The 71940-nt window shown below is 45.6% G+C and overlaps 2 protein-coding genes across 2 annotated transcripts in view; one reads left to right on the top strand and one right to left on the bottom strand.

Annotated features, from left to right (window-relative positions):
• The window catches only part of LOC132567760 (procathepsin L-like), a 19880-nt gene extending 18590 nt beyond the window's left edge, over positions 1-1290 (top strand). Inside the window, exon 7 of the mRNA XM_060233451.1 lies at positions 1164-1290. Within this exon, the coding sequence (XP_060089434.1) occupies positions 1164-1263 (100 nt within the window). The 3' untranslated portion in view covers positions 1264-1290. The remainder of the gene's footprint in view (positions 1-1163) is intronic.
• Positions 1291-29401: 28111 nt separating this feature from the next.
• Positions 29402-56844, bottom strand: CNN2 (calponin 2). Its single transcript, XM_060232868.1, has 7 exons — positions 56466-56844; positions 41676-41797; positions 37827-37893; positions 36181-36318; positions 35229-35345; positions 32674-32820; positions 29402-29822 (listed from the first exon to the last, which is right to left on the bottom strand). The coding sequence occupies exons 1-7, from the start codon at positions 56526-56528 to the stop codon at positions 29571-29573; spliced, it is 906 nt and encodes a 301-aa protein (XP_060088851.1). The 5' UTR covers positions 56529-56844; the 3' UTR covers positions 29402-29570.
• Positions 56845-71940: the final 15096 nt, after the last annotated feature.

Below are 71940 nucleotides of genomic sequence, written 5' to 3'. Positions count from 1 at the left end.
CAACGAACAAAACAAACAAAAGAAAATAAACATACAAATTTCTTATTCTAAACATAACATCTAATGGAGCAAAGGGGCTAAACCTAAAACATATATATTACCTTATCAATTCAAAACCCAATTTCTTTGCCCATTCATACAACGGATTCCAGGTTTCCTTGCATTCCTCTACATTCCCTCCTCTCAACCTATAGGTTAACAAATCCATTTCAGCTGCTTCCAGCAGTTTCAACATGAATTCCTCCCTATTGGTATTTGAGACGACTTCCAGTATTTGGCATACACTACTGTAACAATATGAAGCAGTAACTTTTTCGCTGCTTTAGATATTTTTATATTTAATAAATATAGTTCTGGTACATGAGTAATTTGCATCTTTAATATCTTTTGAGTCCAGAGAGAAATCTGCACCCAATATTTTTACCCAGTTCGCATTTCCACCACATGTGGTATAATGTTCCTTTGACTTTACCACATTTCCAACATTTATCAGAAGTGTTTGGGAAAGCTCTAGAAAGCTTTTCAGGAGTATAATACCAACGGTATGCCATCTTGTATAAATTTTCTTTAAAGAGAGAGGATTTAGTCAATTTTAAATTTTCCCTCTATATTTTCTCCCATTCAGTTAATTCAATATTATAACCAAACTCCTGCAGCCATTTAATCATATTATCATATGTATTTTTCTAACTGCATCTGTGTGACTTAACACCTTCTGTAAGAGATAAAATTTCTGTCCTGATTTAAACCTAAATCCAGTTGAATTTGGTGTAGTGGTTAAGTGTATGGACTCTTATTTGGGAGAACCGGGTTTGATTACCCATCCTCCTCTTGCAGCTGCTGGAATGACCTTGGGTGAGCCATAGTTCTCGTAGGAGTTGTCATTGAAAGGGCATCTACTGTAAGAGCTCTCTCAGCCCCACCTGCCTCACAGGGTGTCTGTTGTGGGGGGCGGGGAAGGTAAAGGAGATTGTGACCACTCTGAGATTCAGAGTATAGGGCAGGATATAAATCCAATATCTTCTTAATGCATTCTATTTGCAGACTTGGTCACTGCTGATAATACCGAGCAGGAAGGACCAAGGTTCTGATTCAGTCGGAGGCAGCTTCCTATGTTCATGCATTGATCCTCACTCTCTCTTTATGTATTTTCTCTCCTGCAGCTGGTCAGAAAACTGGGGCGAGAAAGGCTACATGCGATTGGTGAAGGGAGCTGGCAATCATTGTGGTGTTGCCAACCAAGCAAGCTATCCTACCCTCTAACCAACCGAGAGGACCAGATCCCTCCCACACGCAGTCTTCTCCGCTGCAGAGTCTATTGAGCTACAGCTTTGGATCTTGTCATCTGTCAAAAACCTCACTTCAATTCTAGACTTTTGCAAATGCTGGCACAAATCTGACTATGCTTGAATCAGAAGAAAGTGGCACACTCTTTGGAGATGGGGGCTAATTTTTTTAAAAAAAACAAACATTTTGATTATAATAGCTTAAAAGAAACATGGGTAATTTTTATCCCCCACCCCCAAATAATGCACATTGTTTAACACAGGGATTTATGTTTTGAGCAGGAATGCACAGGAACACAGTTCTGGCTGTCTTGGTGTCAGGGGGTGTGGCCTAATATGCAAATAAGTCTCTGCAGGGCTTTTTCTTCAAAAAAAACTATGCAAAGCAATGGTGGCATTGGGGTGTGGTTTGATATGCAAATGAGTCCCTGCTGGGGGGTTTTCCACAAAAAGGGTCCTGGTTCAACAGAATATTAGTTTTCCAGTCTGATAATAAAGAAAATGATTTCAATTTGGCCTATCCTTTTCCTCTTCTGTAATATGTGAGCTACGCTTTAATTCCTTCATCAAACACCAAGGCAAACATTCAAAACATCAAATGTACTTTTTCTCCACTACATCGTAAGTTTTCTTTGATGCCAGCACAAACAGAAACACACACACACACACACACACGTGTGTGTGTTTTTTGGGGAGTGGGGGAGAAGACAGTAGAAAGGGATTGCTGATTCTGCTCGACAACCTAGCTCAGGACACCAAAGTGTGTGGGGATGGCAGGAGGCTGCAGCTGTTTAGTGAAGAGGCAAAGGCACTCTGCACTTTCTCAGAAGTACTTTTTTCCTCATCTCTTTTTTTCGCCAGCCCTACTCCTGAAATCAGACTCCCCTGGGGGAAGTCCTGGTGTGACATCTAGATACAAAATAAAATTGGGATGAAGCATAAGAGGGAAAGACAGCTTGCCTCTAGCGACAAGGAGGGGGGAAACGGGAGGGTGTGTGTGTCAAGTGCTCATTTCTGGACTGCATTTTGCTATGTAGAGAGCAGGTCATCACCTCTCCAGCTCTCCCCCCTTATTTACAGCCAGAGGGCAAGTAGTAAAACCATCTGGTCCTGAGATGTTTATGTTACAGACTGGCCCTTAGCAGCTTCAAGTCGCCTCTCCCACGGTTTCACGCAATCCTTATCTCTCCCCAAAGAAGTGCTAGCCTAAAATTTTTGCTTAGGAACCTTTGAACCCGTGACTCAAGTATGCATCTGTACCTTTGATGATATCCTATATAGTAACTGTGTAACTGTTTGTACTCCATTACTCCCAAGGCCTGTGTCCTTGGTACAGCTCCTGAGTTTGTAACAATAACCTACTTTTGATTTAAAAACAAAGGACTTGGTTATTGATTTTTACAGAGGAACAGTCCTTAGGCATTCTGTGATTTTACACAGTTAGATCTTTTTCACACAGCCTAAGTATTCCAGTATGGCAGCTGGTCAGTTACTGAACAGTAACGGGTTTCGGTTGGCATTTAAGACAGACCCGATTCAGTAACTGGCTGCTACCGGAATACTCTCACCTTTTCACACAGTCCTGCGGCTGTCCCGGTAGTGAGGCATGCCTGAGTCGTTACTAACAAAGAGCAGCTTCTTCCACTTTTCAACCCCTTCTTCCGGGTTGAAATCGCTATGGGGTGCTGTGTGAAATGTCCAGTATCTAACCCGGGAGCAGTTTTCGCGCCCTTTTTCACCCGCCGACGCGCGATCTCCGGCTTTTTTGGGGGGGGAGGATGTCAGCTAAGATTGCTATAGCGCTATAGTGACATATCACAACAGCATCACCATAGGGATGCCTGGGTTCCATTAAGATGCCAGAGATCGCCGCCACTCAAACTTGGTAACTTATCTCAATGGAGCCTAGCCATCTCTATGGTGGTGCTGTTGTGATACGACGCTATAGCGCTATAGCGATCTTTGCCCAACGTCCCCCCCCCAAAAAAAGCCGGAGATCGCGCGCTGGCAGGCGAAAACAGCTGGCGCTGGTGGAAGCGAGATAAAAGCGGAACAGTGTGAAATGGCTTGCTTCAATCACGGAACCCTACCGGGAAAACATGTGTCTGAAAACTCCCATCCCTGTCTCGGATTACTGCAAGGCGGCACAATACCGACTCCCTTCCGGCTTCCACTGGTAAGTGTGAAAAGGGCCTATGTTGGGGAGGAGAGAGAACACTGTGGTTGTTCAGTGGTGAGAAGAAAGCTCTCTACATACACTCAGAGGTACTCTCCTTGTTATTCCTGTCTAAGATTTGCAAGCCCATGTATGCACCAGCTGAAAATGGGCTTGGTGCACTTCAGCAGCTGTAAGTAGGGAAAGCACTTCTAAAAAAAAAAAGCTATTTATGCAGTAATATAGTACATAGAGGGCTGACCAAAGACTATCTAGCACCCTAGGCAACTTCTCCCCCCCTTTCTGATAACCAGTTTTCAAACATGGATGAAATTATGAGAAAATTGAAAAGCACAAAACTTGAAATTGCTCCCTGACCAGGATAGCGCAGGTCACAGACTCACGTAAGGGGGCACTCAAGTCAGCTGATGCCCTAGGCTATCCGGGCCTGAGTAGATATGCTCTTAAGGTCAAACTTTCGGAACAAAGACTTCCTGCTTCACCGTTCAGTATTTCCCAAGACACTGCCTGGGGCCACACTAGTTTACCAAAGATGGAGGAGGGGGGGCTTTCCAGGGTTCTCTCTGTCTCTGGCCCCATCCTGTGCAATTCCCTGCTCAGTCAAATACAGAATTGCCAACCTCTGGGTGGACAATAGGAGAGCTGTCACTAGAGAATGAATATGAAGCTGCCTTATACTAAATCCTCGGTCCATCAAAGTCAGTCTTGTCTACTCAGACTGGCAGCGGCTCTCCAGGGTCTCAAGCTGAGGTTTTTCACGCCTATTTGCCTGGACCTTTTTTAGTTGGAGATGCCGGGGATTGAACCTGGGACCTTCTGCTTACCAAGCAGATGCTCTACCATTGAGCCACCGTCTCTCTCTAAACCACAACCAACAGGTTATAGTGACATAACATAACTAAGAAACCTATACAAATGTAACCACACTGTATATACTGACATACAATGCACATGCAATAATACCATCAATGTACATACAAATTTCCCGGAATCTCCCTGATAATCAAAACTATCAAGCACAACAAATTTCCATGGGAACAGGAAACTGACTTTCATTTCCTGTTTCACATAGCTTCTTCCAGCCCGGGATTTTAATAGAGTTTCATTAACCTATATTGATGAAACATTTTACAGTTGATTGCTTTACAACATACTAAATCATTGCCTATAATCATTAAATTTGTTACAATTGTTTCCAGTTACAGTAATATAAATTGCAACATGTGTTTGTGTTCATATTTGCATTTTTTAAAAAAAACAAAAATTAAAAAAATACATATGCTTGGTTGCAATATTTCAGAATATACAAACTTGTCCCTCATTGGCAGCAAATGAATCTCCCTTTCTGAAGAAACTAACATCCATTTATTATTTATTATACAATTTAATAGAATCATAGAATTATAGAATCATAGAGTTGGAAGGTACTTCCAGGGTCATCTAGTTCAACCCCCTGCACAATGCAGGAAACTCACAAACCCCTCCCCCCTAAATTCACAGGATCTTCATTGCTGTCAGATGGCCATCTAGCCTCTGTTTAAAAACCTCCAAGGAAGGAGAGCCCACCACCTCCCGAGGAAGCCTGTTCCACTGAGGAATCGCTCTAACGATCAGGAAGTTCTTCCTAATATTGAGCTGGAAACTATTTTGATTTAATTTCAACCCATTGGTTCTGGTCCTACCTTCTGGGGCCACAGAAAATAATTCCACACCATCCTCTAGATGACAGTCCTTCAAGTCCTTGAAGATGGTGATCAGATCACCTCTCAGTCATCTCCTCTCCAGGCTAAACATCCCCAGCTCCTTCAACCTTTCCTCATAGGACTTAGTCTCCAGACCCCTCACCATCTTCATCGCCCACCTCTGGATCCATTCCAGCTTGTCTATATCCTTCTTAAAACTGAACACAAGGGAGCGTCGCCGGGTAATGGTGGACGCAAATTAGCACAGCTCCGTTCCTTCCCTCCGAAATCCTGGCCCTATTGCTAAATCGCAGACTTTAAAAACAGCCCCAAATGGGAAAACCTTTAAAGAACAAAGCCAAGGCTAAGGAAACTCCAAAACTGAGAGCGAAGAAGGCGACAGAGACGACCCAGTCGGTAAGGAAGTTTTTTCCCCTTAACTCTTCACCAGGGCGGGAAAACCAAGAGGCCCTAGCTATGGCAACAGGACAACTTTCCCCCGGGACTGAGCAGTTGCAGATGGACGAGGCTCCCTTAACAAAAAAAGACATTTTGCAGCTTAAAGAAGACATACATACCTTCTTTAAGGAATCTATGCAAAGCTGGCTAGCTCCAATAAACAAAAAACTTGAGGAGATGGAGAACGACATAGAAGTAACTGCCAAAATGGCCGAACACACTGCAGAAGCCTCACTTGCATTGCAAACAGAAATAAAGCAAATAAAAATTAAAGAAACGAGGCTGAATGCAAGAATTATAACGCTTGAAAACCGTTGGAGAGCCTATAATTTGAAGCTCAGAGGGATTAATGAGGGCGCGGAAGAAGAAATGGGTATTTTACCCTTTATTAATAAATGGCTGCTGAAGGTGCTGGGCCGAGAAAATAGCACAGCTCCTGAGATTGTAAAAGCCCTACGTCTGGGACCGCCTGCCTTAGCAAAGAAAGGAAGGCCAAGAGATATATTGGTCCAGTTCGCATTTCCCACAACGAGAGCTAGACTACTTCAGGAATCTAGGAAGAAAGATGCCTTGAGTCATGAGGGCCAAAGAGTACTAGTCTTATTAGACTTGCCACCAGAAGCCATAGAAAAAAGAAGGAACTTGAAATTCTTCGCAACAAAATTGTACACTGAGAACTTTCGATTCCGTTGGAGCCCTGTTTCTGACATTATAGTGTACAAAGGAGGTGCTCTACTAAAAGCATCAGATTTAAAAACGGGAAAACTGCTTTTAAAGAAACTGAACATTAAACTATCTCAAAGGGAAGAAGGAGAACCACAAGCCCTTTCTCCAGACTTAGAGGAAGAACAAGAACAAACCCCTACTGACACATGAACTACTAATAAACTGCCAACGTATATGAGAACAAGAAAAAAAGAAAAAAGAAGAAGATGCAAGAAGAAGTTATTATGCTGTGTAATATTTAAACTTTAAGTATGATTACTAAGTTTTATAGTTAGAAACAGTAATTTCCAAAACCACTAGAGGGCAGTGTTAGTTAAGCAATTCAGATAGAACCTATGCAAGTATTTTAACTAGCATACTGTAGAGTGTAAGTCATGTTAAAGTGTAGTGTGCAGATATTAAGTATGTGTATTAGGTTCTATTGTTAGAAGAAGTAATGCAGTGCTAGTTAAGTAAATCAGATGGAACCTACGTATATTCTTTAACTAACATACTGTATAGTGAAAGTCAAGTTAAATGTTATTTTATATGAATTTTAATTGGTTTAAATAGTAAGGGAGGGGGGAAAGTAAATTGAGTTAAAATTGAATGAGGGTACGATTATATGTAGATTAAATATGAAAAGGCATTTATGATATGTTTAAATTGAAATGTGGAATTTTACTCAGTCTGCTTATATCTTTACAGGAGGGAAGGGGGAAACGTTTATTTTGTATTGTTGCCTATGGAGAAAAGTTGTGACGTCTGAACAACGCCCCCGGATGATGATAATAATAGTAGTAGTGGTAATAGGTTTACTTTTACTTTTCAGATAAGAAAGCACTGTAACAGCTTTCTTTGCTCTGTTAGGTATTTGTAGGGGAGGAGTTTCTGAAAAGTTTCCCCTAATTAGGGAAGTTAGTTTAAAAAGTTGTTTTTTAAGTTAAGTTTTGTTGTGTGAGGTGGTGGGTTGTTGTAACACTACTGAAAATTGTTGTCATTAACATTTTTTTTGTTACTCTTTTTTATTTTCTATTTTTATTTATCTTTGTTAGTTAGATTGGAAGATGACACGCCCATATAAGCTCCTCAGTTGGAACTGTAGAGGTCTCAATAATATTGTAAAACGTAAGAGACTACTTAACACCATGCAAAGAGATAGAGCAAATATAGTATGCCTACAGGAGACGCATTTAAAAAACACAAATGGAAAACTATTGTCCACAAACTGGTTTAATCAAAGTTATTTGGCAGCAGGAACATCAAAATCTAGAGGAGTAGCAATTTTAATATCGAAATCAGTACCTTTCCATTGCCAAAAGGTAAAAGCAGACCCTAGAGGCCACTATATTTTTATTAGTGGAGAATTGGACGGCCAGCCACTAACAATAGCATCTTTGTATGCCCCAAATGTAAACCAAAAAGAGTTTTTGAAAACTACTTTACAACTATTGTCTGAATTTCAGAAAGGAGAAACAATAATTGGCGCCGACCTAAATTACATATTGGACCCCAAATTAGACAGAACATACAAAACGGGGAAAAAAATACTGAAACCAACAGGTATACAGAATATATTAGATACATTTAATTTGGTGGACATATGGCGTGCATTAAACCCTGGAGTAAGGCAATATACTTATTACTCCACCGTTCACCAAATTCATACAAGAATTGATTATCTCCTAGTGAGCAAAAAGTTGGCTAACCAAATCCAAGAAGCAGATATAGGTCCCCGTACAATCTCAGATCACTCCTGGGTTACGGGATCATTTACCACTCAATCTGAAGACAAACAGGGATACCATTGGAAACTGAATAAATTATTGCTACAGGATGAACTGATTTGTAAAAAAATTTCAGCAGCGATAAAGGAATACTTTAAATTTAACACCACCAAGGATGTAACACAAAGCACATTGTGGGATGCTTTTAAAGCAGTTATTAGAGGGCAATTAATTGCAATAGCTTCCACTCATAAAAAGGAAAGACAATCACTAATACTAGAACTTACGAATAATATCAAACATATGGAACTGCAATATGCAAAAAAAGGAGGGAAAAAACTGTTAAGAACATTAGAACAGGAAAGAAAAAAATTGGAACTATTGGAAACATCTCAAATACAAAAGAATTTATTGATACTCAATCAAAAATATTTTACTAAAACACCTAAATCGATAAAACTACTTAAACAGAGGACCACACAAACGAGGGCCTCCCATCTTATCCATAATATGCGAAATCAACAGGGATCCCTAGTTACTAAGTCAAGTGATATAATTCAAGTCTTTCAGAAATTCTATCAAAAGTTATACGAATCAGAGAACCCAAAACCTGACAAAATTAAAGAATATCTTACTTCAATAAACTACAATGTTAAAATATCTTCGGAACATAAGGCATACTTAGAACAAGATATAACTCCCCTGGAAGTCTCTGAAACCTTAAAGCATATTAAAAACAATAAGGCTCCAGGCAGGGATGGTATCCCTATAGAATTCTATAAGGTTTTTGAGCAAGAGCTGCTAGACCCTTTGGTTCACACTTGCAACTCGGTCATGTACAGTGGAGAAATGCCTAACACGTGGTCCGAAGCAAGAATTACAGTAATTCCTAAACCTGGAAAAGACAAACAAAACCCAGCCTCTTTTAGACCTATCTCAGTTCTAAACAATGACTTTAAAATATTCTCTGCTTTGATGGCCAACAGATTGAATAATGTCATCACGGAATACATACATAACGACCAATCAGGTTTTATCCCCACAAGAACGTTAACGGATAATATCCGTAAAACAATGGACTTAATATTTTTGGGGAAACAAAGACAGGAAGAATCAGTTCTTTTGGCCATCGACGCAGAGAAGGCCTTCGATAGGGTGGAGGTCCCTTATTTAATTACTTTATTACAATATATGGGTTTTGGTCAGAAATTTTTAACTTCCATTAAAACTTTATATGCAAAACCTAAAGCACAAATCTATATTAATAATTATAGATCTGAGGACTTGGAGTTGCATAGGGGTACGAGACAGGGTTGTCCCCTGTCCCCTATACTATTCGCACTTTCTATAGAACCGCTGGCCTTTGCGGTACGTAAGGAGAAATCGATAACTGGCATATCAGTAGGAAACGAAGAGTATAAATTGAGTCTATTTGCCGATGACGCAGTTTTTTATGTTACAAATCCCCTCCAATCTATTTCATCACTATTAAATCATATCCAAATATTTAGTGGAATATCAGGTTTTAAGATAAATTATACAAAATCTGAATTATACCCTATCATATTGTCTCCAAATACTAAATAAAATCTACTAAACGCCTTTCCGTTCAAATGGGTTCAAAAATCGATTCGGCACCTGGGTATACAAATACCATTAAATTTACAGGACCTCTATGCGGTCAACTACAAAGTAATGGATAATACCATTAAACTACAATTGGAACAATGGAGTAAATTAAATCTGACGTTGTTAGAAAAAATTGATATGATTAAGACCTTTGTTCTTCCTAAATATTTATTTCTATTTTATAACCTACCCTGTTATATTTCAACTAAGGATTTTGGAGAAAGACAAAAGTTTATTTCTAAATTTTTATGGTCAAACAAAAAACCAAGATTTCAATTTAAATTAATGACAAGACCAATAAAACAGGGAGGGCTAGGTCTACCTAATTTAGAAGCTTATTATTTAGCTGCAAATTTAAAAAACATATTAATGTATGCAATAAAGTACTGCGGAAAACCCTGGGTAAAAATTGAGGCATCATATCTAACAGATGACCATTTATGGGAAGCCATTTGGAACAACCCTAATGACAGACACTTTGCCGCAAACAATAACCCATACTTAGCTCTGACTTTAAAACTTTGGGATAAACACAAAAAAACTCTAATACCATCCACTTCACCGATGGCAAGCTTTCTGGGCCAAGCATGGTTTAAACCAGGACGTGAACCAGGGGATTTTAAAATTTGGAGAGAGGCAGGAATATACCAGTTCCAAAATATTATTAAGAATGGACAAATGCTTACTAAAACACAATTGGAAACGCAATTTAAAATATCAATCCCATGGTTTCAGTACCAACAAATACATTTCATTTTACATAACCCCAGAATTGTAGAAGTGATAGACAGGCCGTTAACAACTTTTGAAGATCTGTTGAAAAAGAATACAGAACGAACTAAAACATTAACGTCGACTATATACAACTTAATTAATGCTAAGGACTGGTCTGATATTACAACCCAACAGAAAGCTTGGGAGAAAGACTGTGGTATATCCTTCTCCCTGGAACAATGGCAATCTATTTGGGAATCACCACTCTACACCACCTATTCATTAAATGTGAAACTCCAAAACTACAAGCTGTTTGCGAGATGGTACTTGACACCTAAAAAGCTTTTTTTGGCTCACATAAAACCAACTCCAGATTGTTGGAAGGGCTGTAAGCAGGAAGGGTCGTTTTTACATTGTTGGTGGCTGTGTCCAGAAATTAATAAATTTTGGAGAGAAATTAAACACGTAATTGATATTATTGCAGCAGAAGATATCCCCTTCACTCCAGAATCGTTCCTTTTGAATTTCTGGCCCAACTCAAAACTTTCTAACTTGAGAAAGGAATTAATAAGTCTTTTGATAATGGCGGCAAAGTTACTGATTGCTCAATTTTGGAAAAGAGATGCGTCCCCTACAACACAACAATGGATGACTAAAATATGGGAGGTAGCAGCTTTGGATAAACTGGCAATACAAATAAAAGCAATGGAGACACAAAGGAAGAATAATAATTTTATTAAAAAATGGTTTCCGTTTTTTACTTATATAAATTTAGAAGAGGATCCTCAAAAATATGTACCAAAAAATATATTGATTTTTCATATTATTGAGTATTATATTTAAAAGAATGATAACATTGTTTGGATTTATGGACATTTACTGTTATAAAGAATAAGAGGAGACTTACAGTAATCTACGTATAACTGTTACATAGTTGTTCATCTTTCAAGAAATGTTGAAATGTTTAAATGTTAAAAGTGTATTCGAATTATTAAATGTTGTTAAAATTAATAAAAATTTAAAGTTTTAAAAACTGAACACAATACTCCAGGTGAGGTCTTACCAGAGCAGAGTAAAGCGATACCATCACATCACGTGATCTGGACACTATACTTCTGTTGATACAGCCCAAAGTTGCATTTGCCTTTTTAGCCAACACATCACACTGTTGACTCATGTTCAGCATATGATGCACTAAGACTCCTAGGTCCTTTTCGCACATACTACCGCTTAGACAAGTCTCCCCCATCCTATAACCATGCATTGGATTTTTCCTACCTAAATGCAGAACTTTACATTTATCCCTGTTAAAATTCATTGTATTGATTTTAGCCCAGTTTTCCAACCTGTCAAGGTCATCCTGTATCCTGTTTCTGTCTTCTTCTGTGTTTGCAACCCCTCCCAGTTTAGTATCATCTGCAAATTTAATAAGCATTCCCTCTATTCCTTCTTCCAAATCACTGATAAAGATGTCGAAAAAAACAGGACAGATCCTTGAGGCACTCCACTTGTCACTCCTCTCCAAGGGGATGAGGAACCATTCACAAGCACTCTTTGGGTGCGATCTGTCAACCAGTTACAAATCCACCTAACGGTAACAAGATCCAAACCACATTTTACCAACTTGTCAACAAGGGTAGTATGTGAAACCTTATCAAAAGCCTTACTGAAATCAAGATAAACGATGTCTACAGCATTCCCCTAATCCAGCAAGGTAGTCACTTTCTCCAAAAAAAGGGATCAGGTTAGTCTGACATGACTTGTTCTTGAGGAACCCATGCTGCCTCTTAGTAATCACATCCATTATTTTTAAATGTTCCAGGACCGACTGTTTGATGATTTGTTCTAAATTTTTTCCAGGTATAGACGTCAAGCTGACGGGTCAGTAGTTACCTGGATCATCTTTTTTCCCCTTCTTGAAGATGGGGACAACATTCTCCTGCCTCCAATCTTCCAGCACCTCTCCTGTTCTCCACTAATTCTCAAAAATAATATGGTATTTTCTTTTAATTCCCCCACACTTTTGAAATATATGCTCACAGTGCTTGGTTATAATTGTTTCAGCATTTACACTCATTTGTCTCATACAGGTGATGTTTATTTATTCCTTTTGAAAAAATAATATCAATTCTCTAATTAGATTCCACAAGGTTACGCTTTCGTCACCCCCATACCAGGGAAACTTACAATTTTGTGCTTTTTTAAATCACCCCCACAAGGGTGAATGGAGACTACTTTCCAAAGCTTGCTCACAAGGTAAAAAAACTTTTTTCATTAAAGGATAATTCTCATGCCCCTCCATGGCGCAGAGTGGTAAAGCTGCAGTACTGCAGTTGGAGCCCTCTGCTCACGACCTGAGTTCGATTCCAGCAGAAGCTGGTTCAGGTAACCGGCTCGAGGTTGACTCAGACTTCCATCCTTTCAAGGTCGGTAAAATGAGTACCCAGTTTGCTGGGGGGAAAGTGTAATGACGGGGGAAGACAATGGCAAACCACCCCGTAAAAAGGTCTGTCGTGAAAACGTGAAAGCAGCGTCACCCCAGAGTCGGAAACGACTGGTGCTTGCACAGGGGGCTTTCCTTTTTTCCTCATGCAGTCCTGGGCAAATAGAAATTACCTAGGAAAACTTGCAGTCCTGCTGAAAAGACCTTTTTATCATTTATACACCAGGGTTGCCATCCAATGTGGGTGTAGCCTTTGTTACATAAGCAGTGCAATGTGACAGGTGCGCATTAGAATTTTAGAGCACGAGTCGTATTAAAAATAAACTTACAGATGCGCCTCTAGTCAATCATTTCCTGAGCAAGGCACACTCTTAGGACAGTTTCAAATTTTTGGTCCTGTATAAACATGAGCTTCAGGATACTATAGAAGATGTAGTAAATGCCTTCCCTCCATTTGGAAATGAAGGATCGGAGCACCTTCTTTGGAGGCTCATAGAATTGAACCACCTGGTGCAATCTTTTTGAAACTTGGGGGCTGTTTTGACAAGAGGCACTGGATGCTATGCTGAAAATGTGGTGCCTCTGCCACAAAACAGCCCCCCCAGAGTCCCAGATAATAAATTCTGTATTATACCCCATGGGAATTACTCTCCATAGGGAATAATGGAGAGCCCAGCAGACATTTCCCCCCTACCACCATTTTCTGATGACCCTGAAGCAGAGGGAGGGCTCCAAACTGGGGGATCCCCTGCCCCCAACTGGGGATTGGCAACCCTAAGAGGGATAGAAGGGATGCTGGGAGATGGAGGCCCTCGAGCAACTCCTAGACAGGCTTCTCCCTGCCCTCTAGTCCACACCATGCCTCAGATCACAACACACACACAATCACACAAACAATCAACCCCTTCCTCCCCCCTGAGGAGAAGGGGGGGTCCTGCTGGGGGGGCTCCAGGCCCTCCTGTCCTCCCCCTCCCCCGCAAGGCTTCCTCCAGCCACCTTTGGCACCAGCAGCAGCAGGTCATTTGGATACAAGGATTCCCAGAGTGCATTGCGGCATGACAACTGATAGAGAATGCCTCAGAAAGAGGCCAACTTGGAGTTTTCGACATGGAGCAAGAAAAGGGAGATGAGTTAAAGCAGCTTGTAGCACAGCAAACCTTTAAGGATCTCAAATTAACTTAGAACTTTTAAACAACCATTTTTACAAGAATTAGTTCAGCAAACTTAAGACTTTTAAATGCATCAGACTGGCAGAACTGGAGGTTCTTTAGACGCATCTAGTATCAGTAGTAGTTCTTTATTCACGGTCATCCGACCAGCTTAATACAAATAAAAACAAAATCATAAAAACAAACCCATCACCTCTTACACAAAATTCCTGACTCCTACTATTACACATATTGTTAAAACTCATAACCAAGATTTACACTCTCAATTTCCCTCCTTCCCAACTGAGCAGCATAACAGAAACGGGCAATCTTAGATGAAACATCAGAATGAGCGTCAGACAGGAGGAAGGCAATTTGCTCATCCTCCTGCCTGCCCGCCAAGGACCCAAGAATCGGAGAGATTAATCTTGCCCTCAAGTCATTGTAATTAGGGCAGTGCAAAACGATGTGGAGAGTTGTTTCAACCTCATTGCAATTGCAGGGGCACAATCTTTCCAGATATGGGTACCCAGCGTAACGTCCCAAAAGCACCAAAGAGAAAAGTGCATTGAGTCATGCTTTTGAGAAAGCTATCCGATATTTTGGGATAGTGATGTTGAAAAGATACCTGGCTGGGGACAGTACTTCGGCTTGCTTCCCTAAGAAAATGTGTGCAGAAAGACTAGCTCTAGCAGATCTCAGTTCAAGCTCCACCAACCTCAGGCACAGAAGTTCTTTCGCATCCCTCAGTTCCATCATTGCTAGGGACTCAGGGGAGAGATCACAGAGTCTAAAATGATCTAGACACCTTTTCTCCCAAGTTCCCACAAAAGAGTCGAAAAAAATCAGATGGGGAAGGCCACCTGGCTTTGAGAGAACCTTCAAGAAGTAACAAAGGGTGTTTAACCACATAGACGTCTCGATGCTTGGGACGCCAGATTCCAACCTGATGGCAGTGTTTGGCACACAACTGGGAACAAACAGAAGCTTGCGCAGGAGTTTAGTTTGTACTATCTCCAACGACTTGGTGGTTAAATAAGGGGCAATTTCAGCGCCATAGAGCAACTGGACCCTGGTCTTTGCAGTATGCAACCTTAATGCTGCAGGCAAGAATTTGGCCCCTTTGGAGGTATAAAAACGGTAGATGGCATCAGCTGTTCTTTGTGCAGATTGTGCAACATAGTTCTTATGTGCCAAACGCTTACTCTGATAATGACAAATCACCCCCAGGTATTTAATAATTTTTACTTGCTCAATGGGTTTACCATTTAGAAACCAGCAATGAGCCTTGAAATGTTTGGCGAAAACTAAAACCTTGGTTTTATCTAGATTAATTACCAACTTTTCCTGCAGACTGGTCTGGGTTAGATGGCGAAGGGCCCTTCGCATACCAATCTGCGTCCTGGATAGTATAAGCACGTCATCAGCATACGCAAGAACTGGAATATGCCGATCGGCGAGCTTGGGAGGATGTAAAGCCAAATCATTAAAGGAGGTTAGAAGTGGTAACAGAACCAAAAAAAACTTTTTACAGATATCAACACAAGTTTGAAATGGACAACAGATTGGAGTTGGTACAAGGGAGCGGTTTTATTTAGTGTTTGCCGTTCTATCTCTGAAATGACTCTACTTGAAAAATTAATCACTCTATCTATCCAATGCCTTTGGAGTGTGAAAGGAAAACCACCATGGATATATATTTCCATTAGCATAGTCCCTAGAGTCCCTATTATATTTCCAAAGTTTATCGGATCTTAATTTGGCTTCAAACTCCTTCAATTATTTTTCGTTTCTCTTATTTTAATATCAGATGTGCACAGTGGACATTGTTCTCTTAGGGAAGTAATAGCTGAATCTATGTCCTGTTTTAAAGTGGAACCCACCTCTTTACACTTTTTTATGACCAAGAGCATCAAATCTTCAGAGCATTTATTAAGTATAGCTGCCCAGTCTGACTTGAAGCTATCATCATTCCTAAACATGGCTGGAGCTTTAAAAACCCTTAAACCCTTCGGTATCACATTTGCCTTGCAATATTTACTTAGGAAGGTAGCATGAGACTGGGTTATAATAAACTTTTTCTTTAAGAAAGTAAGATGCCTCCAGTTTTGTTCAGTATCTTTTTCTGACTCATCTTGAATGTCCAATACATGCGCAATCCAAAACTATTAGAAATAAATATTCTATAAAGCGCTTATAAACAAGGATGTTATTTAAGAACGGATTAATCTCTGGACGACAAATAGTGTCTGATTCTAATTTCGCCATAGCCACAGTTGGTGCCATACGCAGATACACCACAATCCTGATAGGAAAAGTCTACCTCAAAATGAAAATAGTTTGTCTCAAAAACAATATCTGTTAATTCTAACAAAAAATGAGTTGGGGATTGGCAGCACCTAAAAGGGAAAGAAGAGATCCTGGGAGATGGAGGCCCTCGAGCAACTCCTAGGCAGGCTTCTCCCTGCCCTCTAGGCCACACTGGGCCTCAGATCATGACACACACACACACACAATCGCACACAACCGATAAGCCCCTCCTCCCTCCCCCAGGAAGAGAAGGCAGGGGGGTCCTGGGGGGGCTCTGGGCCTTCCCCTCCCCCACCAGGCTTCCACCAGCCCACCTCAGCAGCAGCAGGTCATTTGCATGCCAGGCTTCCCAGAGTGCATTGTGACATGACCACAGACAGGAATGCCTCCGAAAGGGGCCAACGTGAAGATTTTGAAATGGGCCAAGAAGAGGGAGAGGAGTTAATGGAGACACAAACTCCGCAGAGAAGGGAAATGAGTCTCTAGAGAATCCTGTCCTCACCATGACTTGGAAATGCCTCAGGAAACAAGCTTTAAATACCCACTGTTCAGCAACCTGATAACGTGGGGTGTTAGCAGGGTGGCAAGCCAGATCCACAGGAGGTGGACGGGGGGAGCCAGGTTCATAACTCCGGCTCTGGCGAATCCTGTGGCAGGCCCCACGTGCAAGGTCACGTGCAAGGCCATGTGCAAGGCCACGTGCAAGGTCACATGCAAGGCCACGTGCAAGGCCACGTGCGAGGCCTGAGGCAGGATTCGCCAGAGCAGGAGCTGCGGACCTGGTTTCCCACGGTCACCTCCGACCCCACGCGTTTTTTGTCTTCCAAGCCCTTCAACTCTTGCTGTGGCTGGGGAGGGGAGAGAAGGGGGGGCTGACCGGAAGCTGGGGAAGAAAGCAGCTGCCAGGCCCCTGGAAAGCCCCCCCCCCTCCTTGGGGCTAGGATGCCCGTCAGCACCACCCAGAGGGGCCACCGCTGGGCTGCTCCCCACTCCCCCCCACGGCCACTGCCCATCCATAATAGTAGAGCAAAAAATGTGCACGGGGAGGAGAAATGCTGAGAGTGGGCAAGGGAAGCGCATTTTGAAAAGGCATGATGCATACAAGTGCTTGTTTTGATCGGGGCGAGATGTGTGTGTGTCTAAAGGTGGCTCTGGGATCCCGAGGATGAATGGTGGTTCCCCTCAGTATTTTTTTTGGTGCATTCTGAACCTACCAGGTTCTCTCTGTCGGTCCTCTCTAGCCCAGGTGCGCATTTGGTGGAATGGACTTTGCATATTAGGCCACACACCCCTGATGTAGCCAATCCTCCAAGAGTTTACAGGGCTCTTAGTACAGAACCTATTGTAAGCTCCAGGAGGATTGGCTACATCAGGGGTGTGTGGTCTAATATGCAAACGAGTTCCTGCTACAAAAAAAGCTCTGGAACACCCATTTTTGTAAGAAATTAAAAAATGCTTGTGGTTTTGGAGTCGATGCTGTCTCAGGGCTGGTTGGCTGCCTCTGCAGTTGGGTTAGTTTCCCTGTGTCTCAACTCAGCCACAATCCTTCCAGTTGGGAGTGAATTCACAGCGCTCGACCACGTGCTTCTGGGAAGAGCCCAGCTGGATCAGCCCTCTTTTCCATCGAGCCCCGAGTCCTGGCTCACACAGCAGACAACTCCTTCCTCCAGAGTTAGGGTGGAGCCAACTTCCAGGTGGCCACTGGTGATCTCCAGAAATTATATCACCTAGAGCAGGCAGCCGGACGTGGAGACCGAGGCCATCCCCTGACGTTGCTTCCAGGGATGGGGATTCGGAGGTTTACAGCTTCTGAATGTGGAGGCTTTGGTTCCCATGCCTAAGATCCCCTGGGAGACCTCTCCTCCGTCAGTCTTTCCAACTGACTCTCAAAACCATCTGTTCACTTTCTGATCTATTGTGTATTTTGAAATACTTAATCCTCTACAATAGTTACACGGAAAGTCAGAGACCCAGTTTGGTGTAGTGGTTAAGTGTATGGACTCTTACCTGGGAGAACCAGGTTTGATTCCTCACTCCTCCACGTGCACCTGCTGGATTGGCCTTGGGTCAGCCATAGCTTGGCAGAGGTTGTCCTTGAAAGGGCAGCTGCTGTGAGAGTCCTCTCAGCCCCACGCACCTCAGAGGGTGTCTATTGTGGGGAGGAAGATAAAGGAGATTGTGAGCTGCTCTGAGATTCTGGGATTCAGAATGTAGGGCAGGATATAAATCCAATACCTACCTAATTTTTTAAAAAGTGAAACATAATCAATAGTACTAACACCATAAGAGCTATAATTCCCTTTGGACTTATCGTCTTCTGTGCAATGAAGGCTGTGCAAACCAAATCTAAAAACCATTTTTAGGAGGAGAAAATCACATTTGTTCAAGGATACATCCAGTGGTCCTCTGTATGAACTTGTTCCTTTTGAATGAATGTGCTAATATCTTGTCCCACTCTGGCATTAAAATCTCCCACTATCAATATGTCAACATTTGGATGCAGCTCCTCAGTTTCCTCCAAAACCCTTTGAAGCTTGGGTCCCTAGCAGGGAGTGCTTACAAGAGGACATAGAAACAAAGAATGCAGCACAAAAATTTGTTGGAAATTAAAATAATCTGAATGTGTCTACTATCAGACCAAGGTAGAAGCTAGGGCAGTAGAAATAAAAGTCCCTAAACCACCACTTGCTCTCCTAAAGGGGCCAGATTTTATGGCTGATAAAATGAAAGCTTGAAAACCTTTCAGGGAGGACAGTGAAGAATCCAAGCACCATGTTTCCTGAAGAAAGATTATATCAAAATTCCTTAGGTATTGTTCAAGGTTTGTTGTCCACCAAGGTACCCCTGCTCCACACCTGAGACTCCACACCTGAGTCAGTTTGCCCTCAATCACCTCTAGAGTCCATTTGATACTATTAAAATACTATAAAAAGCTTAGTAGTATTCCAGAACACCACCTGGTAAAATCCAGTATTCAGTACTTCAGCAATATGAATGAATGGTCCAAACTACTTTCTCCCATTTTACAAATGTACTCTTTACCCTCTTTAAAGTCGGTAATAGGCTGGGACCTAAGTAAACTGCGGGAGTGGATTTTTTAAAAAGGATGGCCTTCGTGACATCAATCTGATCCATTAATCAAAATTCTCTGTCTGGTATCCCCAGTTCAAGAAAAATCCAACCTCTCCCAAAGAAGCTCCCTCAACTTCCTGCTATCTAGCTGACGTCTCAAATGCCCTTTTAAGAAAGGCATTTACTCAAACCTGTTTCCAAACCATGCATCCTTGTACCTTCAGGGTAGATTTCAAAAAATACCCATAGACCAGCGTCTTTGTTCCTGTGGTACCAATGACAGAAGATATTAATTGTATTCTATCCTGTCCATTTTATGGGCCCATTCAAAATAAACTGCTGCTTCAATTTCTCACAAAGTTTAGATCAGAAGTTGTTCAGTCGCACAGTCAAGTCCGACTCTTTGCGACCACATGGACAAAGTCACGCCAGTCTTCTACCATCCTCTGAAGTCTGCTCAAATAGATCAAAAGAGGAATGTATAAAATGTTTATTGGCTGATGCTATTCCAGATGTTCCCCTTAAAGTGGCTACTTTCATCTTTTTAGCAGTAAAAATAAGGAAGAAGATAATTACAGCCACCCATACAAGAATTTTGGTGAAGTTATAGTCTCATTCTGTCATATTGTTTTATTATATATGTTTTAAATCTTGTTCATAGTACTGTATTTTGCTGCGGTTTTTTATGTTTTAATTTTGATGGTTAGAAGCAAACTGTATACTTTGGGGGTTTTGCTGGGTTGTTATGGCCTATGGCTACAACAATAGAATTCATTGACTTTGATACTGGGGGAGGGGGAGAAGGGGGGCTGACCGGAAGCTGGAAAAGCTGGGGAAGAAAGCACCTGCCAGGCCCCTGGAAAAGCCCCCATGGGGGTCAAGATGCCCAAAGGGGCCACCACTGTCTCCCCAGGAAAAGCCTACCCAGGGAAGAAAATGGCCATCCACCCTCTCCCAAAGAAGCTCCCAGAACTCCATGCCTGCTCCCTCCACTCCTCAGGGAGCTCCAAGGGAAAAGGCCCAGGCTCCTCTCTCAGCTGGATGCCAGGCAGGCTGGCTGCCCTCAGCCAGGGAACGCACTGCCTGCCACCAGTGTGGCAGCCACTGGCGGCAATCCCTGCTGCTGGCCTGCTGCTCTCACTCATGACGGGGCTGGATCTCTCCAGACCCAGAAGCTGAGCGTAGTCGGCCTGGACCAGCATTTGGATTGCAGGAGACCTCCCTGCCCACAAGATACTCCATCAGGAGTGGAAGGCAGAGGCAGGCAACGGCAAACCACTCCTGAATAACCGGAAACCCTGCTAGAGGCCATCCAGCAGCTGGGGGTGACCTTGTGGAGCCTTCCAAGTCCCACCACCCCTCCCATGCTGCGGTCTCCTTTGTTCAGACGGGGTGAAGCAAAACAAACATGCCCTGAAAAACGTAACACAGGACAAGTGCATGAGTTTATGTGCTGTGGATGAAATTTGGAGGTCTCCTTGGGGCTATTTTCCCCTTGTCTTTCTCTGCCCCCCCCCCCGCCCCCCGTTTCAGACAAGTTGTTCTTTTTGACTGTCAGGTAGGAATGGATGCGGGGGAGGGGGGGACAACCCCTCGCTTGCTTTCTCTGCAATTTTTGCTGTCGGATGTTGTGCAGCAATAACTGGGGTGAACAAAAAGATACAGTGCAATCCTTTATTACTTTATGTCTCGCTCCTGAGATAAGTGGATGGGAGTGGAATGATGGAGGGGTTTGGTGTGCCAAGAACTGGGTACAGTTCGGCCTCTTGGTCTCAGTTCAGCTGGCTTAAAGAGGGGAAAGGCAAAACCGCAGATCCTGCAGCGGGAGGAAAATGTTTAGTTGCGGCCCAAAGGTATCCTGGGGGGAATGCCTGTTGTAAGGCCATTGTAACGTTGTTGTATGCTTGGAGGCAGAAGTAGGTATCGGGATGCCTTCTAACCTGGTCCAAATCGGTGGCTATGAGCCACAAGGTATAGATGGGGCACTCTATTCTTGGTGCTTGGGGGGCAACAGTGGAAGGGCTTCTGGAATTCTAGCCCCACTGGTGGGCCTCCTGGTGGCACCTGGGTTTTGGCCACTATGTGACAGAGTGTGGGACTGGATGGGTCTTTGGCTTGACCCAGCAGGGTGTCTGTTGCGGGGGGAGAAGATATAGGAGATTGTAAGCCGCTCTGAGTCTCTGATTCAGAGAGAAGGGCAGGGTATACATCTGCAGTTCTTCTGTTCTTAAATTGTTCCTCACAGATCAGACTCAAAGCGTTGCTGTGGGAGACCAGTTGTCATCAGTGGGGGGCACTGGTCAGGGTTTCTTCAGTCTCCCTCCCCAAGTTCTTCAGCCTCCCTCTGCAAGTTGGAGACAGAGCTGACATCTTTGGTGTCAGCCCAGCCCAGATGGCCTCATCCAGCAATTTCATGAAGATGTCAAAAAGCACAGGGAATCAAAACCTAAGGAATTTAAAGTTTGTTTCAAATACATTGGCTCAGCCCGATCAAAGGCCTTCTCAATGTCTGTAGAAAGAGTGCCAGCTCCTATTTTTTGTTTTTGACTATAAGATATAATATTTAATGTTATCAGACACATCTCTAGCAGGCATAAAACCAGATTGATCAGGGTGTATAAATTTTGTGATATTGTTTGTTTTGTCGAAAGTGAAGTAAAAATCTTCATGTCCTGGTTGAGCAGGGAAACTGGTCTATATGACTCAGGACTGAGAGCCAGTTTGGTGTAGTGGTGAAGTGTGCAGACTCTTATCTGGGAGAACCGGGTTTGCTTCCCCACTCCTCCACTTGCAGCTGCTGGAATGGCCTTGGGTCAGCCAGAGCTCTCATAGCCATAGCCGCCCTGAGCCTGCTTCAGCGGAGAGGGCAGGATATAAATAAAAGGTATTATTATTATTCTTCATAGGCAGCGCTAGCTCAAGGGCGTGTGGCACCCCAGGCAGGCGCCCCGCCCCCCTGCAGCGCAGCAGCACACTCCGCTGCACCTCCCCAGGGCACCACCCGCCTGCCGCCCCTCCCCCCCATGTGTCCCAGCCGGCAGGGCCCAGGTGCGGTGCACTGTGATCACACAGGGAGGAGGCGACAGGAAGGAGGGGGCGGGCACTGTGCCTGGGGGAGGCAACAGGAAGGGAAAGGAGGGGAGGGCTTCTGATGGCACCTGGGTTTTTTGACCACTGTGTGGCAGTGTTTGACTGGATGGGCCACTGGCCTGATCCAACATTCCAAACTGCCCTTGGAAATTGTTCTTTATATGACATTGTATGGATTGGATTATGTGACCTGACCATTACTGTTCCTTATATTCAAGATATATGAAGGTACTATAGTTTTTCATTGTGTGGGAGCACTAAGAAGTTTGTAGAAATAATCGCTTTCAAAATTGGTGGATTTCATAAAGTAATATTTTAGTAGACAGTATGTCTTTGCTCAGTGTAAGTTGTTCTGTGCTCAATTCATTCACTGTGATGCCGCGGAAGCATGCCCACACGCAACACCGGCCCAAGGGCGCATGGCACCCCAGGCAGTGACCCCCGACACCCCGCAATGCAGCGCTGCACTCCGTCACAGCCCCCTAGGGCGCCGCACCAAAGCGTCCACCAGCCCCCTCCTTCCCTCCCTTGCGATCACAGCACACTGCGCCTGGGTCTTGCTGGCCACGGCGTACATCTCATCTTCCAAAGAATGAGCTGGAGAAGCTTCTCTAGTATGTCCTTCGGAAGATAAGATGCACAGCGCATTGTAGCTGGCAGGGCCCAGGTGCGGCATGCTGTGATTGTGCCGTGGGGCGGGGAGGGGGGGGTGAAGGGAAGGGAAAGCAAAGAAGGGGCAGGCAGCGGCAGCAGGCAAACTAGGCACTTGTCTGGAGTACCGGGAGGGTGGGAAGCCCAATTCATCACCCCCACCCTCCCAGCGCCCTAGGCAACTGCCTAGTTTGCCTAGTGGGCAAGCCGACCTTGCCCACACTCTCAACAGCTGGTGCAGGTTCAAGTCAAGATTGTAATTCCAACCTAAAACCAAGCCTCAAACAATAAGGCTCCCTGAATGGACGGCCTGCCCCCAAACACCATTACAAATCCTTGCAGACAGAACAGCTGTACAAATGCAGTCTAAAGTCTTTCACCAAGTGGGAGCCACTAGTGGAAAAAAGACCAGGATCAGGATCACACCACTTTTATGCGGGCGAACAAACAGGCAACTAAAGGCAGTGTGCAGGGAGAGCTGGTCCTTCGGACGCATGGATCCTGGCCCCTGAAAGGCTTTCAGGAACACCTCAAATTGATCTCAAACTAGCAGGCAATGTAACTGTCTTGAAAATGATGTGCTCCCGTTAGCCCCCTAACACAACCAGGCTATTGTATTGCAAAGTAGCTGTAGTTTCCAAGTTGTCGTCTTTTTGCAAGGATTTGGAAAACCCTGCTTGGGGGTGGGGGTGGGGGGAAGAGAAGACCTCAGAAATCCAGTTTTGCTTTTGAAGCATTTTATTGCCTATAATCAAATAATCGCAAGTTCACATTTGGTCTCCCAAAAGTCCCAGTTTCCCAGCCTGCCTCCCTCCCTCCCAAGAGCTGCAGACAGCCCTATCCATACCCAGAGGGAAGAGACTATCCAGTTGGGGTTTCCAATGTTTAACCAGGAAGGGAATGTTTTAAAGCAGCAGCAACCGTGGGAGAAGCCATCTTGTGAGTCCACTGGACAACGGAAAGAATCCTGTAGCAGCCTGAAGGCTTAACAGATGCATTGAGTGCAGGAGGCCATTTTGGCAGACGGTTGAAGCCTTGCCAACCAGCCTACTGCAGACAGCGAGTCCTGGGCACAGAGAGGCAGCCAAGGGGAAAGGGGTTCTTCAGCTTTATTCACTATAGCAGGGGGCCCCAACTTTTCTGAGCCTGTGGGCATTTTTGGAATTCTGTTACAGCATGGTAGGCACAGCCACAAAATGGCCACTGCAGGAAGAGAAAAGAGACTCCAGGAGCACCTGGAAGACTAACAAAATCTGTGGCTGCAGGGGAGAAGTTTGCATGAATCACTGCTCACTTCAGATCACAGAGTTGGAAGGGACCTACAGGGTCATCTAGTCCAACCCCCTGCACAATGCAGGAAACCCACAAATAGATCGTGATGGGTGGCCGTGTTAGTCTGTCTGTAGCAGGAGAAAAGAGCAAGAGTCCAGGAGCTCCTTAGAGACTAGCAACATTTGAGCTGGGTTGCCCAAGCAAGCCCGATCTCATCTCGGAAGCCAAACAGGGCTGGCTAGTATTTGGATGGGAGAGCACCGAGAAATACCAGGGTCATTATGCAGAGGGAGGCGATGACGAGCACTTCTGAATGTCCCTTTGATTCCAAGCACAGCACCACGAGGGGCCACCGGAAGCCAGGTTGACTTCATGGCAAAAATAAAGATTAGTAACATTAGTGGAAGTGGATAAGCTTTTATGACTACTACATTCACCATTTCAGATACAGATGTTGTTAGTCTTTAAGACAGGGGTGTCAAACGTGCAGCCTAGGGGCCGAATCAGGCCCCTGGAGGGTTACTATCAGGCCCGCAGGCAAATCTGCTTTCTTCTCCCTCTCTCTTGCTTCTTTCTGTGTCACAGTCTGCTTTGCCAGGCTTGCTCAATCGCACAGGAGCTACAGAGGAAAGCCTCTATTTTTTCCATTGGCTGAGGCTCCTCTCTTGGGGAGGAGGGAGAGCTTACTTTGCCAGGCTCTCTCAATCGCACAGCAGCACTACTGAGCCAAGCCTCTTTTCCTTCTATAGGCTGAGGGTCTACTCCCTGCTCATCCCCTGGGGAGGGAGGGAAAGAGCTGGAGCTTCCTTTGCCCAGTTCCCTTGAGCACATGGGAGAGATATAAAATCTTTGTGTTTGTCTGCGTCCTTTATACCAGGGGTGGCCAATGGTAGCTCTCCAGATGTTTTTTTGCCTACAACTCCCATCAGCCCCAGCCAGCATGGCCAATGGCTGGGGCTGATGGGAGTTGTAGGCAAAAAACATCTGGAGAGCTACCGTTGGCCACCCCTGCTTTATATAGTTTGTCTCTCTGCTACCTGGCATTACATTTTATGACACACACGGCCCGGCCTGACAAGGTCTCCTTTATGTCAGATCCGGCCCTCATGAGCTCGACACCCCCGCTTTAAGGAGCTGCTGCATTCTAGCTCTTTATGGCCACCCATCTTGATCTCTCTGAAGAAGTGAGCTGTGATTCACAAAAGCTCCTCCCCTGCCACAAATCTTGTTAGTCTTGAAGCTGTGGACAAAAGCGAGAGGGGAAGTTAAGAATTCAGCATGCACACAAAATATCAAAATTAGCCAGCAACATTTACAAGACCACCCAACTTCACATAAATAGTCATATATGTTCAGAAGAGGGAGAAGAGAGAGTTTTGTTATTTCACATTACGTTTTCATGTAGGGCAAGAGTCTAAGGCACATGTGCTGCACACAGCACAGGAAGCTGCTTTCTTCACCTGGCACCTAAAATACCAGCGCCTTGGATGAGGATCAGGTGAAGGAGGTGCTGCCGCCCTTCTTGTGGCCAGCCATGCAACTTTGGAAGGGAGGAGCAGAGCTTTCCAAGATTAGCAGCCATTAGGCCAGCAGGGGGAACCTCTCCCAACGTCAAAAGTGCGGTGTGACATCATCACACCAGCGCTATGGTTTTCCTGGATGCTCTAGCATTTTGGTAGGGGAAACTCTATGGTACAATAGGTACCATAGAGTTTCCCCTCCCAAAATGCTAGAGCGCCCGGGAAAACTATAGAGCAGGGGTGGCCAATGGTAGCTCTCCAGATGTTTTTTTTGCCTACAACTCCCATCAGCCCCAGCCATTGGCCATGCTGGCTGGGGCTGATGGGAGTTGTAGGCAAAAAAAAATCTGGAGTGCTACCATTGGCCATCCCTGCTATAGAGTTTTCCCGGAAACGCCTAGAGTGACTGGCATGCAACGTCACCAGTGTGATGCCATCACTCGCAGGTGACATCATCAAGTGCATACGAAAACAGTCCCCTGCTAGAGGCCACGGGGGACTTGGCAAACCTACACCCAGTACATCTTCTATCTCTGCTCTACTGGCTTTCTGGACCAGGAAAAAACAAGAACTGGCAAGCGACTGATACTACTGGGCCCCAGAGGATCTCATAATAAGTGTTTCTGCAGAATCCACTAGCTTCCCACCTCACGCCATCTGTTCGCTTTCAAGACGCCACAAGATTCTTGGTTGGGTTTGTTCCCAAAGGATAAAAAGCAGCTTCTCTTCTGAAGACCATACTTGGATCTCCGAAGAAAGGACAAATTTTCACAATCAGCACAACATATGCAGACCTCAGAGTTACCACAGAACCCCGTCATGTGTGAAGCACTCTGAACAACTCCACAGCCCAGACAGAGCTTTAAAAATGGAAGACAGGAAACTCATGACGTCTTCAACATCTGCTGCCCCATCTTACTTAAAGCCCCAGATGACGACACTCCTTTCTTTGACCTTGCAAATGTCTTCCAGGAGTTTCAGTAAGTTACCATTAAAAACAACTTATTAATTAAAAAAATAAAAATATGGGTCCCCAAGTATCACCTCCCCCCAAAAAAAATTCAGACCAGTTTGTCCATGACTTGCTTGAGGAAAAAAAATAACAGATTAAATACAATCGCTTTGAGAAAATGTCTGCTTTTGACATGAAAGGAAAAAACATATGCTAAGACTTCTTGGTCCCCTGAATAAGTGATGTGGAGGCAGCCTAACGATAAGTAGAAATTGAAAAGGAGATGACAAGGCTCCATCTCAAAAGCATTTTCAAGTTTTTAGCCCTCACTGTGTTAAAGGACACCCATCCAAAAAACTTGGGATATGGCTTACAGCCAACTGTGACCCAGAAGAAGAAAATGAAGAAAACGACAAAGACGATGATGATATTGGATTTATATCCCACCCTGAAATCTGAGTCTCAGATTGGCTCACAATCTCCTTTATCTTCCTTCCCCACAACAGACACCTTGTGAGGTAAGTGGAGCTGAGAGGGCTCGGACAGAAGCTGCCCTTTTAAGGACAACTCTGCAAGAGCTATGGCTGACCCAAGGCCATTCAGATAAGAGTCTGTGCAGTTAACCACTACACCAAACTGGCTCTCCAACTGGCATCCCCCCTGTGGGCCCCCTCCCCGTGCCTGGTAGCATTCCACCCCAGCTGAGTCCCCTTTCCAGATACTCCTTCCAAATATCTAAAAACTTTCCAAGCCAAGAATCAAACTTAGGTCATGCGCAAGAGCTCAGACTGCACTACTGAAGCTTTACCATTCTGCACCACGGGGCTCTTTTGTAGTTGGCAATTTAAAAAGTAAAAGTAGTCCCCTGTGCAAGCACCAATCCGACTTTTTTGCCGGGTGGTTTGCCATTGCCTTCCCCAGTCATCTACACTTTCCCCCCAGCAAGCTGGGTACTCATTCGATCCATCTCGGAAGGATGTAAGGCTGAGTCAACCTTGAGCCGCTGGGATTGAACTCAGGTCATGAGCAGAGAGCCTGGACTGCAGTACTGCAGCTTTACCACTCTGCGCCACGGGGCTCTTTTGTATTTGGCAATTAGCTCCACTTAAAAAAACAACAACAACCCTATAACAGACAAGCGATCATGGAACCAGCAGAATATCTCCCTGGATGAATGTATGCCAGGATTCCAGAAGCACGCAGAAAGGACAGAAAGAGGTACCAGGTACAGAATCCTGCTTCCTGAACAATTCAATTTCCATTTAAAAAAGAAACACACACCCACACATTTCTAGTCCTCAGGCCATGAAAAGGATGCTGGGAAACTCATGCTACCTAAGAAGCCAAAGTTTCCAAAAGCAGTTGAGATTCAGGGATCCAGTACAAGGCTCAGTAGCCCAAGTTCAGTTTTGGGCATCCTCTGTTAAAAGGACCTCACATTTGTTATTCTTACTGGCAGAAAGTCTGCCCAATCAAAGTAGAGAATTCTCAGCTGGCCAAAACAGTTCAACTCCATCTAAAGCGGGACTGCTCACCTCCAGATGGCACCTGGAGATCTCCTGCGATTACAAATGATCTCCAGATGATCAAGAACATATCCCCCGGAGAAAACAGCTGCTTTTGGAGGGTGGACACTATGGACTCTGCTGTGGTCTCTCACCTCAATCCACCCATTGCAGGCTCCGCCTCCAAAATCTCCAGGTTCTTCCCAGCCCAGAGGTGGCAACCTGAGTCTAACGCAGCTTCAGCATTATGCGGTCCAAGAAAATAAGAGATGGGATGCAGAATTCAGCCCCGGTTTTAACACTCTGGAATGCAATGCAATCAGGCTTTTTTTTTTGTAGTAGGAACTACTTTGCATATTAGGCCGCACACCCCTGATGTAGCCAATCCTCCAAGAACTCACAGTACAGGGCCTACAGTAAGCTCTGAGATGACTGGCTACCTCAGGTTGTGTGTGGCCTTCAAGGAGTTCCCGCTACAAAGAAAGCCCTTAGTGCAAGCCATAACAAGATTCTTCCCGATACTAGCATCTAAGCACCTACAGGTTTCCAGTGGTCTAAGGAGCAGAGATGAACTTTTGGGCTGGGGGCAAGAACACTAGTGCTCAGCACAGCTCCACATTACTTCCTGTGCAGAGAAAAACCACTTAGGTTCATCTTTTGGGATAAATTCTATCTAATTTAGAAGTCCAACTCAGTTTGCAGAATTAAAGCGGTTTTGGTTTTGTTAAGACAGGTTGTCAACTTAGAACTGTGTCTTCTCCAAATTCACCTGCACAATCTGACTCTTTTTCTGCACAGAAGGGGACACCCATGCTGAACTTTTAGGTGATCAGGGGGTGCAATTCTAGCAGGAGCTCCTTGCATATTAGGCCACGCACACCCCTGATGTAGTCAATCCTACAAGAGCTTACAAAAAAGAGCCCTGTAAGCTCTTGGAGGATTGGCTACATCAAGGGTGTGTGGCCTAATATGCAAAGGAGCTGCTGCTAGAATTCCACCCCTGTAGGTGACCCATGGTGTCTTGTGGACTAACCCAACACTGGGGGGAAAGAAACAAAGATAAAATCATGGCTTTTATTATTTCATCTCTGCTCTTAAAAAAGGAATCCCTTTTCCTTAAAAAAAACAGGTTACAAAACACATAAGATACTGCAGTGCTGCTGGCAACAAAGGCAGAACCTGTACAGGAAGGTTACAGAGAGACCAAAAAACCCAACCCTGCAGCCTCTCTAATCTTCCTGATCCTGATAGCAGTAATATTCGGGTGAGTTCCTGTCCTGGTTGTTGGCTATGTCACCGGGGCTGCCCAGAGGGCAATACTTGGGGTCATAGATTTGGCGGCTCATGCCAAAAACCTGCCCACTTTGGTTGGCCCCCTGGGTATAGCCCATCTGGAGAGACATTGAGCCGTCATCGCACTTGTCTGTGCCCGTCTTGGCATCGTAGATGTGCCGCCGGGTGCCAGGAGCTGTCATGCCCACCTGCAAGGAGAAACACACCGTTCAGCATGAAGGAGCTGCAGAATTTTGCAGGGGGGGAAATGCAATGACAGGAGGAAGAGATCTTGCCAACGTATAGATAACAGGAGCCATTGATCAGGACTGCAGGAAAACTGGAAGCAGAAACGGGCCTGAAGGTAAGCTTGTTGAAAATAAGGTTCGTTTGTTTTTCAATCAGCAGGAACAAGTTTCTAGTCCTCATGACAAAAGTGTGCCTGGACAATGCCTGATGAAGTCTTGAAGCCACAAAGGTGGGACTGGTGCTTGCTTCTTGCCCCTCTCTGCAATTAATAAACCTGAAGATAAGATTCAGGTCAGGTAGCCATGTTGGTTTGAAGCAGCGGCACAAAAGTCTTGAGTTCAGTGGCACCTGTAAGACCAACAAAGTTTTATTCTGGGTATAAGCTTTCACATGCATGCATGCTTCTTCACAGAAGCTTATACCGGGAATAAAACTTTGCTGGTCTTAAAAGTGTAACTGGACCCAAACTTTGGTTCTAGTAAAACTGAAGTTATGCAAAGATGTTTTGCAATATTATTATACATTGGGGTGGCAAAATTTGCTTAACTTAAGAGCCACACAGAATAAACATCACACATTTGAGAGCTGCAAGATATGAACAAATATTACACACATGTCTTTATGAAGGTCTTAATACTTTCTTTGCACAGAAAGATAAAATACATATGTATGCACTATATAACACGACCATGTTAGAAGGAGACTTTTTAAAGAACAAAAGCTGGGAATAACGGTCCCCATAAGACCAGCACAGGGAAGACTTGAGAGTAAGGCTGCATTAAGTTCCTCCTTGACCTCTGGGAGCCACATAATATGCGTGAAAGAGCTGCATGTAGTTCCCGAGCCACAGTTTGGCCATTTCTGTTATACATGATGACATCAGCACATAATTTGGACCACCCAAGAGCAGAAGTTTTGGCTCCAGTTACAGAGTCAGGGGTTATGCTGTATACCTTGCAAGCCCATTCTCTCAGCCTGTGAGAGAAATGGGAGCTCATTCACCCATTATGCATCCAGCACAACTTCAGAGGCCCTTCTTTGGATGCCCCAACTTCTGAGATTAGGTGGACGTCAACCCAGGAGAGGGCCTGCTGGCTTGTGACACCAAACCACTAGAACTCTCTCCCCAGAGAGATTACTCAACACTGATCTGTAGCCATCTTCAGCCAACAGGTGAAGACCTTATTTTTGTTTCGCTTGGCTTTCCCTTGATGATCCCTCCCATCTTAACCAATGCTTTAATTGCCATTTATGTCTTTGTACTTTGTATTTTAGAGCCCCTTGGCACAGAGAGGTAAAGCTGCAGTACTGCAGTCTGAGCTCCCTGCTCATGACCTGAGTTCGATCCCGGTGGAAGCTGGGTTCAGGTAGTCAGCTCCAGGTTGACTCAGCCTTCCATGAGTAAAATGAGTCCCCAGCTTGCTGGGGGGAAAGTGCAGATGACTGGGGAAGGCAATGGCAAACCACCCCGTAAAAAGTCTGCCATGAAAACATTGTGATGCAACGCCACCCCAGAGTCGGAAATGACTGGTGCTTGCACAGGGGACTACTTTTACCTTTACTTTGTATTTTAACTGTTTTAATAATGTGTGTTTGAGGGGTTGATTCTAACTGTTTTAAAAACACAATTTTTATTGCATTATGCTTCAAGTTCCCTATGAAGAAAGGTTACAACGCTTGGGGCTCTTTAGCTTGGAGAAACATCAACTGAGGCGTGACATGATAGAGGTTTACAAGATTAAGCATGGGATAGAGATGGAAGCGAAAGTAGTACTTCTTTCCCTTTCTCACAATACGAGAACTTGTGGACATTCGATGAAATTGCTAAGCAGTTGAGTTAGAACAGATAAAAGGAAGTCCTTCTTCACCCAAAGGGTGATTAACATGCGGAATTCACTGCCACAGGAGGTGGTGGCAGCTACAAGCATAGACAGCTTCAAGAGGGGATTGGATAAGCATATGGTGCAGAGGTCCATCAGTGGCTATTAGCCACAGCTTATTGTTGGAATTCTCTGTCTGGGGCAAGTGATGCTCTGTATTCTTGGTGCTTGGGAGGGACAACAGTGGGAGGGCTTCTAGTGTCCTGGTCCCACTGGTGGACCTCCTGATGGCACCTGGGGTTTTTTGCCACTGTGTGACACAGAGTGTTGGACTGGTTAGGCCATTGGCCTGATCCAACATGGCTTCTCTTATGTTCTTAAGTTGTTGGCCAACTTTGGTAGCCCTTGTGAAGGCAGAAAGCAAAATACAATTTATTTACTGTAAAATAAATAAAAGAGAAGCAACGCACTAGACCAGGGGTAGGGAACAGTAGCTCTCCAGATGTTTTTTTTGCCTACAACTCCCATCAGCCTCAGCCATTGGCCATGCTGGCTGGGGCTGATGGGAATTGTAGGCAAAAACCATCTGGAGAGCCACTGTTCCCTACCCCACTAGGCACTGAACCACGGCAACCGCTTCAGCTTCTAGATGATCTCTGGACTAGAGTGAACTTTTAGTCCATAAAACTTTCGTTGGAAGGAGATGCAACTAGAAGATGGACCCAGACGTGTCCAGACAGAACATCATCAACCCACAGGCTGAACCCTGCATCTTTTAAATCAGGGCTGTCAAAATGCAGCCTGAGGGCAAGATCAGGCCCCCAGAAGGCTCACTGCCATCTGCTTCCTTCTCTCTCTTTTGCTTCCTTCTGCATCACAGCTTGCTCAATTGCACAGGAGCTACAGAACAAAGCTTCTATTTTAAGAACATAACAGAACACCACCCCTTTCAGCCGTGCCAGGCTTCAAAGGCAAGATGCCCCGTTCTCACCTGACTGGCACATTTGTTGGTGCCCATCTGCAGACTGATTGTGGAGTGGTCCATAGGTGGTAGGATCTGGTTCTTGGGGTCGTACAGGTGCCGCCTAGTGCCGTAGGCCGTCATCCCCGACTGACTGGCACATTTATTAGTGCCCATCTGAAGCAGAGAGAGACAGGGACAGAGAGAGAGAGCTTTGTTCAGTCAGACTTTTCTTTTTTTTATTTAATTAATTTATACCCCCACCTTTCTCCCCAACAGGGACTCAAAGCAGTTTACCTCATTCTCTTCTCCATTTTATCCTCATGTATCGAAATGGTTAAAGTTCTGGCAGTTGTCTGGTTTTAAAATGGCTGCTGTTTGTAGTTTTAGATGTTAAAATGTCCTTCTCCTCTGACCTACAAGGCCCAGCAACCCTCGGGCCTAAAAAGTACGGGGAAAAGAAGAACCTCCCCAAGGGGCTGGGTGACCTCTAGACAGACTCCTATCCAACCAGGAAGCAGGCAGTCTTTGAGCTACTGAAGAGTAGGAGACTCCTGTGGAAGGGCTGCGCTGGGTGACCAGGCCACAGAGGTGGAGAACCCTGCAAGGCAGACGTGGAACCCAAGGGATTCAGCTGCAACCAGTCTGGGGTGGACTGGAAGTTTCCCTGCCCTCTCTCGAGAGAGAGAGGTGAAGGAGAGCTGGAGGCCTGGTGGAGAAGAGACCCTGTCCTGCACTGCAACCTCCCAGGGAGAGAAGTTAGGGAAGTGTGTAGGGAGAGGGGACTGCGGTTTTCTTCTGGTTTATTTGTGCCCTGTTGGTAGGGTTGCCAAGTCCAATTCAAGAAATATCTGGGGACTTTGGGGTGGAGCCAGGAGACATTGGGGTGGAGCCAGAAGCAAGGGTGTGACAAGCATAATTGAACTTCAAGGGAGTTCTGGCTATCACATTTAAAGGGACCACACATCTTTTAAATCCCTTCCCTCCATAGGAAATAATGAAGGATAGGGGCACCTTCTTTTGGGGCTCATAGAATTGGACCCCCTGGTCCAATCTTTTTGAAACTTGGCGGGTATTTTGGGGAGAGGTACTGGATGCTATGCTGCAAATCTGGTGCCTCAACCTCAAAAAACAGCCCCCCCCCCAGTGCTCCAGATACCCACAGATCGATTTTCCATTATTTCCTATGAGAATAAGTCTCCATAGGGAATAATAGAGTTCCCTCCCCTCTTCCTGTTTTCTCTCTCTCACTCACGCACACGCTTAACTGTCTCTGGTGCGAGTGGGCAGCCGTGTTGGTCTGAAGCAGTAGAACAAGGCAGGAGTCTCTGGTGCCTCCACAAGGAGGTCTGGAAAGTACAGGGGCTACCTGCTCTTTTACACACACCCTCACTTGTCCCAAAGGAAAGCGAAACAAGCAGAGGGGCTGCACTCTCACAAGGCCTGCTGTTGCTGACCCTTCCCCATGAAGTACATCCTGCTCCAATTTAAAGGCACACACACATTTTAAAACTGGACCTGTTTGCAGGTCCTGCCCAAGATCTAGAGGTACAGGGTGGCTGTGGGGAGGAGCTTCCCCGCCGGCCAGCTGGCTGGGGGCGGGGGGAGGGAAGCCTGTAAAACCGGGGAACCCTCCGCTGGGACCTGGGGATCGGGAAGCCTACCTGTTGGTCCAGTTTAAGTTTCCCCTTGTAATGTGCCTTACCCAATCAATATATGTCTTCCCTGTTTATAGTGTAAATAGTTTGAATAAATACTAATATATTTTTGAAGTTAACTACTAGAGTCACTTAAGTTTCCCCCGCTTTGCATGTTACCAAGAAAGAAAAGGGAACCTTGGGAGGAGAAAGGAGAGGCCTGTTTGTGGGTTGCCAACTCTCCAGGGCCACCCCAAAGACTGGAGATTTCACCTCCAAACCAAGCGGTTCAGCCAGAGGGTCCCTCTAAGACTGCAGTGACAAATCCAGTGAGTGGTGGCAGCGAGCTAAGGAAAGGCCACACCCACCAGGGGGTGGGGTAGGGGGACAGCGGGACTTGCAAGCCTCAGACAGCGGCAAGGACTGGCTCAGAAACCAGATAGCTTATAGGGCCGACTGCATCAACTGGCCAAGAACACAGCAATCTGTGAACGAAAACTACCCCCACAACCGAAGGGGGTGTGTTGCCCATCTGCCTCTCATTGAAGAAGAAGAGTTGTGTTTTATATCCTGCTTTTCTACTACCCAGAGGAATTGCAAAGCAGCTCATAATCCCCTTCCCTTCCTCTCCCTGCAATAGACGCCATGTGAGTTTGAGAGAACTCAGAAAGCTGTGACTGGCCCAAGGTCACCCAGCTGGATGCATGTGGAGGAGTGGGGAACCAAACCCAGTTCTCCATATTAGAGTCCTCCCCCACTGTTAATCACTACACCACACTGGCTCACGTTTGGGTGTGGGATCTGCAGGAACCCTAGCACTGCACCATGTTTCAGACTCCACGCAAACACACAGATCCATGCACGCCGCCACCACCAAGAAACCACAACCACTACCAATCTCCAGGAAATTCCCAACCAGGACTTCCACCTTTGCTGCCACCAACTCACCTGTAGACCGATGACACACTGGCCCGCTTTCAGCTTCGTGTCGTCAAAGCTCCTCTGCTGTTTCTCCGAATATTTCACCCCAATGTCCAGGCCACTGTCAATCCCCTTCGTCTTGGCCTGCAGGAAGAGGAGGGTGGGGTGGAAGGGGAACCGGCTTGGAATCTAGGACATGTAGCCTGGAGAGGAGGCGGCTGAGAGGTGATAGGATCACCATCTTCAAGTACTTGAAGGGCTGTCATATAGAGGATGGTGCGGAATTGTTTTCCGTGGCCCCAGAAGGTAGGACCAGAACCAATGGGTTGAAATTCAATCAAAAGAGTTTCCAGCTCAACATTAGGAAGAACTTCATTAGAGCGGTTCCTCAGTGGAACAGGCTTCCTCGGGAGGCAGTGAGCTCTCTCTCCTTGGGGGTTTTTAAACAGAGGCTAGATGGCTGTCTGACAGCAATGAGGATCCTGTGAATTTAGGGGGAGGTGTTTGTGAGTTTCTGTATTGTGCAGGGGGTTGGACTAGATGACCCTGGAGGTCCCTTCCAACTCTTTGATTCTATGTTCCTAGTCCCTGTCGTGGGCACAGTCAGAAGGCAGTGAGGAGGTCAAAGATGGTGCAGGAAAAAGCAAGCAGGTCATGGCAATGATCGGGAGAAAGGAAGGTCTTCTGGAAACAAGGCCACGCTAGAGGTGGGGGGAGAGGAAGCAAGATGCCAAGGGCGAGAAGCTCTCAGCCCCCCTGCCAGCTATCAGGGCTGTGTCAATGCACTAGCCAAGACGACCGCCAGCTTAGCTCTCTAATCATCCCAGCACAGTTAACAACAACCCTGTAAGGTAGGCCAGCAGCATTCCAGCCATTCGACAGGAAAAGGACAAGAGATTAGCAGTGTCTTAGAATCTGGGACAGAGGAGACGGCTGCAGCATGACCTCCCCAGAGACTCGACCCTGCCAGCTTGCTCACCATGCTCGCCAGAGCCAGCAGTGACACCTGGACTTGCGTCATGTTCCCGCTCTCGTAGAGGTCATTAGCTTCAAACAGGTCGACTGGCTTCAAGCCATAGGTGAGCATGGCTTTGATGAAATTGGAGAGGTTCTCTAGCTGAGGAAGGAAGGAGGGGAACAAAAAATAACAGTCTGCCATCAAGTCACAAGTGGCTTATAGCAACTCCAAGGCAAGAGACAGAAGGGGCTGGCCATTGCCTGCCTCTGTATAGCAACCATAGACTTCCACAGTGGTCTATGAAGTATTTTCTCTTGTAGAATGAGTGAAACGCTTTTAAAGACAAGCTGTGTATGCTGTAGACCAGGGTGGCCAAACTGTGGCTCTGTTACCCATATTTGGTGCATTTACACTACACTAAATAACGTATTTTACATCTGGATTTCTGTGTAAGAATAGCAAAAACCCAAATGTAAAATGCATTATTTAGTGTAGCGTGAATGCACCAATTTTGTGGCTGTTGAAGCCTCCATCACCCTGTCAGCTGGCTTGGAGAACGCATTTGTCTCTTTAAATCAGAGGCTTGGAGAATACATTTAAAGTTGCTTTCTTTCCACCTCTCTCCCCTCAAATATTTGCTTCTTTGTCCTGCAGCTCTCAAACATTTGACTTTCATGACTTGCGGCTCTAAAACTTCTTGGATTTAAGAGGAGTCTATGTCGACAGCAGGGGTGGCCAAACTTTCTTAAACTATGAATAAACTATGTGGCTCTTATGTTAAGAAAGTTCGGCCACCCCTGCTGTGGACATATATTCCTCTTAAATCCAAGATTCTTTTCTGCACCTTCAAAGATACTAATCTTCTTAAGGAAAGCACACAGGTTCTTCATTGCTTCTCACCTGTTGCATGCCTTCTGTTGCCCTTTTGACCTGATAGTTGACATTTCACCTCTCCTTTAAGCCAGTGTGACACATATACCCACAGGTTACACATGCCCACAGAAACATAAGTCCTAGAGTAACAGAGGCTAGATGATCAACTGACAGCAATGCAGTTCCTGCGAATTTAAGGGAAGGTATTTGTGAATTTCCTGCATTATGCAGGGGGCTGGACTAGATGATCCTGGAGGTCCATAGCCAGCAGGGGGGGCATGGAGCGGTGCCCCCTATAGAATCTGCACCACCCCCACCCAATCTCCCCTAATCTGAAAGAGAAGACTGGGGAAGACAGGGTGGGTGCACTGCAGATTCTATAGAAGATTATATTGGAGTTATACCTCACCTTTCACTCTAAATCTCAGAGTGGTCATAATCTCCTTTACCTTCCCCCCCACACATATACCACAACAGACACCCTGTGAGGTGGGTGGGGCTGAAAGAGCTCTCACAGAAGCTGCCCTTTCAAGGACAACTCATGCACGAGCTATGGCTGACCCAAGGCCACTCCAGCAGGTGCAAGTGGAGGAGTGGGGAATCAGACCTGTTTCTACCAGATAAGAGTCTGCACACTTAACCACTACACCAAACTGTCTCTCCATGACCTCTGCCCAGTATGTTCCAGCATTGTCCACCTGCTCCCTCCAGCAGTCCCTTAGCTCCTTGTCCCTGACCCTTCACAACCTTTTATCGCCCTCCCCCTTTCTCTCCCATGCCTCATAGATACCTACCTGATGCCAGTTCAGAGCGGAATGATTAATCTTCTTTACAGAACCTGGTTGCAGCCGATTTATAAGCCTGAAAGGGGGGGGGAGGAGGAAAAGCCAATTTATTAGCCTGCATCAATACAACATAATTATAAAAGTCAGCTACCTGGAAAAGGGAAGGGTCAGCCCCAGCATTTAACCCTCGTAGGCTTGTTAAAGAGGAAAAGGTTTTTTAAAGCTATTATTCTATGTAGAAAGAGCTGTCAAAAATAACCCAGGTGGGGGAGAAATAGGCTTGCCAACCTCCAGGTGGGGCTGGGGTCCTCCCAGAATTGAACTCTAGGCAACAGAGCTCAGTTCTCCAGGGGAAAATGGCTGCCTTGGAGGGCGGACTCTGTAGCACAGCACCCTAACTGAAGCCTCACCCTCTCTAGGCTCCACCCCCAAGTCCCCAGGAATTTCCCAACCCAGAGCTGGCAGCCTTGAGGATTCACTTCAAAAAGGGCCGACCGTCTTCCAGTGGGGCCCAGAGATCTCCCAGGCAGACAACAGAGTTCCCTTGGAGGAAATGGCTACTTCGGAAGGCGGACTCTGTGACATCATATCCTGCTGAGGTCCCTCCTCTCCCCAAACCCCACCCTCCCAGGACCTACTCCCCCTCCCCCCCCCCCCCCGAAATCTCCAGGAAATTCCCAACCAGGACTCGGCAACCCTAGGCAGAAATAACATGCGATTCCAGATAAACACAACAGATCATCCTCCAAGCCAACTCCTGTGCAGTTATTTGCAGATCTGAGCTTCACCAGAATTTAAAAAGCTGCCCTGGTCTTTCAAAAATCAAAGCATTCTTGGTGCAGGCAGTAAAGAAATGCCCAGGTCAGGGTATTTTTCTAAAAAAGAAATATGACTGAACTCCTTAGAACTGACTGAGCTCCTTAGAGGAAGAACATTGTCCTGGTTATTAAACATTATACAGACAGTGTTGTGCAGTGGTTAGACCAGTGACTCCTATAGTAGGCAGTACCACCCCCAGGGTGGAATTACTGGGGGGGGGGACTAAGAAGTGGGGGGAGGGGCTGGAGGTGGGCACCTTCGATCGTGCTGTTCATGAATTTACAACCAGCCAAGTTAGAGTCTAGAATCTAGATGCTGGCAAACAGCTCTCCAAATTTCTGCCTCTGCTTAGTGCTGAGATCTGATAGAAACTGTCAGAATTTTAAAGTAAATATTTAATATTTAATTTAATTTTTTTTATTTATACCCTGCACAATCCCACAAGCAGATTCAGGGCGGCTTACAACAGTAAAAAACAAACATCGAAATTAAAACATCATAAAACAGTTTCAATAATCAAAACAGCATATTCAGAAGAGACAGAAATATCCCAGCAGAGCTCGAGTGAGCAGTACTAGATTTCTGGAACTGCTGTCATGGTGTGTTTCTGTTTCTTTGTGACATGTTTTTGCCTCTTCATCATTAATCAAGTTTTTCGGAAATTCTGAATTGGATAATGGTTAAGAAGCTCTGTGTCACATTTCAAACACCATATTTGGTAGGATGTAGTTTTTAGGGTGGTCATCCAGCTTCTCCAAGCACAGAAATCAGCTCCAGGTTACTAAATGTGGCGAGTGGTTTTAAACCAGATGTCAGGAAGCAATTATCACATCATCAAGTCCATCCGTCACCTGAAGAATTTACTGAACGGTTACTAAATGTGGCATCAAGGATTCTTTGCTAAAAAACTATCAAGCTTTGAAAAGCTGGCATCACTGAATGAAGTCTATCAATTCTGTCAACATTATTAAATAAAATAAGCTTCTAATTCCACTTTCAATGAATGTACAATTAGTGTTATCTTCCTTAGTGGGGTATGCAAACTGAATAACACTTTTTATATGGAAAAGCAGGGTGGGGTGAGGGCAGTGAAGATGAATCTATGGAACCCCCCAAAATTTGGGCACCACTAGGCTGGAGGGTTGCACTAGGATCTCGAAAACCAGATTTCTGTTGTGCCATGAAGCTTGCTCAATGACCATAGGCCAGTCAGGTGCTACACACTGAGACAAAAAATCCCAGCTGCAAGCTAATGGGGTCTGAACTTGCTGAGACTGAGAGGGGAAAAGATCTTGGGAGTCATAGTGGAGAGCTCAATCTAAGTGCCAACCGAATGCGCTGCAGCAGTGCAAAAGGAAAACTCTGTCAGGGGTAATTAGGAAAGGGACTGGAAATTAAAATAGCTGCTATTATAATGCCCCTATATAGATCGTCCGGTCTTATTTGTAATCCTGAGCACAGTTCTGGTCACCCTCTCTCAAAAAGAACAATGCAGAGCTGGAAGAAGTACAGAAGAGGGCAGCCAAGATGGACCGGAGCACCTTCCCTATGAGGAAAGGCTGGAGAGTCTGGGAATTTTCAGTTTAGGAAGGAGTCAACTAAGGGGGGAGGGGAGACATGATAGAAGCTTATAAAATTATGTCCTGAGCGAGAGAGTTGACAAACATGGAGGTCTGTCAATGGCTACTTGCCAGGGTGACTGAGGGGAACCTCCACCTTCAGAAGCAGTTAGCCTCTGAATCCCACAGCCAGGAGGCAACATCAGGGAAGGCCTCGGCCTTTCTGACCTGTTGCTGGCCCTCCAGAGGAACTGGTTGTCCACTGTGTGAGACAGGAGGCTGGACTAGATGGACCAATGGTCCAATTCAGCAGGACTCTTCTGATGTTCTTATGAAGGCCTCATCCTCTCAGCCCTGTTATTGCCCCTCCAAAGGAACTGGTTGGCCACTGTGTGAGACGGGATACTGGACTAGATGAACCACTGGTCTAATCCAGCAGGGCTCTTCTGTTGTTCTTATGAAGGCCTCATCCTATCTGCCCTGTTATTGCCCCTCCAGAGGAACTGGTTGGCCACTGTGTGAGACAGGAGGCTGGACTAGATGGACCACTGGTCTAATCCAGCAGGGCTCTTCTCATGTTCTTATGAAGGCCTCAGCCTCTCTGCCCTGCTGTTGGCCCTCCAGAGGAACTGGCTGGCCACTGTGTGAGATGGGATGCTGGACTAGATGGACCACTGATCTGACCCATCTTATGTTATGTCACATATTCCAAGTCTAACCTACCTCACAGGTTTGTTGATGTGAGGATAAAATGGAGGAGAGAAAAATGTAAGCTACTTTGGGCTCCCCGTTGGGGAGAAAGGTGGGATATAAAAAGAAATAAATACATACATAAATACTGTGTTGCAGGGAGGGCCCTCAAAGACCCAACTTCCTGCAAACAAGAATTTGAACACAGGCCACCGTTCTCTGCTACAATTCTCCCCTGAACACCCCAGCCTTCACAGATAAAAGAAACTTCCTCTGTGCCTCATTAGAAACAGCCCAGTTGAAGCAGACTGAAGGTCCAGCTAGCCCAGCGTCTTGTTTCCAATGGAGAATAGCCAGATGTCTCCAGGAAGCTATGAAAGCAATGGTGCTGGATCTGTACCTGGAAGACCTGCGTGCGAATTCTTCCTCAGGTTCCAAAGCTCACTAGAGTGATCACCTGCTCTCAACCTCGCCTCCTTTACAGGGATGTTGTGAGAAGGGAAAAGGGTGGGGGGAGGATAAATGCCTCACTGGAAGAAGGGATGCGTATTAACATGAGAGATGAAGGAACTGCCCACCGCTCATCCAACACTTGGCTCTCAGAGATAGAGTGCCTTTGAACCTGGATGCTCTCTGGAGCCAATAATCAGGAAGATAACAAGAAATCCACAATAGAGATTCACTTTCACAGAACATTTGCCTTTCACAGGAGAGGTAAATGAAGAATGGCTTGTGGGACAGGTGAAAGCCGGGTGGGCTGGGAAGACAGGCCCTTTGGCAGCCCACTCACTCGCAAAGGATGACGCCGTCCTTCAGCCCCTTCTGGAAGTCGGGCCCGATCTCCCTGCCGGTGATGCCTTCGATCCATATCCGCAGCTCAGATTCCTTCTGAGGGTCGTATTTCTGGGCAAGCTGGGTTGGGGTAAGAGAACAGGGTCAGATCTCCAGTCTTCCAAAACAAAAAACAAAAACACCCAGGTCTCTTTCTGGTCCCTTCTGAAGCCTCCCTCCCCATCTTCCAGATCAGTCAACCAGAGAATATCTGAGGCATTCCATGACCACAGGGAAAGTCACCTTCTACTGGTTTGGTCTACCTAAATTGGCTAAGGTTCTCCAAGGCCTCAGAGTCTTTCCCAACTCTGCAAGCCCCCTCCCTGACACAAAAAAGACTCATCTTTCATACATGCTGAATAAGGCACTTCCAAGGCATTTTTTGTGATTGTTTGCATGTGGATTTTGCTATTTTGCACAATAAAATCCAGTTGCAAAGTGCATTGAAAATGGATTAAAAATACTTTATTCAGTATATCTGCAAGTGCCTTCAGGTTTGTGCCCATTGCAAATACCTCATCATCAGTGTTCCCTCTAAACTGAATTAGCGTGAGCTAACTCACAGATTTTTAGCCTCCAGCTCACACATTTTTGTCTTAGCTCAGGAAGGATGACCCCAGAGCACAATAATTTATGCAGGAGCTCACAACTTTCATGACAGTAGCTCACAACTTAAATACCAGTAGACAGGATCATTCAAAAGAAACTGAGATTATTATTTCAGAATATATCAAATTAGAAAGCAGCCTTTTCCTGGGGCACTCATAAAAAGGACAGTCCAAGATTATGCAATCAATTGTGTCCAAAGAATTAAGACCACAGGATTTTGAGTCCCATTCCAAACACCTGCCATTGCATCACACAAGCACGTGTTCTGAGACTTTTCACTTCTGTCTGAACAAACACTGGTTTTTTAGTCCTCACAGCAAACTTTCCATATCAAACTAGTTTCTCTGTTTTTTGTTTTAAAAGACATCCTTTTCTACCCTGCATCAACTGTACCAACACATCTTAAGGAAGATCTTTATGTCAGAACTTGTAACTTTCTTGTATGCTGTTAGCCTAACTGACTCCATGTTGTAACCAGATACTAACCCAGCGTACTCTATGCCAGGCCACTAACCAAAATAGCCTGCATTCCAAGCAGCCTGTGATCACTGGAGGATGGCAGATAGCCTCTGGTCAACATCTGCAGGTGGCCTTTGAAGCCAGCCAGCCAGGACAGCTCAGCAGGGCTCCATCCTCCCTCACTGATAACAGACCCTGAGAAACAGACAGTTGTCTCTGACCGTGTGAAAGATCGTTTTATTGTTGCTGCTACAACCACATAAAATGTAACCAATACTAGCTTCGTTATCAGTGTTATCCTGTACCTTCAGCACTGTAGTTCTCAATAAATGCCTATACTTTTGCAACAAAGTCTTGGGCCTCGCTTGAAGTTCTTCCAGTTCTGACACTATAAAGCTAACCTTGAGCTGCTGATTTATACCAAGCCACTTAGAGAACATGAAAGAAGTCATGCTGGATCAGGCCAATGGCCCATCCAGTCCAACATACAGTGGCCAAAACCCAGATGTTATCAGGAGGTTCACTTTTTCAGGCCAAAATTCCAGAAGCCCCCACCCCAAGCACCAAGAATACAGAGCATCACTGCCCAACACAGATTGTCCCATCTATACCTTCTGGCTAATAGCCACTGATCGACCTCTGTTCCATATGCTTATCACATCACAATTTGCAGTGCTCACACTAGAGAGTAGGAGAGTCAGAGTGCCATAACCTCTGCTCTAGAAAACATTGTGCTTTTTAGGACTGCTGTGATATAAACAACAGAAGAGAGACAGTTTTTAAAAAACAGGAAGTCTCACAGCGGGCAGCTGATAAAAACAGGCTGCAGTCCGCAAAAGCTTATAGTGGAAGGAAACTTTGCTTAAGACTCAGGCTCCTGTTTATTTTTGCTGTAGCAGAGGAACATGGCTGCACCCCACAGGAATTAGAGAGAGATCTGTAATTTACAATTAGGGAGGAGTGCCCAACTCCTGGACACCCTGCCCGGCAACAATGTACCATTAAAGAATCTCCTGCATCTGTTGAAAGGCTATTTCCTTTTCAGTGAAACCAGGGGCACAATTCCTTATCACCTTTCTAACGCTACCTTTCACCCATCAAGCCCAGAGCACCCTATGTGCGTCTCCCCTCCTCTGTTCTACAATAAACCCTGCAGGGGGGGCTAGGATGAAACTAGAACAACTGGCTTGAGCTCCCTCAGTGAGCTGCATGGCAGAGTAGGGATTTGAACTCAGGTTTCCCCAGTCTTAGTCTCTGAATAACTGAGGAAGTGTGTATGCACACAAAAGCTCATTCCTTTCCCAGGCTGAAAAACTGAGCTGACACCAATAAAATGAATTTTAACACAGATAAAGGCAAAATTCTGCATTTAGGTAGGAAAAATCCAATGCATAGTTATCGGATCGGGGAGACTTGTCTGGGCAGTAGTATGTGCGAAAAGGATCTAGGGGTCTTAGTGGACCATATGCTGAACATGAGTCAACAGTGTGATGCGGTGGCAAATGCAGTTTTGGGCTGTGTCAACAGAAGTATAGTGTGCAGATCATGTGAAGTGATGGTGTCGCTTTACTCTGCTCTGGTAAGACCAGATGACACTGAACAGACACAAGGGTCTCAAGGGAAGAGGTTTTCCTCTGCGAAGCCTCTGGAGGCCAAGATGCTCACGGTTTCGATCATCAACTTCGTCAGCCTCCTTCCTCCGACGTTGCACGGCGCCTCAGCTTAGTTCTTTCAACATGGGTCTACGCATGCTCTCAACAGCTGCTCCCAGCAGAATTAAGCTGAGGCTCAGTCGAAGGAAGGAGGCTAACCAAGTTGATGATTGAAACCATGAGGAGTCCTCTCATAAGCGGTTCCTTCCTTTTCCTCTCCACACCGCTAGGAGTCGAACACTGAAGAGAAAAGTGCTTACCCACCGTTGTGTCTATCTTGAGGAAGCCTAAGGCTATTGAAAGACTATGTGGGGAAACGTCATGTATTGAATGTTCCGTGTTCCTTAGTATTGTTTGGTTTAGTTTGCACTAAAATGCATTTATACACGTTTCACGTAAAAGTTCTAGTGTTTCCGGTGATTTCCAAAGCTCATTGATTGCACCGGTTCCAGTTGTTTTCATCACAACGAAAGGGAAGGCGGCTGATTCTACACAGCCTGGAATTTCCAGCCCCTTGCAGCAGGCTCCTGGCTTTCCGCCTGCGTGACAGGGATCCCGGCTAACCAATAACCCAGGTGTGTTCTGCACCCTTGCAAATGGAAAAATAAAAACGAGAGAGCAGGTTCCGCAACGACGCCTCCTCCCAGCTTCTTTTTGCCAAGCCCGTGTCTCACCTCGGAGGCAGAGGGAGAGAGCTGATGCTGGAAAGAGACAAGGCAGGCCCAATCCTCCTCTGGCTCATATCTGCTGACTGCGCAAATGCAGCAGGGGTGTGTCAAATCACACCCCTCGGCTCCAGTTGGGAATTTCTCCTGGGTTTTTTTTTTTTTAAACCTGACAGGAAGACTGGCATTTCCATAAACAAAGGCAGATAACATTTAAAAGTCCAATGCCAGCTGTTCAGAGTTGTTACCTACCATAAAATTTTACTTCCCTAACTAATTGAGAAAGGTGATCTCTCCCCTACCCCAGGCACAAGCCAGGAGTGGCTGACATTTCGCTTTTTATGGCACACAGTGTTTAAAACGCTGCACAACCGGGAGACCTGGCTGCTACCTGTACAGAGTAGCCTTATAACGCAGGTGTTATCCGAGGGCTTTATGGAGTTTGCTTTCTCTGCCCTGCCTAGATTTTTATACTCTTGTGGGTGTTGGGGGGTTTTTAGACAAAGGAGTTTTAAAAGATTGAGACTCAGGTTCCAACCCTCATTCTGCCATGGAAACTTGGTGGGTGACCTTGGGCCAACCACACACTCTTGGCCTAACCGTCCCCACAAGACTGTTGTAAGGGTGAAAAGAGAGGAAGGGAAAGTGATGTAAGCCACTTTGGATCCCCCACAGAGAGCCTTCTCAGTCACAGCACCAAAGCTCTAGAACAGAGGCCAAATCAGGCCCCTGGAGGACTCCTATCAGGCTCCCGAGCAACAGGCTGTCATCTGTTTCCTTCTCCTTCTCTCTTGCTCCCTTCTGCATCATGGCTTGCTCAATCACATAGGCGCTACGGAGCAAAACCTCTATTTTCTCCATTGGTTGAAGCTCTTCCCTTGGGGAAGGTGGGCTCTATGGCATTTATATCCCTCCCCAAACCCCACCCCCTCCTTAGGTTCCACCCCCCAAAATCTCCAGGTATTTCCCAACCCAGAACTGCCAACCCTAGACATGGCAGGGCTGTTTGATGATTTATAGACCACCGTTCAACTTTAAGAGTTATAGTACAGTATTTTTTTAAAACAACAACAACAGAACAGTAAAATACAGTCAAAATGGGGGGGAGGGGAATGTCATAACATCAGTATTCCAACAAACTGAAAACCCTTCCACAAAAATCACATCTTCATCTGGAAAGCCTTTAGGAACTGTATGTTCTCAAACAGTATTTTCAGAATACCTTTACAAAACTGAACATGTTGGCTCATAAGCCAGTCTGACGACTCACTCCTTAGAATTCCTTTCTCAAGGGGGGGGGGGGGGCAGAACCTGCCAGCTTCAAAAATGCCCTGAGTCAGAATTTGCTTCTCTCTAGGTATAATGACCAGTTAACCCCCCTACTCTTCTTAACACTAACATTTAAACAATCTTTGCTTCCTTTCTAGCGCCAGGGGAGGTTTCTCTGTTTAAGTATCAACTAAGCAGTTCCCAGCATATTCAGATCTCCTAAAATATAACTAACCCTGTGTGCACCTACAGGCAAGTAAGTCTACTGAAGACAGTGGGACTTCCAAGTGAGCCTGCGTACGCTTGAACTAGCTATGATTCTCGCTTAAGACCAGGCCTCATTTTGGGTAGGAGCTCACAGGAGTGGAGCTCTGGAACTTCTAAATTTTACTGTGCTTCTCCTTCCTTCCTCTTCCCCTCCCCGCAAAAAACTTGCTTATGGGCTCTCCATTAGTCAAACTCCCTGTGAGAATTTTGCTGACTTAAGGCATTTCTTTCCTGCTTTTTCACCAAGGAGGCTGTGGTACTGAAATTTTTATCACCATCTTGGACTGCATACTGTTTTGTTACTGATGCTTAGTATTTTAGTGTCATTTTACTTTTATTATTGTAATTTTTTTCTCCTGATGCAAGCTGTTCTGAGCCCTGCTCACAGGGAAAGGCAACCAAAAAAATTGGATTTTATAAACCAATAAATGTATAGCACTTCCTCCATTTTAACCTCACGAGAACCCTGCAAAGGTAGGCATAAGGTTGATAGCCATTATTCCAGCAGAAAAGGCCATTAAGACTTGTACATGCCTCATCTTAAAAGGGGTGGGGGGTACATTGCTCTAATTAGAACTACTGTTTCCCCCACGCAAATCTGATAAAAATTTCAGTCAACAGGACTCCAAGTTAACCAAAATTTTTTAACTGCACTGCTGTGGCATTTCCCAAAATTGGATACACAAATAATTTAGAACATGGGAACCACCTCCCCCTGCCTTTCTAACATCTCCAAGACCCTCCTGAGTGACAACCAGAAGTCTGCTAATCTAGAACCCTTAACCCTCTCTCTTGGCTGTGCCACAACCTCCTCTGAACACTCCTGGCATGTCTCTTCAATTTTCAGTCTCAGCAGCCCTGAAGGCCCAATTTGCTCTTGAAGGCCAATTTGCAGGATGATTACTCAGCGTCATCACCCTTGGGAAGCATCTTCTGCAAAGCGTGCCCAGTGAAGATTAAAGGGCATTAAACACCCCGGCGCCCGCATCATGAAAAGGTTCTGCAAACTGCCAGGGAAGTCTCAAACCCGCAACATTGCCAGCAAAAAGTGCTTTCGGTGAAGTCACAGGCTTACATCCCTTCCCGAGGCATTCCCTGTGTGGTGCCGACCACAAAGTTATCGACCTCTCAGCGTTTTCGCTTTTATCGCCATAAAGAAGATGCAGGGTAACAGAGACAGGAAACTGTGTGGTAGCCGAGTGACCCAGCTACCAACCCAGCATGCCTCCAGTTCAAATCTCACCTGTACCACAGAAACCCAGGACGAAGAGGTCGAAGAAGTGATGATCCAATGGGCCAAAAATATAGGACAGAATTTGGAATTAGAAAAAGTGGGTCCAGGTTTGGAGGATAAATGTTAAAATGACAAGATCGGTGCCATACAAAGAAAATATTTTTAAAATGATATATAGATGGCATGAAAAGGAAAGGTCCCCTGTGCAAGCACCAGTCGTTTCCAACTCTGGGGTAATGTTGCTTTCACAACGTTTCACAGCGGACTTTTTACAGGGTGGTTTGCCATTGCCTTCCCCAGTCATCTACACTTTCCCCCCAGCAAGCTGGGGACTCATTTGACCGACCTCGGAAGGAGGGAAGGCTGAGTCAACCTCCAGCTGGCTACCTGAAAGAATAAAATACAGGACTGGTCAAAGTTTTATGAATGTAAATAATAAATGAACATGTAAATAATATAAAATGTGAATGGTAGAAGGCAAAGATTAGAGGGTGAATGAGAGAAACATGTGAAGAGTGATGATTGAGAGAAACTGCTTACCTCACCTTTATTTTATTATTTTATTTTATTTTTTGTTATATGTTTTAAGTTGTGTCTATGTTAATAGGTCCATGTTACGTGGAAATTTAACTAAAATATTGAAACACAAATCTCACCTGTACCACAAACTTAGACAAGCCAACCCTGAGGAGAACTGCTCCCTAATTTGCTGACCTCTCTTCCAAGGCTTTGGACTAGATGGGAGCCCTAATTTCAGGAAGGGAACTTGGCACCAATCATAAGTTGGACCACAGTGGAATGCGCTCTTCCTGGATGCCTGCTTGCCTTCCTTTGGGAAGCAGGTGAGAAGTCTTTTGGCAGCACAAGAAAAAAGAAGGCGATTTCCTGCTGCAGAGTTCAAACATGGGCTCAAGGAGTTTAGTCTGGCTTACTGCCTAGGAGGGTGGAAATACTTTGCAAAACTCATTGCAAAAAGAGTTAGATCACCTAGAACTAGCCAGGGCAATCCCACATAACCAAAACTGCACAACCATACTGCTTGAGACATCATAACCAAATTGGCTCCTATGTTCATTGCTGGCTTGAATGCCCAATAATCCAACCCTTTTGGAAAGCAGTATTAAATGGCATTCATGCTCTAATTCAACAAAATATTTCTATGACACCAGCTGCTTTGCTACTGAATTTTAGACCAGAGAACAAAGCTCCCAAATTTGTACAAGAAAGAATTACTTTATTACTATATGCAGCTAGATCAACAATAGCCAGTACATGGAAACTGACAAAACTCCAGCCTTAAAAACCTGGTAAAATAAACTATGGAATGGAATGGAATGGAATGGAATGGAATGGAATGGAATGGAATGGAATGGAATGGAATGGAAAGGAAAGGAAAGGAAAGGAAAGGAAAGGAAAGGAAAGGAAAGGAAAGGAAAGGAAAGGAAAGGAAAGGAAAGGAAAGGAAAGGAAAGGCCTTTTCTGATGTTCTTATGAAGGTCTCAGCCTCTATACCCTGTTGTTGGCCTTCCAGAGGAACTGGTTGGCCACTGTGTGAGACAGGATGCTGGACTAGATGGACCACTGGTCTGATCCAACAGGGCTCTTCAGACGTTCTTATGAAGGCCTTGGCCTCTGTGCCCTGTTGCTGGCTCTACAGAGGAACTGCTTGTCCACTGTGTGAGACAGGAGGCTGGACTAGATGGACCACTGGTCTGATCCAGCAGGGCTCTTCTATGTTCTTATGAAGTCCTCAGCCTCTATGCCCTATTGTTGGCCTTCCAGAGGAACTGGCTGGCCACTGTGTGAGACAGGATGCTGGACTAGATGGACCACTGGTCTGATCCAACAGGGCTCTTCAGACGTTCTTATGAAGGCCTTGGCCTCTGTGCCCTGTTGTTGGCCTTCCAGAAGAACTGGTTGGCCACTGTGTGAGACAGGAGGCTGGACTAAATGGACCACTGGTCTGATCCAGCAGGGCTCTTCTGATGTTCTTATGAAGGCCTTGGCCTCTGTGCCCTGTTGCTGGCTCTACAGAGGAACTGCTTGGCCACTGCATGAGACAGGAGGCTGGACTAGATGGACCACTGGTCTGATCCAGCAGGGCTCTTCTATGTTCTTATGAAGTCCTCAGCCTCTATGCCCTGTTGTTGGCCTTCCAGAGGAACTGGTTGGCCACTGTGTGAGACAGGATGCTGGACTAAATGGACCACTGGTCTGATCCAACAGGGCTCTTCAAATGTTCTTATGAAGGCCTTGGCCCTGTTGCTGGCTCTACAGAGGAACTGCTTGGCCACTGCATGAGACAGGAGGCTGGACTAGATGGACCACTGGTCTGATCCAGCAGGGCTCTTCTATGTTCTTATGAAGTCCTCAGCCTCTATGCCCTGTTGTTGGCCTTCCAGAGGAACTGGTTGGCCACTGTGTGAGACAGGATGCTGGACTAAATGGACCACTGGTCTGATCCAACAGGGCTCTTCAAATGTTCTTATGAAGGCCTTGGCCCTGTTGCTGGCTCTACAGAGGAACTGCTTGGCCACTGTGTGAGACAGGAGGCTGGGCTAGATGGACCACTGGTCTGATCCAGACAATCTATCTCTAAGTACCAACTGCTTGGAAGCAGTAGGGCTCTTCTGATGTTCTTATGCTTTCCCCCCAGATACACTCCCTTCTCTGCAAGACCCGTCAGTTGGGACAGGATTTTGAAATGCCTTTCAAATAGGCTCTGAAGTTGCCTCGAACCCCAGGGTCAATCTGGTGGCACCACCAGCCAACGTAACACACAAACATTGCCCAGAGACCCAGAGTCTTGAGGCTGCCTCTTTCCAGAATGTTTTAGCCACAACAGGACTAAGCTACACTGCGGTACTCTGATTAGAGCATCAAACTGGGACCTGGGAGACCCACCCGCAACACCCCACTCTGCTGAGTGACTTTGGGGCAGAACAGGGGTGGCCAAACTATGGCTTGGGAGCCACATGTGGCTCTTCCACACATATTGTGTGGCTCTCAAAGTCCCCACTGTCCCATTGGCTGGCTTGGAGGATGTACGTAAAGTTAAAGTTGCTTTCTTTCCACCTCTTCCTTCTTTTCTCCCCATCTATTTGATTTCTTTCCTCCTCCCTCCCTCCCTGTCTTGTGGCCCTCACACTTCTGATGTTTCTTCCATGTGGCTCATATTAAGCAAGTTTGGCCACCCCTAGGCCAGACACACTCTTAGCCTAGCCTACCTCACAGGGTCATTGTGAAGATAAAATGAGGGGGAAGAATGACACAAGCCACTTTGAGTCCCAATTGGGAAGAAAGGTGACACATAAACAAATTAAGTCAATCAATCAATCAATATCACAGCAGATTCCAGGCCAGCATCCTCTTGTTTCTGACAGTAACCAGCTGGATGACTAACACTTCGAATCACAGAGTTGGAAGGGACCTCCATGATCATTTAGTCCAGGCGTCCCAATCCCTGGGCCATGGATGGGTCCCGGTCCATGGCCTGTTAGCAACCGGGATGTGAGTCGTATAATTATTTCATTATATATTACAATGCAGTAATAATAATAAGACAACATTAGATTTACACCCTGCCCTGCACTCCGAATCTCAGAATGGCTCACAATCTCCTTCTCCTTCCTCCCCCACAACAGACACCCTGTGAGGCAAATTAGGCTGAGAGAGCTCTCCCAGAAGCTGCCCTTTCAAGGACAACCTCTGCCAGAGCTATGACTCAAGGCCATTCCAACAGTTGCAAGTGGAGGAGTGAGAAATCAAACCCAGATCTCCCAGATAAGAGTCTACACACTTAACTACCACACCAAAATAAAGTGCACAATTGCATAATCCCAAAACCATGCCCCCGCCCCCCAGCCCATGGAAAGACTGTCTTCCACAAAACCAGTCCCTGGTGCCAAAAAGGCTGGGGACTGCTGATTTAGTCCAACCCCCTGCACAATGCAGGAAATTCACAACTACCTCCCCCTCCACACACCCCCAATGACCCCTGCTCCATGCCCAGAAAATGGCAAAAAAAACCCCAAAAACCCACCCCTCCAGGATCCCTGTCCAAACTGGCCTGGAGCAAAAGTGCTGCTTGACCCCACAGTGGCAAACAGCAATTCCCTGGGTGTGTAAGAAAGGGCCAGGAGATCTAAGCACTGATGCAACCCTTCCTGCCCTCCCTCTGTGCTCTGCCTAAGTTCACAGAATCAGCACTGCTGTCAGATGGCCATCCAGCCTCTCTTTAAAAACTTCCAAGGAAGGAGAGCCCACCACCTCCTGAGGAAGAAGCCTGTTCCACTGAAGATGATGATGATTTATATCCCACCCTATACTCTGAATCTCAGAGTCTCAGAGGGGCCTACAATCTCCTTCCCCTTCCTCCCCCACAACAGACACCCTGTGAGGTGGGTGTGGCTGAGAGGGCTCTCCCAGCAGCTGCCCTTTCAAGGACAACTCCTGCAATAGCTATGGCTGACCCAAGGCCACTCCAGCACCTGCAAGTGAAGGAGTGGGGAATCAAACCCGGTTCTCCCAGATAAAAGTTGGCACACTTTACCACTACACCAAACTGGCTCTCTGTCAAGACGTTCTTCCTCATGTTTAGCTGAAAACTATTTTGATTTAATTTCCACCTGATGGTTCTGCTCCGACCTTCTGGGGCAGCAGAAAACAATTCCGCATCATCACTTCAGGAAAGCTTGCAAAACGGGACATGAAACCCTCACCGCTAATCCAAGGTCCAATACCGCTTTGACACAGAGAGGATCCGTTGACACCACTAAGGCCAACTCTCCAGAAGTTTGTGTTGTCCTTTCTTTTAAAGAAGCCAGCCAGTGTCAAATCAGCAGGGCTGGATTAACAATTAGGCAAAGTAGGCACCGGCCTGTGGGCCCCCATGCCTTTAGGCGTGGCTCCTGCCCCATGTTCTCCCTGTTTGCAGCCCTCCAGCCTGCACACACAGCCAGCAACTGAGCCGTTCTTTGGCTGGCTTGCCTGGTGTGGCTGCTGGAGTCGTCTCCAAGTCTGCCTCTCCCCCAGTTCTGTTAAAGGGGCTTTTGAGAAGATGGCTGCAGCGGGGGGCCATGGGCAGCAGGGTGGGTGCTCAGACTCCGAGATAATTCGCAAGGGGGCCCCCAAGATTTTGACTGCCTCGGGGCCTCCACAGGGTTTAATCCGGCACTGCAAATCAGGCCTCTGTCGACCCTTCTATTGTAAGCAGAGGGCGATGGGGGGAGGAGGCGGAACAAGAGGGAGACTTTCTTTCTCCAGTATTCGCCACTGGGGGAGATGTGTTTTTCTTTACAGGACTAACTTTAGGACCGGCGGTGAATTCATAGGCTGGCATACTTCAGCCATGGGTGCAGCTAGTTCCATAATGCTACAAAATTATATGTTTAGAGGTCCCAGCACATTTAGAAAGTTCTCCTCCTGAGCTGCGTGCATAGTTAAGCAAGCTGCACAGACCACATTCTTAAAGTTGCTGCAGGAGTTGCATTAAGCAATAATTTCATGGCAGGAAAACACAGCAGGAAACGTGAAGCTTACATGAAGCTGCCTTCTACTGCCTTGACCCATCCAAGTTAGTCTTGTCTACTCAGACTGGCAGCGGCTCTCCAGGGTCTTTTCACGTTACCTACTTCCTGGTCCCTTTAATTGGAGATTGAACCCCAGGACCCGGAACAGACGCTCTGTTGAGCCACAGCCCTTCCCTGAATCATCAGTAATGCTAGGGTATCATTCACAGCACCGATTTCTGCAGAGGGCATGAGCTAATGCGGCTGGGCTGTGAACTGGGACGTCCTGGGTTCAGATCTCACGTACCCTTTGATCAGCAGGCAGTACGCGACTTAGGTACACCAGAACATCTGCCCCCTTTAACAGCCCATGAAGGAGGAAACTGAAAGGGATACCCCTGAGAACTGGGCAGGCATTCAAGCCTAAATAACCAGACTTGCATAACTTCAGTCTGCAAAGGAACAGGTCTTCCCCCTTCACAGAGCTCCTTCCTGCATTGGGCAGAACAACTCACACAGCACTATAGGGCCAACCTGTGCTCGTGCAAAACATACACACGCCAAGCCTGGACACCCAAGAAAGCTTCCCAAATTACTTGCCCTAAATGGCTTGAGAATAGCTTATCTGAAAGGCTATCTTTTCCTGAAAGTTTCTACCTAGGGATCAAAGGGAGAGGCCCTCCTGACTGCTCCCTCAATAAAGAGGTGGGTTCGCAAGACAGGGCCTTTTTGGTGATAGCCCCACAATTATGGAATAACTCCCAGAGAGGTGTACCTGGCCCCCTCACTTTTGTCTTCAGGAGACAGATGGAAGATGGTTTTATTTAGGACTGCATTTGATTAAACCAGTCCTGAATTGTTATTCTTAAATGTTGGCTTTATATATATATATTTTTATGTGCTTCATTTTATGTATTTGATCCATACTGAAAGATGGCTGACAAAGGTCTTCCACTCATAAAATGTCCCAAAGCAGGGGTCTCTTTTCCCCGCAGAACTTACTTTGCATCCTGAAGTCCCCTGGTGAACCACAGGCTCTCCAGGCAAAGCAGGTAGCAGATACCACGGAAGAACGTTTGGTGCCTGGAACCCTGGAGAGCTACAGCCTGTCAGAACAGGCAACATCAGGCTAACATAAATCAAGGGATGTTTTTGTTTGCTTAAACATTTTAATAACAATAAAAATATCTTTTAACAATCTACTATATTAAAAAATTGGTATGACTGTATATATCAATTCAGTCAGCATTGTATCAAAATTAAAAGTAAACTTACATATACACACGTACCCCAACATATTAAAGCAATATACGATCCTGACCATCATATGTGATTACATTAACTCAAGGGTTTGTTTCAATATAAGGAATCTTCACATGAGCAAAAATAAAGCTTTAACCAAAGTTCCGTCCTATTCTACAGTAAAGCATGCAGGTTTGAGTAAACCACAGGGGTTTGACCCCAGGTAGTAAAAAAGGCTACAAATGTTGGAAAAGCTTTTTCACTGCCAGAGCCAATCCAAAGAGCCAAAGCTGAGCTTAAGGGATTTGATTTAAGGCAGTGTCACCACAATGGGTACCCAGAAAGCCAAGCCAGTGGTGAGCGACGGCCAGAAGTTATAAGAAGCCCAAAATCACACAGCAGCAATCAGGAATCAAAGGAAGGCAGAAAGGCATGCTGCCAAGCCAGAGATCAATCAGAGGGATTCCAGAGATCATGATAACAAGAGTCCCAAGAATGCCAGACCGAAGAAATCAGGAGCACATGATGAGCAGAGAGGGGAAGATTGAGTCTGCCTAAGGCCTTCCTGACTTCAGCCTCCAGCTACAGAATCCAACATGGTTCAAGAGGCTTCAGAAGAGAAGATGCAAGCCTTGAATTCAGCAAGAGCTCACAGGAGCACAGCACCTTTCTGAGGGTTCCCCCTCTTTCTCCCCACCTACCTTGTCCATTGAATAGTAGGTACAGCTGCATAACAATTCCTGGATTAGGAGAGCAGGCAGTCAGCCAACCATCAGGGGCTTTGTCATGCCTCCAGCAGCCCTCATTAACCCCTGGAGAAGCCCACACCACCCTTTCTCCTCTTCTTATGTGATTTTGAGCGGCGGGTAGCTTGCTGGCCTTTTGACTGGGGGGGCGGTGTGGCCAAGGAGAGCCCCCGGTGAGTGAGGCCTGCTTGGGCTGGCTGGATCTCTAGCCAGCTGAAGCAGGCCTTGCTCTCCTGGGGCTCTCCTTTATTGTGTTGGGTTGCTTTTGGCTAGGGGGGGTGCAGAATATGCTAATGAGTTATGATAATGAGCTCCACCACCAATTTTTTTACAAAACAACCCCTGAGAAGATGTGCCAGTCCAGAAGCCTCCACCTCATCCAAGATGCCATCCCAAGGCAGAGACATCCGAGCCACACAGCACCAGCACCTCTGTCCTAGTGTTCGGAAACAAAAAGCTTGAAGACAGACCAGGAGTACAGAGTCAAGAGACCAGTAAACCTGCTGCCCTGCCTTGACTGCGGAGCCTTGCTTTCCAAACTCACGTCACAGGTATTTTCCACAAAGGCCAGGTTCAAATTCTCACGGGGAGGCCAACCACTACCTCTCAGTTTAACCTGCCTCACAGGGCTGTTGTGCAGATAAAAGGGAGGCACCGGGTACGCTAGCTCAAAGGATGAAGCACAGCATAAAAAACGATAAGAAAGCCAACCTCAGCAGTATAGGGGAAGAGTTATATGGCTCACTGCACATGCTCAGAGTCACTAGCTCTATACCGAGGCTAAGAAGGCTTGAAGGAACTGGGCGACATCCCCCAAACTTAAATCCAGTTACTAACACCTCTAGCCTTAAGCGCCGAAGCTGGCGAACCGAACTGCCACAGGGGGAAGCTCAGCAGAAGGCACGGAGGGCCGCCTTTCCGTATTCCGCTTCCTCCTCCCCCGGAGGCATGCAGCCGCCTCAGGCGCTGCCCCCGCGCCGCGCCGCGCCGCGCCGCGCCCCACCTCTCCAGGGCGCACGGAGCGCCTCGTCTCCAAAGTGCCCTCCGTGCGCCCAGGGCGCATCGAGGCTGGCAGCGCGCCCCGCGTGCCACTCACTCGGTTCCTGACTTCCGCGGACAAGCCGTAGCTGGGCCCCTTGTTGAACTGGTTGCTGCTCATTCTCTGCCGGGACAGGGCGGCGTCTCGGCAGCCAGGCGAGGCGCGCACACAAGACACTCCGCGAGCCGCCGCCGCCTTCTTCGCCGAAGTTTTGGGGCAAGCGGGGCACCGCCTCCAGCCGCTGATTGGCCGCGAGTTGAAATAGCCTTATAAGGGCAGAAAGAGCCGAATTCCTGGAGGATGGGAGTTCCTTGTGCGGGACCCCTGCCTGCGCCTGCTGGGCAGCTCCCCCTCAACTTGGGGGCTTCAGCGCCCGGAAAGGATAGGCGCCGAAGCTGCCCAGTTTCTCACCTGGAACGCCGCCCCTTCCTGTATTGCTCCTGTGCCTTTTAATTCTGGGAAGCCCAGCCCTGCGAGTCTGCAGCAGCAAAACGAAACGAAAGCTCAGTAACACTTTTTAGAGGCTAACGACACGGATTCCAACAGAAGCATTCTTCAGTAGGATGCGGCAGGTGAAGTCAGCTCTGACTCATGAAACGTTAGGCAGGAAATAATCTGAAACTCTGCAATGGTCCTGGATTCCTGTCCATAGTTTTCCCATCCCATTTATTACCTTGCCACGCATTTAAAAGTCAACAGATTTCTCTGAAATTTAGGCTGTTGAGGAAAGTATTTCCCCCCACCATTTGAATTTTTGCCTACCATGTTGTTGAGAAGGTCCAGGAAACCTGCTGTTGGGTGTAGCTTGGCAAGGCACTCTGCACATGCTCAGAGGCACTTCTTTGCCCACAGGATGTTGGGCTGGCCTCAACTGGGGCCAGGGTCTTTTCTTCCCTGGCCCCAGCCTGGTAGAACAAGCTTGAGATCAGCGCCCTGCAGGATTTGTTACAATTCCACAGGACCTGTAAAAATCCTAAATATAAATACACATTGATGGGGTCTAAACTGGTGGAGACTGACCAAGAGAGAAATTGTGGTAGATAATTCACTGAAAATGTTGAGACAGTGTGCAACTGCAAAAAAAAAAAAAAAAAAGGCTAATGCTATGCTGGGAATTATTAGGAAAGGAATTGAAAATAAATCAGCCAGTATCATAATGCCCCTGTATAAATCAATGGTGCAGCCTCATTTGGAATACTGTGTGCAATTCTGGTCACCGCACCTCAAAAAGGATATTATAGCATTGGGAAAAGTGCAGAAAAGGGCAACTAGAATGATTAATGGGTTGGAACACTTTCCCTATGAAGAAAAGTTAAAGCACTTGGGGCTGTATAGCTTGGAGAAACGTCGAGTGAGGGGTGACATGACTCTGTTATAGAGGTTTACAAGATTCTGCATGGAATAGAGAAGATAGAAAAAGAAGTACCTTTCTCCCTTTCTCACAATTCAAGAATTCGTAAACACTCAATGAAAATGCTGAGCAGTCAGGTTAGAACAAATAAATGGAAGTATGTCTAGAATAACATATAAAAGGAAGTATGTCTTCACCCAAAGGGGGATTAACACATGGGATTCACTGCCACAGGAGGTAGTGGCAGCTACAAGCACAGACAGCTTCAAGAGGGGATTGGATAAAAATATGGAGCAGAGGTCCATCAATGGCTATGAGCCACAAGATGCAGATGGAACTCTCTGTCTGGGACAAGTGATGCTCCATGTTCTTGATGCTTGGGGGGCAGCAGTGGGAGGGTTTCTAGTGTCCTGGCCCCACTAGTGGACCTCCTGATGGCACCTGGTTTTTTTGGCTGCTGTGTGACACAGAATGTTGGACTGGATGGGCCATTGGCCTGATCCAACATGGCTTTTCTTATATTCTTATGAGTTGTTCCTCCGGGCTTTAGGATGAGGCAGTGGACATCCAAATACATCTCAGCCTCTCCTGGTGATAATGCTGACCTCTGATCAGCCCAAATCGAGCATATATATATAAAGAAACTAGGTGTTTATATATATATAGTTTATATATATAAACACCTAGTTTCTTTAAATGAAACTCAGTCCTCAGGGCCAGATGAATTGCATCCAAGGGTTCTAAAAGAGCTTGTGGATGTAATTTCTGAACCTCTGGCTATTATTTTTGAGAATTCTTGGAGAACAGGAAAGGTGCTGGAAAATTGGAGGCGGGTGAATGTTGTTCCCATCTTCAAGAAGGGGAAAAAAGAGGATCCGGGTAACTATTGACCCGTCAGCTTGACGTCTATACCTGGAAAAGTTTTAGAACAAATCATCAAACAGTCAATCCTGGAACATTTAGAAAGAATGGATGTGATTACTAAAAGCCAGCATGGGTTTCTCAAGAACAAGTCATGTCAGACTAACCTGATCTCTTTTTTTGAGAAAGTGACTACCTTGCTGGATCAGTGGAATGCTGTAGACATCATTTATCTTATTTCAGTAAGGCTTTTGATAAGGTTCCATATACTATCCTTGTTGACAAGTTGGTAAAATGTGGTTTGGATCCTGTTACTGTTAGATGGATCTGTAACTGGTTGACAGATCGCACCCAAAGACTGCTTGTGAATGGTTTCTCATCCTCTTGGAGAGGAGTGACAAGTGGAGTGCCTCAAGGATCTGTCCTGGAACCTTTGTTCAACAACTTTAAAAACAATTTAGATGAAGGAATAGGGGGAATGTTTATTAAATTTGCCGATGATACTAAATTGGGAGGGGTTGCAAATACAGTAGGAGACAGAAACAGGATACAGGATGACCTTGACAGGCTGGAAAACTGGGCTAAAACCAATAAAATGAATTTTAACAGGGATAAATGTAAAGTTCTGCATTTAGGTAGGAAAAATCCAAAAATCCAATGCATGGTTATAGGATGGGGGAGACTTGTCTTAGCAGTAGTGTGTGTGTGTGTATATATATATATATACACACACACACACACACACACACACGCATATATATATGGACAGGCAAGTCTGATTCTATTCTGTTTGACAAAGTGTGTCTGCATACGAAAGCTCATAGCCTGAACAAAACTTCGTTGGTCTTAAAGGTGCTGTTGAACTCTGTCAGGTTAGCAACCTGTTTATCTTTGTGATCTCTGTGCAAGTCACACATTGAGTGACTAGCGAGCTGTTGTATAGTGGATGGTCAATGCCGGCATAAAAAGAAGCCAAAAACAACAGATGGAAGTCAAGAAAGACAAAACAGTTGACTTCCGGAGTTGGAACATGGCGAGTTGAGACGCTTCTCACAAAGAGGAGCAGACCGGAGCCTCTGTTCTGGGTAGAGAAGGCAACCGCAACGCCTGCTGCCTCAGTGAAAATTCTGAGGGATTTACTTTGGTTTATGAGGAGTCTCAGTGGGGTTCTTTATGGGCTTTGAAGGGTCCCCAGCGAAGAATTGCATTCCAGCGTCTACAGAGGACATCCGTGGTCATTAATTTAACTTAAATTCACCATGTTTCAAGCTTTCTTTGGACTATTCTAACATTTACCACTGATAAGAACGGTGTTAGCAAGGATATATTGGGCTGCAAGGTAAGAAGATCTTTATCTATCATTCCGGGACTAAAATCAATTTTATCTGAGATAAAGATTAAGATTTGGACTTAACTATATTACTCTATGATTGTAAAGAAGAGAAGGGGGTAATTTCGGGACTTTTGGCATTTAAGAAGCAAAGTTAAAAGACGAAAAACAACTATTGTTTGGAATACTTACAGTTTCTGCAAAAAAAACCCCATCGTCACTGAGTTGCTGAACTGGAAGATGTTACAGGAAGTGGCGTCATACAAGCATTGCGAGATCTGTCAACCATTGAAACGTGACTTTGTGGCAAGAAAAGCAGGAAGGAGGCATTAGAAGAAGGGAACTTTTAAACCTCCTGGCTTTCAATAGGATTTGAAAACCACAGAGAAATTGCGGCGGTCATTAAAGGAAAGTCAAAAAATTTAAATATTCAAGAAAAGAGAATAAGACTTTGAAAATTAGTGGAGCCAGCAGATATCAAGATTACAAATTGAAACATATTGGATTATAATATTGGAACTGATTTTGGTGGCTTTTTGGTGAAAAAGGAAAAAAACTTCCAAAAGGGTCTAAAAAATCGCAGATGCCATTTTGTGTATTTTTAAAACTTTAAAAAATTATATCTTGAGTTAGGAAGCCCTGAGAATGGCGATTTTGAGGATCTCAGAAAGGACTCACAAGCAACACTAAATAAAGTTCAAGTGGTTGAGAACAAGGTGAGGGATCAAGATTCCATGATTAATAAATTGCAGGAGAAAGTAGTTCTGCAAGACTGTAAGTTAATGGAAAACCAGATACGTCTAAGAGGAGTACCTGAGAATGAAGAAGATGACTTAAAGACATATATAATAAGCACTATTGCTGAGTTTTTGGAAATAGAACCTGATGAATCTAGTTATCTTTATGATTACATATACAGGGTCAATCCATCATTTGCCAAGAAAAACAAACTACCAAGAGATGTGGTACTAAAATTTATTTCAAGAGGCATGGTGGGAAAGATCTTAAGAAAACAATTTGAAAAAAACATTGCAAATTGATGGAAGCAGAGGAAGAATCATGAAAGAGCTGCCAAGAAAGGCTATAAATGACAGAAGATGGTACAAAAAATTAACTGACAAGCTGCGGGAGAGTGAAGTGTGATACAGATGGATACTGCCTGAAGGTCTAAGTTTTGAATATAGAGGAAAGAGGATTACAATTACAAATGTGCAGGAAATGAGGAGATTTTTTGATGAAAATGAGGGATTTGGGGATACAGAATAAAAGAAGAATCGTTATGGATTACAAATTAATATCCTGGAACGTAAATGGACTAAATTCACCGCAAAAAAGAAAGGCTACATTTCATTGGATCAAGAAATAAAAATGTAATATAATTTGCTTTTTAAAAGTACATATTAAACAATTGGATTACCAATTTTTATGGAATAAACAATTGGGTAAGGAATTTTTTTCCTTGGCTAAGGAGAAAAAAAGGGGAGTGATGTTTTATGTTAAACAGGAATTGGATCCAGAATTGATTTTTAAGGACAATGAAGGGAGATATTTAGCTGTGGAAGTGACAATGAATGATAAAAAGACATTGTTGTTGGGATTGTATGCCCCAAATGGGGCGAAAGACTCCTTCTTTAAAGATATTGTGCAACAATTAGACCAAGTGACTTATGAACAAATAATGGTAATGGGAGATTTTAATGGAACAATCATTAATGATCTGGACAGATCAGGGGGGGAAATAAGGAGGGGAAGTTACCAAAGTCATTTTTTGATTTAGTGAAAGAAAGTTTGAAGATATATGGAGGAAATTTAATCCTAAAGTGCGTGATTACACCTTTTTTTCAATGGAGCAGGACATTAAAAATGAAGGTAAAAGACAGGAGTAAATGGAATTGGAAAAAATGCTATTGGGCGATAATGAAAAGTTGATCTCAAGGATTTATAAATTACTATTGAAGTGGTCTACAGAAGATAAAGTAGTTAAATCTCAAATGATAAAATGGGCAATCAATTTTAACAAAGAAATACAAATGGAATCTTGGGAGTATTTATGGAAGAACTCTATGAAGATATCGACTTGTTATAACATTGTCAGGCAATGGAATCTCAAGGCAGCATTCATTTGAAACAAAATGATACTTTATTGGAAACTCATAGCTGGATACAGAGATTGAGACTGATGCCTGGAACCAGGCGGTAACTATTCTTAAAGATTCTACATCAAAGACCTTCTAAACAAAGCTCCCATTCCCACAACATCAAGGGGTTGGAGGTGCAAACTTTCACGCGGGCTTCAGCTTATCTCCTTTCCCTGAGAAGTTGCCTTGTGGCCGAGTTATCTCCTAACAGTTGCATTCTTTTGTTCCCTGGGAGCATCAACAGTGTTTACACATCAATTGCGTCTCTTTTGATATGCACAGTAACTACATTACAGGAAAGAGCTTTGGGTTAGTACCAAGAGTCCATATGGTTAGTATGTTACATTTATTAGTTATAAGCATTACAGAGCCTGACAAACATTAAAGAAAACTGTTTCAAGATGTTGTATAGGTACATGAAACTGGCAAAAATGAATAATCAGGTGTCAGACAGATGCTGGAAATGTAAAAAACATGAAGGATCTTTCTACCATATGTGGTGAACTTGTGAAAAAGCAAAACAATTTTGGCAAATGATTCAGAAAGAAATGTCAAAAATTTTAGGTTCTGACATCAAGAGGTCTTCAGACTCTTTTTTTGTTGGGATTACAAATGGAAAGTTTTCCAAAACAAGATAGAATGATGGTGTGGTATCTGCTTTCAGCTGCAAGGACATTGTATGCGCAGTTATGGAAGCAAGATAAAATACCAGAAAAATGGGACTGGATTTTAAAAGTTATGTCATGGAGTGAAATGGACAAACTTACAAGAATCTTAAAAGACTATGATTTGGAGAAGTTCAGGAGAAAAACTCACAATTGAAAAATGGATTTCAAGACTGCTTGTCCAGAGGCTGCATCTTTCTGAGCCTTAACGTCAGGAATACAGGGGGTTTCCAAAGTTGAGGGCGACGACTGGGGCTTTTTTTGAACAGGAACGCACAGGAACACAGTTCCGGCTGGCTTGGTGTCAGGGGGTGTGGCCTAATATGCTAATGAATTCCTGCTGGGCTTTTCCTACAAAAAAGCCCTATGTGAATCAATGGTGACATCATGGGGTGTGCCCTAATATGCAAATGAGTTCCTGCTGGGCTTTTTCTACCAAAAAAGGCCCTGGCGACGACCTTGTGGCACCAGCACAAATATCCTGTAGAGTGACAGCAGCTCAGAAAGCTGAAGAAGTGGCCATGGCCCACATTGAATGGGCTGTAGCGCAGGGCTCTTTTTCTAGCAAGAGCTCCTCTGCATATTAGGCCACGCCCCCTTGATGTAGCCAATCCTCCTGGAGCTTACAGTAGGTCCTGTACTAAGAGTCCTCTAAGCTCTTGGAGGATTGGCTACATCAGGGGGTGTGGCCTAATATGCAGAGGAGCTTCTGCTAAAAAAAGAGCCCTGTAAGATAGTAGATTGCTGGACAGTTCATAGCAGAGCACAATCACCAAGGAAACGTGTTATGTATAGGAATCTAAGTGTTACCAAATGGTGTTCCTGCCTGGCTCGTTGGAGCCTGAAGGACTGAGCTTGGGGACTTAGGAACAATGGGCAGGAGGATCCAAATCTCAACTGCCCTGCTCCAATTACAGCCCCCCTGCTGGTTTGAATGACCCAATTAGGTGCTAGCACAGGAACCCAGTGTTGTATATAGTTGGCCCAGCGGGCCCCGTTCTCCAGTTCAATTAGTGCAACCACCACCTTATTATCACTACCACCTCGCTTCTTCAGTGCCTAAGAACCCACTATATTATAGTGGCGATGAAGGTGGGAACCTGGTAGGTGATCCAGCAACCTCGCAGCAGCTGCTTCCAGCTCTGCACATCGCACCACCATTGCTGCAGAAGGTCGCCAAGTCAGGATCTGAGATGAAGATCAAGCATCCAGCGCCTCCACGCCTCCAGCTGACGGCTCCCCACATGGCCGGCCAGCCCAGCCCACAGGGGTTCATCCAGGAGTTCAACCCCCAGCAACCAGAGTGGTGGGAAGAATGGGAAAAGCGGATTAACTTCTTCATCCTATACCATGAAATTATGGATGAAGAACAGCAGAAGCATCTCCTGCTCAGAATTTGCTGTTGCCACCGATGCTGCGCGAAGCCACTTACAAGGCCATCATGGAGAAGCTGACTGACTACTTCTCACCCCGGCCAACCCACACAACCAGGCACATCGAGTTCCACAAGCGGAACCAGAAAGCAGGAGAATCGGTCGCTACCTTCCTCGCAGAACTCCGCCACCTCGCTCATGAGTGCACCTTCGTGAGTCTTGACGAGGCCTTGTTAGACCGCTTTGTAACAGGCCTCCGTGACGAACAAATGCAGGCAAAGCTGGCTGTCAAGAAGACCTTGGAAGATGCCCTGAGTGAAGCTGTTGCCTACAAGATGTCACACAAGGAGCGGCACTCAACTGGAGCACACCAGGTCGCCGGCAGCTCCAACCCCGACGATTCCAAGGACAACGACACCCTCAAAGTACACCAGGCTCAAACAAAGCACCCACCGCCATGTGCAACAGAGACGGCAATGACCTGAGGCTGCGCCAGTAGCAGAGACGCCCACAAAAGATGCTTCTGCAAATACCATGAAGCCTCCTGGTATTTTTGCAACACAGACCCGGCAACCCTAAGTTGGAGTCCAGTAGCAACTTTGAGACCAAGTTTGTTTTATTCACAATGACATCTGAGGCTGCTGCTCTTGATTTAAAACTATTTCTGCCAACAGAGGGCAGTGGAGAGCTGACTGTTTTTCACCTTCCAGAGCAACTAAAAGCTATTTTTCTGTGGTCCTTGTTGGTAAAGGTAGTCTGAGTCAGGATTTTAAGTAATAGTAACAATAAGAGTAGTTTAATTCTGGGTATACAAGAAGGATCTCAATGTCCTTGACAACCGTGACAGTGAAATCGCTGACCTCAAGCCAGAGATCCTGGAGTGTGAAGTCAAATGGGCCTTAGAAAGCATTACTAACAACAAAGCGAGTGGAGATGATGGTATCCCATTTGAGCTATTCAAAGTCATAAAGGATGATGCTGTTAAAGTGATGCACACATTATGTCAGCAAATTTGGAAAACGCAACAGTGGCCACAGGATTGGAAAAGGTCAGTTTATATTCCAGTCCCAAAGAAGGGTAATGCCAAGGAATGTTCAAACTTTCGCACCATTGCACTCATTTCACATGCCAGCAAGGTCATTTTAAAGATGCTACAAGCTAGGCTTCAGCAGTATGTCGAGCAGGAACTACCAGAAGTTCAAGCTGGGTTTCAGAGAGGTAGAGGAACTCAAATTGTCAACATTTGTTAGATTATGGAGAAAGCACGGGAGTATCAGAAAAACGTCTATTTCTGTTTCATTGACTACTCCTAAAGCCTTTGATTGTGTGGATCACAACAAACTGTGGCAAGTCCTTAAAGAGATGGGAGTACCAGACCACCTCACATGTCTCCTGAGAAAACTGTATAAAGGTCAAGAAGCAACTGTCAGAACAGGATATGGAACAGCTGATTGGTTTAGAATAGGAAAAGGAGTTTGAATAGGATGTATATTGTCACCCTGCTTATTTAATTTATATGCAGAGTATATCATGCGGAATGCTGGCCTGGATGAAGCAGAAGACGGAATTAAGATTGCCAGGGAAAACATCAGCAACCTCAGATATGCAGATGACACTACTGTAATGGCAGAAAGTGAGGAAGACCTAAAGAACCTCTTGTTGAGGGTGAAAGAGGAGAGCACAAAAGTAGGCTTGAAACTCAACATCAAAAAAACTAAGATTATGGCATCTGGCCCCATCACACCTTGGCAAATAGAAGGGGAAGACATGGAAGTAGTGACAGACTTCACATTTCTGGGATCCAAGATCACTGCAGATGGTGACTGTAGCCATGAAATTAAAAGACGTTTGCTCCTTGGGAAGACAGCTATGGCGAACCTGGGCAGTATAATAGAAAGTAGAGACATCACCCTGCCAACAAAAGTCCGTATAGTCAAAGCGAAGGTATTCCCAGTAGTAATGTATGGCTGTGAGTGTTGGACCATAAGGAAGGCCGAGCGCAGAAGAATAGATGCTTTCGAGCTGGGGTGATGGAGAAGACTCTTGAGAGTCCCTTGGACTGCAAGAAGATCCAGTCAGTCAGTCCTAAGGGAAATCAATCCAGACTGTTCCCTGGAAGGTCAGATGCTGAAGCTCAAATACTTTGGCCACCAAATGAGAAGGGAGCACTCCCTGGAGAAGATCCTGATGCTGGGAAAGACAGAAGGCAAAAGAAGAAGGGGACGGCGAAAGATAAGATGTCTGGACAGCATTACTGATGTAACAAACACAAATTTGAGCAGACTTCAGAGGATGGTGGAAGACAGGAGGGCCTGGCGTGACTTGGTCCATGGGGTTGCAAAGAGTCAGACTCGACTGTGCGACTGAACAACAAATAAGCTTCCAGCCAGCCCAAGCAGGCCTTGCTCACCTGGAGCTCTCTTGGGCCGCCCCTCCCAGTCAAAAGGCCAGCAAGCCACATGCCACCCAAAATCACATAAGAAGTGGGAAAAGGGTGGTGTGGGCTTCTCCAGGGGTTACTAAGGGCTGCTGGGGGCGTGGCAAAGCTCCTGGGAGCTGGCTGGCTGGCTGGTCTCCTAATCCAGGGATTGTTATGCAGCTGCACCTACTTCTGTTCAATGGACAGGGTAGGTGGGAAGGAGGAGGGGGATCCCTCAGAAAGGTTCAGGAGCTCTGCTCCTGTGAGCTCCTGCTGAATTCAAGGCCTGATGACATTATTCCCAAGCTAACAATGTTTGTCTCACCAACTACAGGGCAGCAGAAAATATCAATACTGCTAAATGCACACGCTATGGTCTTATTTTCCCTAACCAGAGTTGGTTTAAAGAAACTTCTGGACAAATTAGGAGAATACTGCAAAGAAGAGAAATTTACCATCAATTACTCAAAAACTTAAGTAGTAGTTTTTAGAAAAAGACCAAAAAGACATTCTTGGAACTTACAAGATATCCCGATAAAACAGTGCAAGATCTATATGTATCTGGGTTTAATATATAGTGAAACACTGAACTGGAATGCGCATGTAGCTTTTATCCAAGCATCGACAACCAAGGCAATAGGAGATATATTGAGATTCTATCGAACAAAGGGGGGCTCACTTATAGATCTAGCCCTTAAGCTCTTTAACAGTAATGTTATTCCTCATTTGCTGTATGGAATAGAACTCTGGAGCTGGAAAGAACAAACACTTGCTAACATTGAAGACAATCCATCATGACTAGTAGCCACTGATAGCTCTGACCTCTGTGAACGTATCCTTTGAAAGCCTTCCAAGTTGGCATACAAGACGGCAACCCTGTGGCGGGGAGTTCCACAATTAAACTATGCACTGTGTGAGGAAGGACTTCCTTGTATCTGTCCTGAATCTCCCGCTCTCCAACTTCTGTGGATGACCCTGGGCTCTAGGTCCACAAGCGGCTATTACCCACAAGATATAGATGGAACGTACCAAGCTTGTTGGGGGTAAAGTCAGGATTGTAGCCAGGAGTTCATGTTTGGTGGGGCCCGCAGCTAGGCTTCCCAAATCCCCCACCTTGCCTGGGGACCCCCGATTTGGAGTCTTCTCCCCCCGCTAGCCAAAAATCTGGAAAGCGGGGGGGAATGGCGGCCCTTCCCACCCAGCCCCGATCTCAGCAGCTTCTCCTTGCCCTGCCCTTCCCACCCAGCCCCAATCTCAGCAGCTTCTCCTTGCCCTGCCCTTCCCACCCAGCCCCGATCGCAGCAGCCTTTCTTCAGTTTTCCCAGGCTGCTTCCCGCCCCAATCAGCTGGCTGGCAGGGGGGGAGAGAGAGGGAGCCCCGCCCGCAAAGGACCATGTGCCTTTGCACCTCCAGAGGCTTGACTTCAATTTAGGATGGTGTGTCTGTGAAGAAGCTGGCAGCAAATGGTGAGTAGAGAGGCTGATCCGCTGCTTCAGACTGGCCAGAAAGAGTGGGGGGGGGGGGGGGAGAGAGGGAAACGTCTTCATTATTCCCTATGTGATCGATTCTCATAGGGTATAATGGGGAATTCTTCTGGAGGTTTCGGGGGCTCTGGGGGAGCTGTTTTTTGAGGTAGAGGCACCAGATTTTCAATATAGTATCTAGTGCCTCTCCCCAAAGTACCCCCCAAGTTTCAAAACGATTGGACCAGGGGGTCCAATTCTATGAGCCCCAAAAGAAGGTGCCCCTATCCTTCATTATTTCCTATGGAAGGAAGACATTTAAAAAGGTGTGCTGTCCCTTTAAATGTGATGGCCAGAACTCTCTTGGAGTTCAATTATGCTTGTCACACCCTTGTTCCTGGCTGCACCCCCAAAGTCTCCTGGCTCCACCCCCAAAGTCCCCAGATATTTCTTGAATTGGACTTGGCAACCCTACCCGCAGCAGAATTTGTTGTTTGGGGGGGGGGGGCTGAAGGCTCTTGGCACTATAAGCTGCCTTGAGGTCCACAAGCAAAGCCCCCTTTGCCTGGGCAGTCACCAGGGCTGTCTTAACACATGGGCCTGATGGGCACTTCCCCGTGGGCTCCATGAGCATAGGGGCCCCATACTAATCTGTGTATTGAGCAGTACTAATAACCATTTACATTTTTATTCCTGTGAGTAGTTGTCATAGGGGCCGAGTACACTGCTTTGCCCGGGGCCCAGAATGCTGTTAAGATGGCTCTGGCAGTCACAGCAGTTCCGTCTCTCAGAGAGGCAGAGACCTCTTCACTCTCTCCCTCCCTCCCTCTCCACTTGGCTCTGTACGCTGTGTGAGGAAAGGGGAGAGAAAAAAGTGAAGAGACCAGCAGAAGTTCTACTATTTGTCCAAAGTGGTGATGAGCAAAGGTGACAGACTGGGGGCCCTCCAATGGAGGCGCCATACAGTTGGAAGGGGGGGCTTGAAAGGATGGGCCTACCCCCCCCCCCCGGGGCCCCACTGTAGCTACAGACCTGGGTTAAAGTATAGATGACTGGGGAAGGCAATAGCAAACCACCCCATTAAAAGTCTGCCAAGAAAACATCATGATGTGACATCCACCCCATGGGTCGGTAATGACTTGGAGCTTTTACACTCAACTACCTTTACTTTTATTGATGGAACACTCTCTCTGGTGCAGGGATGCTCTGTATTCTTGGTGCTTGGGGGGCAACAGTGCGAGTTCTTCTGGAGTTCTGGCCCTCTTGGTGAACCTCCTGATGGCACCTGGGTTTTGGCCACTGTGTGACACAGAGGGTTGGACTGGATGGGCTATTGGCCTGATTCAGCATGGCTTCTCTGATGTTCTTTTGTCTGAGGCAATGGTGTTCTGTATTCTTGGTGCCTGGAAGGCAACAGTGGGAGGGCTTCTGGAGTTCTGGCCACACTGGTGGACCTCCCGATGGCACCTGAGTTTTGGCCACTGTGTAACACAGGGTTGGACTGGATGGGCCATTGGCCCAATCCAGCATGGCTTCTCTTATGTTCTTATGTCTGACATAATGATCATAGAATCATAGAGTTGGAAGGGACCTCCATGATCATCTAGTCCAACCCCCTGCTCAATGCAGGAAACTCACAAATATCTCCCCCTAAATTCACAGGATCCTCATTGCTATCAGATGACAAACTCTTTAAAAACCTCCAAAAAAGGAGAGCCCACCACCTCCCGAGAAAGCCTGTTCCACTGAGGAACCACTCTGTCAAGAAGTTCTTCCTAATATTGAGCTGGAAACTATTTTGGTTTAATTTCAACCTGTTGGTTCTGGTCCTACCTTCTGGGACCACAGAAAACAATTCCACACCATCCTCTATATGACAGCCCTTCAAGTACTTGAAGATGATGATCATATCACCTCTCAGCTGCCTCCTCTCCAAGCTAAACATCTCCAGATCCTTCAACCTTTCCTCATAGGACTTGGTCTCCAGACCCCTCACCCATCTTCGTCACCCTCCTCTGGACCCGTTCCAGCTTGTCTATATCCTTCTTAAATGTGGTGCCCAAAACTGAACACAATACTCCAGGTGAGGTCTTACCAGAGCAGAGTAAAACGATACCATCACATCACGTGATGTGGACACTATACTTCTGTTAATACAGCCCAAAATTGCATTTGCCTTTTTAGCCATCGCATCACACTGTTGACTCATGTTCAGCATATGGTCCACTAAGACCCCTAGATCCTTTTTGCACATACTACTGCCCAGACAAGACTTCTTACCTAATTGCAGAACTTTACATTTATCCCTGTTAAAATTCATTTTACTGGTTTCAGCCCAGTTTTCCAGCCTGTCAGGTTCATCCTGTATCCTGTTTCTGTCTTCTACTGTATTTACAACTTCTTCCAATTTAGTATCATCGGCAAATTTAATAAGCATTCCCTCTATCTCTTCATCCAAATCATTATAAAGATGTTGAACAAAACAGGCCCCAGGACACATCCTTGAGGCACTCCACTTGTCACTCCTCTTCAAGAGGATGAGGAACCATTCACAAGCACTCTTTAGGTGCGATCTGTCAACCAGTTACAGGTCCACCAAATGATGCTGGGTATTCGTGGTTCTCAGGGAGCAACAACGGGAGGGCTTCTGGAGTTCTGGCCCCACAGGTGAACCTCCTGATGGCACCACGGTTTTGGCCACTGTGTGACACAGAGTACTAGAGTGGATGGGCCATTGGCCAGATCCAACAGGGCTTCTCTCATGTTCTCAGGTTCTGCGAAAGCCGCCATGTGAAGCAACTGATGCTGTGAGAGAACAACTGGCAGGGGGGGGATTTGAACCCACGTTCCTAGTCTAATATTCTAACTGTGTTGGTTTTGGGATGGAGGGCAGTAAGCTTAATCAAGGGGATTTTGTCATGATCGATCTACTTAGCATTTTTAAAAAGTATATCTCTGTTGAGTCTGGCAACATTGACCCTCATGGTCAGCAGCGTTATTGCATTAACAATGGTTTTTTTTAAAAAAAACCCTGTTAGTTACGTTATTTGCAGGAACATTTCACCTTCTGTGACATATGATGATGATGATATTGGGTTTATATCCCACCCTCCACTCAGAGTCTCCGAGCAGCTCACAATCTCCTTTCCCTTCCCCCCCACAACAGACACCCTGTGAGGTGGGTGGAGCTGAGAGGGCTGTCACAGCAGCTGCCCTTTCAAGGACAACTCTGTGAGAGCCGTGGCTGACCCAAGGCTATTCCAACAGCAGCAGCAGGAGTGGGGAATCAAACCCGGTTCTCTCAGATTAGAGTCCACATACTTAACCACTGCACCAAACTATCCTCAACCTTTGCTGAATAGTGGACAACACCCAATGCTAGACCTCTCCCTCTCTGTTTGAGCTTAGATGCTGTCAAGTTTCAATAACCTGAAGGTCTTGCGAAACGTTTTTGGGTTTAGCTTTAATTCAGCAATCTCCAATAAGAGGCATGTAGATGTTAGTACTTCTAGGACTTGGGTATAAATCCTTACTCATACATGAAATATGGGGCCTCGTAATCAAACCCCGCCTCACAGGGCTGTTGTGATAAAAAATTAGAACTCACATTAATCCATTACTGACCGCTATGGACGAAAGATAGCACATGACTGACAGAGTTAAGCTTGCATTTTCTCCTTGGAACTAGTGGCAATTCAACAGGCTTAACTCGGGCTGTGTTGTGCCTTATATTTTCAGTTTTCCTGTTTTACTTGTGATTAGAGTGATTTCTGTGGAGGGTTAATAGTAGCTATGTCCTGGACGTAGCTGTTAAGGAACATGTGTTTCAATCTGAATATTATTTATTTCAATTTTCTATTCGCTTTCGGCTTCGAGTCTGAGGGTGACTAATTCAAGAAAATGACATTTGCACACACCTTTTAAAGTTGGTG

The sequence above is a fragment of the Heteronotia binoei genome, chromosome 2, assembly GCF_032191835.1.
Source record: "Heteronotia binoei isolate CCM8104 ecotype False Entrance Well chromosome 2, APGP_CSIRO_Hbin_v1, whole genome shotgun sequence".
Taxonomy (NCBI): Eukaryota; Metazoa; Chordata; class Lepidosauria; order Squamata; family Gekkonidae; genus Heteronotia; species Heteronotia binoei.
Note: the sequence above shows the minus strand (reverse complement) of the source record. Positions and strands in the feature narration are given on the sequence as shown.

Bases quoted from the DNA above. Each gene is read 5' to 3' on its own strand.
- CNN2 (XM_060232868.1), bottom strand. From the start codon at position 56,528: ATGAGCAGCAACCAGTTCAACAAGGGGCCCAGCTACGGCTTGTCCGCG. The intron at 41,798-56,465 runs GTGAGTGGCACG...ACCCCAACCCAG, and splicing joins CCGCGGAAGTCAGGAACCGA to CTTGCCCAGAAATACGACCC. The intron at 37,894-41,675 runs GTGAGTGGGCTG...CCCCCCTTTCAG, and splicing joins GACGGCGTCATCCTTTGCGA to GCTTATAAATCGGCTGCAAC.